The sequence below is a fragment of the Neoarius graeffei genome, chromosome 17 (genome assembly GCF_027579695.1).
Source record: "Neoarius graeffei isolate fNeoGra1 chromosome 17, fNeoGra1.pri, whole genome shotgun sequence".
Taxonomy (NCBI): domain Eukaryota; kingdom Metazoa; phylum Chordata; class Actinopteri; order Siluriformes; family Ariidae; genus Neoarius; species Neoarius graeffei.
Genome location: NC_083585.1, coordinates 49,268,242 through 49,340,330, shown reverse-complemented (window position 1 = coordinate 49,340,330; position 72,089 = coordinate 49,268,242). Strand labels below are relative to the sequence as shown.

General features: G+C 44.8%; 2 protein-coding genes across 2 annotated transcripts; both read right to left on the bottom strand.

The window, feature by feature from the left end:
• Positions 1 to 38,443: 38,443 nt before the first annotated feature.
• Positions 38,444 to 39,394, bottom strand: LOC132901199 (olfactory receptor 51I1-like). The gene has a single exon (XM_060943537.1). It carries the CDS (start codon positions 39,392 to 39,394, stop codon positions 38,444 to 38,446), a length of 951 nt encoding a protein of 316 aa, XP_060799520.1.
• A 20,449-nt stretch (positions 39,395 to 59,843) lies between these two features.
• On the bottom strand, positions 59,844 to 60,794 carry LOC132901198 (olfactory receptor 52B2-like). The gene has a single exon (XM_060943536.1). The coding sequence runs from the start codon at positions 60,792 to 60,794 to the stop codon at positions 59,844 to 59,846; it is 951 nt and encodes a 316-aa protein (XP_060799519.1).
• Between the last annotated feature and the right edge of the window lie 11,295 nt (positions 60,795 to 72,089).

The following is a 72,089-nucleotide window of genomic DNA, read 5'->3' as shown; positions in this document are numbered from 1 at the left end:
GGAGAGGGCCTTTCTGTGGAGTTTGCATGTTCTCCCCATGTCTCCATTGGTTTCCTCCGGGTGCTCTGGTTTCCCCCCACTGTCCAAAGACATGTACTGTAGGTGAGATGAATTGGTGGCTCTAAATTGACCGTAGGTGTGAGTGTGAATGGTTGTTTGTCTCTGTATCAGCCCTGCGATAACCTGGCGACTTGTCCAGGGTGTACTCCGCCTCTCACCTATAGTCAGCTGGGATAGGCTCCAGCTTGCCTGCCACCCTGTAGAACAGGATAAGCAGTTACAGATAATGGATGGATGGATAGATGGATATTAATAGGGGAAAATTACACATTATAAATCCCAATCTAGATGTCTTGTGGTGTAAACTCCAGCATGCAACTTAATTGGCTGTCATCTCAATATCTCTGTGTTTAAATTGTAGCCATCAGCCTGTCAGGTTGCAGAGAAAATTGCAATTGAACTTTATTAAGTTGAGGTTATGAATTGAAAATGTGAAGCAAGGTCAAAAATTTATTCAGGCTATCAACAAAATATGTCGATAGGCAGAGATGTATAAAGTACTGGAGTAGAGGAGTGGAGAAGAAGTACAAGTACTATATCAAAAAAGTGACGTGAGTAGAAGTTGAAGTGTTCTTTAAACACCATACTTAAGTGGAAGTCCTAAAGTATTCAAAATGTTTTGTACTTAACTATTGCAAGTCGAAGTCTCATCTCATCTCATTATCTCTAGCCACTTTATCCTGTTCTACAGGGTCGCAGGCAAGCTGGAGCCTATCCCAGCTGACTACGGGCGAAAGGCAGGGTACACCCTGGACAAGTCGCCAGGTCATCACAGGGCTGACACATAGACACAGACAACCATTCACACTCACATTCACACCTACGGTCAATTTAGAGTCACCAGTTAACCTAACCTGCATGTCTTTGGACTGTGGGGGAAACCGGAGCACCCGGAGGAAACCCACGCAGACATGGGGAGAACATGCAAACTCCACACAGAAAGGCCCTCGTGGGCCACAGGGCTCGAACCCGTACCTTCATGCTGTGAGGCGACAGCGCTAATCACTACACCACCGTGCCGCCCCCGCAAGTCGAAGTATTTTAAAAATTACTACTCAAGTCCTGAAAGTAAAAGTACAAGTATTGTGTATATTAAAGAAAGCAGTCAAAAGTTTGAATATCATATTGTTTATATTATTTCAAACATTTAAAATTAAGGGCACAATTTCTTTGGCTGAAGCAGCAGTACAAGGACATAAATGGCCATACAAGTGTTTACCATATGAAAAAAAAAAAAAAAAACACGATTAAAACATCTCAAAGGCTAAAGGGGTATTCCAAAAATATGGCTAAGTGACAAACCTGGGTAAGTTAAGCCTAATGGTAAACCTTGTAATAAAACAGCCTGGAAGCATCCTTCTCACAAAGCCAAAGGGCTCTTCCATCATCAGGTTAACCACTGCCACCAGGTTAACTTATGGTACTCAGGTTTGTCTCTTAATCAACTACTTGCAATAGCCCCCAGTAGGCCACATACAAGTATTTATGTAAAAACACGTGAGTAGAGCACCTTACAACACTGAGCTCTTTGTAAACACACAAATCAACTATCTGCTGCCCCCCTGCTTATTCCCTTCTTAAACTAGTGCATCCAGTAAAGCAGTCTTTTTTTGGAAGATAGATATTTTTTCAACCTTAACTTGTCAGGGCAACTAAAACATCTCAAAAGGCCAGAGGGGTATTCCAAGAATATGGCTAAGTGACAAACCTGGGCAAGTTACGCTTAATGGTAAACCTTATAATAGAACAGCCTGGAAGCATCATTCTCACAAAGGGCTCTTCCATCAACAGGTTAACCACTGCCTCCAGGTTAACTTACTCAGGTTTGTCTCTTAATCAACTACTTGGAATACCCCCCAGTAGGCCACATACAAGTATTTCTCTTGTAAAAACACATGAGTTGTGCACCTTCCAACACCTGAGCTCTTTGTAAACAAAAACAGATCCCCCCACAGCATCCCTCCCTTCTCTTCCCTGCTTGTGCTTTTTTCCTCTCCACAGTGTATTCCCTTCTTAAACTGGTATGCATAAAGCAGTCAGTTAGGGAGTTAGAAATCTTTTGTTTTATCTCAAAAGTAGTTGGTTTTCAAAACTGGAGTCATTCAGTCTCTCTCTTTGGCTAAAGACTAATCCTGCTATACTAAAAAGACACTTATGCCGCTTTTCCACTACAAACGTGGCTGAGCCGTGCCGTGCCGAGTCGAGCTGAGTCGGGCTGAGCGGGGCTGTTGGGGTTGCATTTCGACTACAACCGCGCTGAACCGTGCTGGCTGGAAGTGGGTGGACACATTGGGTGGAGTTAGCGAAAGTGGGTGGACGTCATGTGATGTCGTTAAGCAGCGCAAACAGTGACATCAGTGACAGTGGCGGAACAAGTCAGAGCCGGGCCGGGGGCGGGGCAAATGACCGGGCCCTTTATTAAAGCTTATCATAACATCATTTTAGGCTACAAAATGTCCGCAACTGCGGTGTTTACCAATTTCAACACTACCGGGTGCAACTATGTTATTTAGTACATCAAGTCCTTCAAACGAACATGTAACTCAGAAACAAAAAACATTAGGATACTGTACATGGCTCATAATAAAACATCAATAGCCTATACTGCGCACATTATTTGAAGGGCATACGAATGAGCGCTCAGAGGTTGCAACGGTGACAGGAAGAGTCAGAAATAAAAGGAGTGCGGTGCAAACCTCACTGAATGCACTGTGTTTACCAATTTCAACACTACGGGGTGCAGCTATGTTATTTTGTACATTAAGTCCTTCAAATGAACATGTAACTCAGAAACAAAAAAAACATTCGGCGACATACTGTACATGGCTCATGATAAAACATCAATAGCCTACTGCGCGCATTATTTGAAGGGCATACGACGAGCCTTGCGCTCCGCGAACTCGTCCACGATGCTCTGTATGTCACTGATTCAGTGAGCTTTTAAGCGGTAGTCTCACGACCCGAATAGTAAACAATAAACATGGAGGACATGGAGTCGTTAGTGTTGCTGGTCTTGGTGCTGTGGCTTGTTGTCACCGACAACGCGGACAGATACTGGCAAGAGCGTATAGATGAGGCGAGGCGCATAAGGCTTCAGAAATTCTCGTAATTCATAATTATTCTTCTTCCGGGTTTGCGGTATTTACAGATCCCAGCGCGCTCGCGGGGCATGTGTGGGCATGTGAGGACACTCCTCCTCACCAATCAGTGCACAGGGGAGTGTCTGCTCACGCCCCCAGCCTCAGTCGGCACGGTTTGGCTCGCTTCAGCCCTACTCCAAAACGGTGCGAGTTTTAGGGGCTAAGCAGGGCTGAAACGAGCTGAGTCGTGCTGGTTTTTGGTAGTCGAAACGCGAGCCGTGTCGGGCTGAAGTGAGCTGAAGCGAGCTGAAGTGAGCTGAAAAAGGGTAGTGGAAAAGGGCCATTACAGGCTGCTGATGCTGGAAGGGGTGTGTTTAAACAAACAGACATCTTACTCACAGCTGGCAAAGACTTGAGTGAGTCCATGTTATCTGCTGAACAGGACAAGTACGCATCTAGCTGTTTGGCACCATCTTGTGCCTTTGAACCCCTCATGCCAGAAAAAAAGTCGTCTTCATCAGATGAGCTCGACCTGTTGACCTCACCAGACTGCAAAGAGAAGTCTTCAATGTGTTGTTTGATATAGTCCATTCCTAAAATATAAGAGTACAACCCCGATTCCAAAAAAGTTGGGACAAAGTACAAATTGTAAATAAAAACGGAATGCAATAATTTACAAATCTCGAAAACTGATATTGCATTCACAATAGCATGTAGACAACATATCAAATGTTGAAAGTGAGACATTTTGAAATTTCATGCCAAATATTGGCTCATTTGAAATTTCATGAGAGCAACACATCTCAAAAAAGTTGGGACAGGGGCAATAAGAGGCTGGAAAAGTTAAAGGTACAAAAAAGGAACAGCTGGAGGACCAAATTGCAACTCATCTCATCTCATCTCATCTCATCTCATCTCATCTCATTATCTCTAGCCACTTTATCCTGTTCTACAGGGTCGCAGGCAAGCTGGTGCCTATCCCAGCTGACTACGGGTGAAAGGCAGGGTACACCCTGGACAAGTCGCCAGGTCATCACAGAGCTGACACATAGACACAGACAACCATTCACACTCACATTCACACCTACGGTCAATTTAGAGTCACCAGTTAACCTAACCTGCATGTCTTTGGACTGTGGGGGAAACCAGAGCACCCGGAGGAAACCCACGCGGACACGGGGAGAACATGCAAACTCCGCACAGAAAGGCCCTCGCCGGCCATGGGGCTCGAACCCGGACCTTCTTGCTGTGACAGCGACAGCGACAGCGCTAACCACTTGTAATAGTTCTGACGTAGGGCGGAGCACAGAGGACGGCAGGACAGAGATCATGTTCGTACACAGGGGGTTTTATTGCCACACTTTTCAGTCTAACAATATTTTATTCTCAAACAATAGAGACACACACGAGTGGCGTCTGGTTCGGGGATCATCTCCTCTGCTCTCACTCTCCCTCCTTAAATAGGGTGCAGTCACTGGGAAGATACAGACAAACACAGGTTAATTGCCGTCAGGTGTAGTGATTCTGCCAATTACCTTCCCTGACTCCGCCCTCCTGTCACAGATCGGCGCTTGACCACGCCCCTGCTGCCACATACCCCCACCGCCCGACTCAGGCCGACTCCCCCCCCCCCCTTGACTGGAGAGGAAGTCTGCCATGACCATCTGCGCCCCCGGCCTGTGGACCACCTTAAAGTTGAAGGGTTGGAGTGCCAGATACCAACGGGTGATCCGCGCGTTGGCATCTTTCATGCGGTGGAGCCACTGGAGGGGCGCGTGGTCCGAACAGAGGGTGAACGGGTGCCCCAGCAGGTAGTACCAGAGGGCGAGGACCGCCCACTTGATCGCCAGACACTCCTTTTCAATGGTGCTGTAGTGCCCCTCATGCACTGACAGCTTCCTACTGATGTAGAGGACGGGGCGGTCCTCTCCCTCCTCCTCCTGGGAAAAAACTGCCCCCAGCCCTCTGTCCGATGCATTGGTCTGCAACATAAAGGGGAGAGAAAAGTCAGGGGAGTGTAGAAGTGACCCCCCACACAGTGCAGCCTTTACCTCTGAAAAAGCCCGCTGGCATTGCTCCTTCCACTGGACCGGATCTGGGGCCCTCTTTTAGTGAGATCAGTCAGCGGGCTGGTGACGTCCGAATAATTAGGTATAAACCTACGGTAATAGCCAGCCAGCCCCAGGAACTGTCTCACCCCCTTTTTGGTCTTGGGCCTCGGGCAGGCCGCAATCGCTGCCGTCTTATTAATTTGGGGACGCACCTGCCCGTTGCCCAAGTGGAAGCCCAGATACCGTACTTCCACCCGCCCAATCGCACACTTCTTTGGGTTGGCTGTGAGCCCCGCTCGCCTCAGCGACCTAAGGACGGCCCTCAGATGTTCAAGGTGCGGCGGCCAATCATTACTATAGATGATGATATCATCTAGATACGCGGCCGCATACGTGGCGTGGGGACGGAGGAATCTGTCCATCAGCCACTGAAACGTAGTGGGTGCCCCAAACAGCCCAAACGGAAGGGTGACGAATTGGTGTAAACCAAACAGTGTGGAAAAGGCCGTTTTTTCTCGGGAAAAGTCAAGGGGATCTGCCAATATCCCTTCGTCAAATCCAGTGTCGAATAAAAGCGAGCAGTGCCAAGTCGATCGAGCAGCTCATCAATACGAGGCATTGGGTACACATCGAATTTAGACACCACGTTGACTTTTCTGTAGTCCACACAGAACCGGACCGACCCGTCGGCCTTGGGTACCAAGACCACCGGGCTGCTCCAGTCACTGTGGGACTCCTCGACGATGCCCATTTTGAGCATGGTCTCAAGTTCTTCCCGAACCACCTTTTTTTGTGTTCGGGTAGTCTGTAAGGGCGGCTACGCACTACTACCCCCGGGGGCGTCTCTATGTGGTGCTCTATGAGGTTAGTGCGACCGGGCAGGGGCGAGAACACATCTGAAAACTCGGTCTGCAACTGGGCGACCTCCATGAGTTGGGTCAGGGAGAGGTGGTCTCCACAGGGGACCGGAGAGGTACGTGATGTCAATGCCCCTTTTTGAACCTCCGGCCCCAGCGCCGCCTTCTCCGGAACCACCGACACCAATGCCACGGGGACCTCCTCATTCCAGAGTTTAAGCAGATGGAGGTGGTAGATCTGTGTAAACGACCCTACGTGTGGGTGGAGCACAGAGGACGGCAGGACAGAGATCAGGTTTTATAAATTGGCTTTATTGCCACACTTTTCAATCTAACAATACTTTTCACAGACACACACACAACTGGCGTCTGGTTCAGGGTTGAGCTCCATCTGCTCTCGCTCTCCCTCCTGATATAGGGCGCAGTCACTGGGAAGACACACAAACAGGTTAATTGCTCTCAGGTGACGTGATTCTGCCACTTACCTTCCCTGACTCCGCCCTCCTGTCACAGACCGGCGCTTGACCACGCCCCCGCTGCCACATACCCCCACCGCCCGACTCAGGCCGGGCGGCTGTCCGGCCTGCAGCCGACTCCCCCCCCCCCCTTGACGGGAGAGGAAGTCCGCCACGACCATCTGCGCCCCCGGCCTGTGGACCACCTTGAAATTAAAGGGTTGGAGCGCCAGATACCAACGGGTGATCCGCGCGTTGGCATCTTTCATGCGGTGGAGCCACTGGAGGGGCGCGTGGTCCGAACAGAGGGTGAAAGGGTGCCCCAGCAGGTAGTACCGGAGGGCGAGAACCGCCCACTTGATGGCCAGACACTCTCTATGGTGCTGTAGCGCCCCTCACGCACCGACAGCTTCCTGCTGATATACAGGACAGGGCGGTCCTCCCCCTCCACCTCCTGGGACAAAACCGCCCCCAGCCCTCTGTCCGATGCATCGGTCTGCAACACAAAAGGGAGAGAAAAGTCAGGGGAGTGTAGAAGTGGCCCCCCACACAGTGCAGCCTTTACCTCTGAGAAAGCCCGCTGGCACTGCTCCGTCCACTGGACCGGATCTGGTGCCCCCTTTTTAGTGAGATCAGTCAGCGGGCTGGTGACATCCGAATAATTAGGTATAAACCTGCGATAATAGCCAGCCAGCCCCAGGAACTGTCTCACCCCCTTTTTGGTCTTGGGCCTCGGGCAGGCCGCAATTGCTGCCGTCTTATTAATTTGGGGACGCACCTGCCCGTTGCCCAAGTGGAAGCCCAGATACCGTACTTCCACCCGCCCAATCGCACACTTCTTTGGGTTGGCTGTGAGCCCCGCTCGCCTCAGTGACCTAAGGAAGGCCCTCAGATGTTCGAGGTGCCGCTGCCAGTCATTGCTATAGATGATTATGTCATCTAAATATGCTGCTGCATACGTAGCGTGAGGGCGGAGGACTCTGTCCATCAGCCGCTGAAACGTCGCGGGCGCCCCAAACAGCCCAAACGGAAGGGTGACGAATTGGTGTAAACCAAACGGTGTGGAAAAGGCCGTTTTTTCTCGGGATAGTGGAGTCAAGGGGATCTGCCAATATCCCTTCGTCAAATCCAGTGTCGAATAAAAGCGAGCAGTGCCGAGTCGATCGAGCAACTCATCAATACGAGGCATTGGGTACGCGTCGAATTTAGACACCGCATTGACTTTTCTATAGTCCACACAGAACCGGACCGACCCGTCGGCCTTGGGTACCAAGACCACCGGGCTGCTCCAGTCACTGTAGGACTCCTCGACAATGCCCATTTCGAGCATGGTCTGAAGTTCTTCCCGAACCACCTTTTTTTTGTGTTCGGGTAGCCTGTAAGGGCGGCTACGCACTACCACCCCCGGGGGCGTCTCTATGTGGTGCTCTATGAGGTTAGTGCGACCGGGCAGGGGCGAGAACACATCCAAAAACTCGGTCTGCAACTGGGCGACCTCCGTGAGTTGGGTCGGGGAGAGGTGGTCTCCACAGGGGACCGGAGAGGTACGTGATGCCAATGTCCCTTTTTGAACCTCCGGCCCCAGCTCCGCCTTCTCTGGAACTACCGACACCAACGCCACGGGGACCTCCTCGTTCCAGAGTTTAAGCAGGTTGAGGTGGTAAATCTGTAGCGCCCCACCCCTGTCCGTTCGCCTCACCTCATAGTCGACGTCCCCGACTCGCTGTGTGACCTCAAAGGGTCCTTGCCACTTGGCGATCAATTTGGAGCTCGACGTGGGCAACAGTACGAGTACCTTATCTCCCGGAGTGAACTCTCTAAGGCGCGTACCCTTGTTGTACAGGCGGGCTTGCCGTTCCTGGGCCTGCTGCAAATTCTCCTGAGTTAGGTGTGTGAGTGTGTGGAGTTTTGCGCGCAGGTCCATAACGTACTGAATTTCGTTCTTACTTTGTGAAGGTCCCTCCACCCAATTTTCCCGCAGCACATCCAGGATGCCGCGCGGCTTACGCCCATATAATAATTCAAACGGGGAGAACCCCGTGGAGGCTTGGGGGACCTCTCGCACTGAGAACAGCAAGGGTTCGAGCCACTTATCCCAGTTACGTGCATCCTCACTTACGAATTTTTTAATAATATTTTTGAGGGTGCGGTTGAATCGTTCCACTAAACCGTCCGTTTGTGGGTGATACACGCTGGTGCGGATCGGCTTAATCCCCAATAACCCATACAGTTCGCGCAGTGTTCGTGACATAAACGTAGTGCCTTGATCAGTCAGAATCTCTTTCGGGATTCCAACTCGGGAGATGACACGGAAGAGTGCCTCGGCAATACTGCGTGCTGAGATATTGCGCAGAGGCACTGCTTCCGGGTATCGCGTTGCATAGTCCACCAGAACTAATATAAAGCGGTACCCTCGTGCTGACCGATCTAATGGCCAGACGAGATCCATCCCAATTCTCTCAAACGGGGTCTCGATTAGCGGTAGAGGGCGCAAAGGCGCTTTTGGAATGGCCGCTGGGTTTACTAACTGGCATTCGCGGCATGCCGTACACCACCTACGAACATCGCCGCGAATCCCCGGCCAGTAGAAACGGGCCATTATTCGAGCTAGTGTTTTATCCTGCCCCAAGTGTCCGGCCATGGGATTAAAGTGAGCAGCCTGGAATACCAATTCCTGGCGGCTCTTCGGAATTAAAAGCTGCGTGACTCGCTCTTTAGTTTGAGTGTCCTGCGTCACTCGGTATAATCTATCCTTCATAATCGCGAAGTAGGGGAAGGACGGGGTGGCGTTCGGCGGGAGCGTTTGACCATCGATTACTCTCACTTGGTCAAACGCATGCCGCAGAGTCTCATCTCGCGACTGCTCTAATGGGAAATCCACGAGGGATTCCCCAAGAGAGAGAGGAGGAGCCGGCGGCTCCTCACTCTGACGCGGAGATGACGTAGACGGCTCTGTGACAGCTGCTCCCGCCAAAGCGACACCGGGACCTCCCCCTGTCAAATGGCAGGACCCACTCTTGACTAGGCGCTTCATTAAACCCTGAAATCCCGGCCAATCAGTCCCCAAAATTAGAGAGTGGGTAAGGCGAGGATTAACCGCCGCCTTCACTATAAATTTTTCCCCTCTGAAAATAATGTGGACCGACACCAAAGGGTAGCTGTGAACATCCCCGTGCACACATAACACCTTCACCCCTTGTGCTCCCCCCAATGCCTCATTTTGAACCAGGCTTTGGCGAATTGAGGTCTGATTACAACCAGAATCCACCAACGCCTGATATGTAGCCCCTTGGATACTCACCGGTATGCGATACGCTCCGGCCCGATCGAGGGCGGCCTCTGGCGCGTCGGGGATCCGAACCACCGCGCCCACTTCCATTGCCGTGCACTGCTGCTGCAGGTGGCCCGGCTCCCCGCAGCGCCAGCAAACCGGCCCGGGCTTTCCCTCTGCACCGGTGATCTGGGGCTCACTCACCTGAGGTGGGGGAGAGACAGACACAGAAGGGAGAAACGGGAGGGCACCGCGGGTGCGGCAGGCCGGCTGGGGGGGTGCCGGCCCCCGCCTCCGCGGAGGGGGAATGGGGCGAGGACAGGACACAGGAGGAGGGAGAGAGAGAGAGAGAGAAGAGGAGAGAAGAGAAGATGCCATCTGCTGTCCTGCCGCCGGGACAGCCGCCAGATGATCCTCCGCCAGCTCAACTGCCTGATCCAGCGACGCCGGGCGGTGGCACTGGACCCACTCCGCGGTTCCGGCTGGTAAGCGGGCGATGAACTGTTCCAGTACCACCTGGTCGATGATTCCCTCGGCGTCGCGATCGTTGGCCCTCAGCCACCGCCAGCAGGCGTCCCGGAGCTGCTGGCCGAACGCGAACGGCCGGCCGACTTCCTCCAGTCGCAGCGCGCGGAAGCGCTGGCGCTGTTGCTCCGGTGTGCGCCCCACGCACTGGAGGACGGCCCAGCGAAGGTCCGCGTAGGCCAGCCGGCGGTCGTCGGGGAGCTGTAGCGCGGCCAGCTGTGCCTCTCCCGTGAGCAGGGGGAGGAGGCGCGCCGCGCGCTGCTCCATCGGCCACCCCGAGGCTTCGGCGACCTGTTCAAACAACGTGATGAACGCCTCGGGGTCGTCCTGCGGGCCCATCTTGGTGACAATGAGGGGAGACGGGCCCGCGGCCAGAGCGCTGGTGGACCCCGCCGACGCGAGGAGATGCCGGAACGCCTCGCGATCTTCCTGCTGGGCCAGCACCAGGGCTTCGAAGAGCTGCTCCTGCTCCTTTCGGAGCGTGACGAGTGCCTGGTGCTGGCTTTGCTGAGCCGTGGCGAGGGCGTGGACCAGATCGGCGAACGGGGAGGATTCCATGGGGCTGCGGGTTTGGTGCTCCACTGTCCCAGGTTTCAGCACCACTGTAAACGACCCTACGTGTGGGTGGAGCACAGAGGACGGCAGGACAGAGATCAGGTTTTATAAATTGGCTTTATTGCCACACTTTTCAGTCTAACAATACTTTTCACAGACACACACACAACTGGCGTCTGGTTCAGGGTTGAGCTCCATCTGCTCTCGCTCTCCCTCCTGATATAGGGCGCAGTCACTGGGAAGACACACAAACAGGTTAATTGCTCTCAGGTGACGTGATTCTGCCACTTACCTTCCCTGACTCCGCCCTCCTGTCACAGACCGGCGCTTGACCACGCCCCCGCTGCCACAATCTGTAGCTCCCCACCCCTGTCCATTTGCCTTACCTCATAGTTGACGTCCCCGACTCGCTGTGTGACCTCAAAGGGCCCTTGCCACTTGGCGATCAATTTGGAGCTCGACGTGGGCAACAGTACAAGTACCTTATCTCCCGGTGTGAACTCTCTAAGGCGCTTACCCTTGTTGTACAGGCGGGCTTGCCGTTCTTGGGCCTGCCGCAAATTCTCCTGGGTTAGGTGGGTGAGCGTGTGGAGTTTTGCACGCAGGTCCATAACGTATTGAATTTCGTTCTTACTTTGTGAAGGTCCCTCCTCCCAATTTTCCCACAGCACGTCTAGAATGCCGCGTGGCTTATGCCCATATAATAATTCGAACGGGGAGAACCCCGTGGAGGCTTGGGGAACCTCTCGCACTGAAAACAACAAGGGTTCGAGCCACTTATCCCAATTACGTGCATCCTCACTTACGAATTTTTTAATGATATTTTTGAGGGTACAGTTGAACCGTTCCACTAAACCGTCCGTTTGTGGGTGATACACACTAGTGCGGATCGGCTTAATCCCCAATAACCCATACAGTTCGCGCAGTGTCCGTGACATAAACGTGGTGCCTTGATCAGTTAGAGTCTCTTTTGGGATTCCAACTCGGGAGATAACGCGGAAGAGCGCCTCCGCAATACTGCGTGCTGAGATATTGCGCAGAGGCACGGCTTCCGGGTATCGCGTTGCATAGTCCACCAGAACTAATATAAAGCAGTACCCTCGTGCTGACCGATCTAATGGCCTGACGTGATCCATCCCAATCCTTTCGAACGGGGTCTTGATTAATGATAGAGGGCGCAAAGGCGCTTTTGGAATGGCCGCTGGATTTACTAACTGGCATTCGCAGCATGCCGTACACCACCTACGAACATCGCCGCGAATCCCCGGCCAATAGAATCGGGCCATTATTCGGGCTAGTGTCTTATCCTGCCCGAGGTGTCCAGCCATGGGATTAAAGTGAGCCGCCTGGAATACCAATTCCCGGCGGCTCTTTGGAATTAAAAGTTGCATGACTTGCTCTTTAGTTTGAGTGTCCTGCATCACTCGGTATAATCTATCCTTCATAATCGCGAAGTAGGGGAAGGATGGGGTGGCGTTCGGCTGGAGTGTTTGACCATCGATTACTCTCACTTGGTCAAATGCATGTCGCAGAGTCTCGTCTGGCAATTGTTCTAATGGGAAATCCGCGAGGGATTCCCCAATAGAGAGAGGAGGAGCCAGAGGCTCCTCACTCTGACGTGGGGATGACGTGGACGGCTCTGTGACAGCTGCTCCCGCCAAAGCGACACCGGGACCTCCCCCTGTTAAATGGCAGGACCCACTCTTTACTAAGCATCCCATTAAATCCCGAAATCCCGGCCAATCAGTCCCCAAAATCACAGAGTGGGTAAGGTGAGGATTAACCGCCGCCTTCACTATAAATTTTTCCCCTCGGAAAAAAATTTGGACCGACACTAAAGGGTAGCTGTGAAAGTCCCCGTGCACACACAACACCTTTACCCCCTGTGCTCCCCCAATGCCTCGTTTTGAACCAGGCTTTGGTGAATTGAGGTCTGGTTACAACCAGAATCCACCAATGCCTGATATGTATCCCCTTGGATACTCACCGGTATGCGATACGCTCCGGCCCGATCGAGGGCGGCCTCTGGCGCATCGGGGATCAGAATCACCGTGCCCACTTCCATCGCCGTGCACTGCTGTTGAAGGTGGCCCGGCTCCCCGCAGTGCCAGCAGACCGGCCCGGGCTTTCCCTCTGCACCGGTGTTCTGGGGCTCACTCACCTGAGGTGGGGGAGAGACAGACACAGAAGGGAGAAACGGGAGGGCACCGCGGGTGCGGCACACCGGCTGGGGAGGTGCCGGGCCCTGCCTCCGCGGTGGGGGAATGGGGCGAGGATGGGACACAGGAGGAGGGGGAGAGAGAGAGAAGAGGAGAGAAGAGAAGATGCTGTCTGCTGTCCTGCTGCCAGGACAGCCGCCAAATGGTCCTCTGCCAGCTCGACTGCCCAATCCAGCGCTGCCGGGCGGTGGCACTGGACCCACTCCGCGGTTCCCGCTGGCAAGCGTGCGATGAACTGTTCCAGCACCACCTGGTCGATGATTCCCTCGGCGTTGCGGTTGTCGGCCCTCAACCACCGCCAGCAGGCGTCCCGGAGCTGCTGGCCAAACGTGAACGGCCGGCCGACTTCCTCCAAGCGCAACACGCGGAAGCGTTGGCGCTGCTGTTCTGGGGTGTGCCCCACTCGCTGGAGGATGGCCCAGCGGAGGTCTGCGTAGGCCAGCCGGCGGTCGGCAGGGAGCTGTAGCGCAGCCAGCTGTGCCTCTCCCGTTAGCCGGGGGAGGAGGCGCGCCGCCCGCTGCTCCATCGGCCACCCCGAGGCTTCGGCGACGTGCTCAAAGAGCGTGATGAATGCCTCGGGGTCGTCCTGCGGGCCCATCTTGGTGACAGTGAGGGGAGACGGGCCCACGGTAGGCGCGCTGGTGGACCCCGCCGACGCGAGGTGGTGCCGGAACGCCTCTCGATCTTCCTGTTGGGCCAGCACCAGGGCCTCGAAGCGTCGCTCTTGCTCCTTCCGGAGGGTGATGAGCGCCTAGTGCTGGCTTTGCTGGGCCGTGGCGAGGGCGTGGACCAGGTCGGCGAATGGGGAGGACTCCATGGGGCTGCTCGGCTGGTGCTCCACTTTCCCGGGTTTCGGCACCATTGTAATAATTCTGACATAGGGCGGAGCACAGAGGATGGCAGGACAGAGATCAGGTTCGTCCACAGGGGGTTTTATTGCCACACTTTTCAGTCTAACAATATTTTACTCTCAAACAATAGAGACACACACAAGCGGCGTCTGGTTCGGGGATTATCTCCTCTGCTCTCGCTTTCCATCCTTAAATAGGGCGCGGTCACTTGGAAGATACAGACAAACACAGGTTAATTGCTGTCAGGTGTAGTGATTCTGCCACTAACCTTCCCTGACTCCGCCCTCCCGTCACAGACCGGCGCTTGACCACTCCCCCGCTGCCACACCACTACTCCACCGTGCCGCCCAAATTGCAACTCATTAGGTCAATTGGCAATAGGTCATTAACATGACTGTGTATAAAAAGAGCATCTTGGAGTGGCAGCGGCTCTCAGAAGTAAAGATGGGAAGAGGATCACCAATCCCTCTAATTCTGCGCCGACAAATAGTGGAGCAATATCAGAACGGAGTTCAACAGTGTAAAATTGCAAAGAGTTTGAACATATTATCATCTACAGTGCATCATATCATCAAAAGATTCAGAGAATCTGGAAGAATCTCTGTGCATAAGGGTCAAGGCCGGAAAACCATACCGGATGCCCGTGATCTTCAGGCCCTTAGACGGCACTGCATCACATACTGTAGAGTCATTGGATTTCTACACTTACTATGTTTTGTTACTATTGAACTTTACTGTCATTTACTGGATTTTAAGATGTAAGTCATTTTAGTGCAGACTTTCACCAAGAGCAAATGCTGTACCCTGCATTAGCAAAAGTAAACTGACTTTGTGGATTTGCTCCATGCCTCGGTTCCATTGGAAAATTTTACATTTTCTTCCTTGGCCCATGCTACACCCTTCCACCATGTTTCATGGAAATTGCATTGGAAGTTTTTGTGCAAGCTTGCAAAGACAGAGAAACAATTAAACAAACCAAAACACTGAAAACAGACAGACAAACTGAAAACAGAACCTCTTTGCCAAGTTTGTTTTCAGTTTGTCTGTCTGTTTTCAGTGTTTTGGTTTAATTGTTTCTCTGTCTTTCCAAGCCTGCACAAAAACTTCCAATGCAATTTCCATGAAACATGGTGGAAGGGTGTAGCATGGGCCAAGCATATGAAAAGCATATGGCAAAACAAATAATTATAGAGTGATAAACTCATCACTTTTGGTTATTCAGGTAACTGGCAGAAACATGCATTTATACCAGTTGGGGTTAATCTTGATTGAAGCTACTGGAACATTTATTCATATGATGTCCAGAGTAAATTTAAATGTCTAACTGTGGTTTGTCATTAATTATGCTATTAGATTAATTACCCAGCAAACACACACGTACAGTACATACGACGTAGTGGTTAGGTAGTGGTTTGGTAGTCAGGGAAATACGTCGTAGTTACAGTACAGGCATGCTTCTGTATTGGAAATCACAAAATGGGCTCAAGAATATTTCCAGAGAACATTATCTGTGAACACAATTCACCGTGCCTTCCGCCGTTGCCAGCTAAACGCTATAGTTCAAAGAAGAAGACATATCTAAACATGATCCAGAAGCGCAGACGTCTTCTCTGGGCCAAGGCTCATTTAAAATGGAATGTGGCAAAGTGGAAAACTATTCTGTGGTCAGACGAATCAAAATTTGAAGTTCATTATGGAAATCAGGGACACCATGTCATTCAGACTAAAGAGGAGAAGGACGACCCAAGTTGTTATCAGCGCTCAGTTCAGAAGCCTGCATCTTTGATGGTATGGGGTTGCATTAGGCCATTATTAAAAAATGTTCTGTTTCCGGTCCACCGGCCGGGTGAGTGCCGTTTGTGCGGGTGAAAATTTTTTTTTAACGCCGGTTTTTCGACATTTTTTTTGGGTTCGTAAATCTAAAATCGAACTTGACATTTACGCATTCCCAGGGCTTTCCACTAAGGCTCATACTAGCCAGCCATGATAAATAAGTAGCCAGCCGGGGGAGGGGAGGAGTAAACACAAAATAAACTCCTGTGCATGCAGTTCCCAGGGTTAAGTGTATTTTCCACAGACCATTTATTTATTCACTTTACTCAAATACAAAGTAAAATGGCAGTAAATTTTCTTTCTTTTCTTGCGTATTGCATCATGAGCCGTTCCTGGCTTGTAAATCTCTTATTTTCGGTGCATGACACATTCACGCAACTGAGCATGCTATGAATTAACAACGACAATGGTCTGCATTTGGGCTACACAATTAAACACTCAGCGAACATTTCTCCATTTGTGTATGAAAATACACTCCAATGACTCCATTTGGTTTCATTTACAACTAACGGTGTCTTTTGATGCCAGCACGTAATTGAACGAGAGAAGACTGGTTTACCGGAGACAAAATAAGTGTTATCTCTGCTTCTGTTCCCTCCGACGGCCCCGACACACTACTGCCTCCGCCGAGTGCGCGTGCACACCGTATGTCGGGGCGCGGATGAGTTACTCTCCCTTGATCAACGGTTCAGTTTGACATTATTGTCAGTCCGTTAGATAAACATTTAATTTTATTAAAGTCGAAAATTAATATTTAGAGCCTGTGGGCTACAAAAATAATAGTCATTAAAGTAGCTGGCTGGACTTAATTGTGTGGCCGGCAGCCGGCGCTTGTGGAAAGCCCTGTTGAATCAGCTCTGCGCATGAGCCGTGCGGCACAAAAAAATGGCAGCCACCATGAAGGAAGGAGATCCGGAGTTTTCAAACATTTGCTTAAGTGTGAAATTGCAAAATGGTATTCTAGCGAACAACAAAATAGTAAAGATTCAGAAAAACAAATCATTCAGTGATCATTTTAATAGTGTAATTTCATCCGAACTAGGCCTAATGGTCGATTTAGAACTATAAAAAGTCCGTGTGTTGGACATTTTAAGTACCTTTGTAAAAGTTTTGCAAATGTTGCAGTCAGCATTTAAAATGCTAACTTAAAGTTTTTGTACAAGTTTCAGTTGATTTAACTGTCATATTTTATTAAATGTGTCTGCTTTTGTAATAAAGTACTGAAAGAAAAAGCAAACAGCATTGCGATTTCTTATCCATCCATATATAATAAAAAAAAATCCCTCCCTCCCCCCAGAAATTTTTTTTGCTCACCCGGTGGACAGGAAACGGATTTTTTTTAAGGATGGCCTTAGTGCGTGTGGCATGGGCAGTTTACACATCTGGAAAGATACCATCAATGCTGAAAGGTATATCCAGGTTCTAGAGCAACATATGCTCCCATCCAGACGACGTCTCTTTCAGGGAAGACCTTGCATTTTCCAACATGACAATGCCAAACCACACACTGCATCAATTACAGCATCATGGCTGCATAGAAGAAGGGTCCGGGTACTGAACTGGCCAGCCTGCAGTCCAGATCTTTCACCCATAGAAAACATTTGGCGCATCATAAAACGGAAGATACGACAAAAAAGACCTAAGACAGTTGAGCAACTAGAATCCTACATTAGACAAGAATGGGTTAACATTCCTATCCCTAAACTTGGGCAACTTGTCTCCTCAGTCCCCAGACGCTTACAGACTGTTGTAAAGAGAAAAGGGGATGTCTCACAGTGGTAAACATGGCCTTGTCCCAACTTTTTTGAGATGTGTGGTTGTCATGAAATTTAAAATCACCTAATTTTCCTCTTTAAATGATACATTTTCTCAGTTTAAACATTTGATATGTCATCTATGTTCTATTCTGAATAAAATATGGAATTTTGAAACTTCGACATCATTGCATTCCGTTTTTATTTCCAATTTGTACTTTGTCCCAACTTTTTTTGGAATCGGGGTTGTATATTATAAACAATAATAGTTTCAACCAGTCATGACAGTAACCACAGATTTAACATGACAACATTGTCAGTAAGAAATAATGATTTTAATGGAAATGACGGCTTTATACAGGCTAAGAAAGGACTAATGCACTATTAATATCCATGTTAGTAAGCACTTGGTGTATGATTAATATGCAAATCTTAATTGAAAGTGTTCCCTTTCTTACCTACTTTGATTGTCTCATCTTCCTGTGTCCAATTTGTCCGGAACTTTGGAAGCAGAATAGCAGCGGCCACCAGCTCTGGGTCGTCCATCATAGGGCCAAAGCAATCCTCAATGCCCACCTGCAAAGCATCGACAAGGGGTTTGCAGTATTTTAGCGGTAGCTTGATCCTGTCCAGCTTAATTTTCAGGAGCTTGACGGTTGGGAGCAGCCACCCCATCTGGACATTGGTTTCAGCTTGCAAGATGTTAGTTGCTTGGGTGACTGGAGTCATCACAACAGCAAACTCTAACAGGAATGCAAGTTCGGCTGGATTAAACCTGTGATGAACACAAGAACATATTTCATTAACACACAGGATTAGGTGTTCGGTGATTAAGTGTAACAATAAGAGACAAAAAAACAGCATTGCTACATGATCGGTTCATTATCATGCAATGGAATGGTTCATCATTCAATGTTAATCATTCAATTCAATTGCTGTACAAGTAGACAATATGTACCAGATTTGAGCTTGAGAGAAAGAGTACAATATGATTTTTTAAAAACTTACATTGGAACATTCAAATCTGTGCAGACAACTCTCATGGCTGCCTCTCCCTTCTCTTTAACGATCCTGAGCAGTCTCTCCACAGCCATGAACATAGAGTTCCACCTTGTTGCAACTGGTTGCACAAGCTGGAGGGAGCAAGCATCTTCCACAGTTTCAGCTGCTGTTGAGGATGTTGACCACTTATTCCAAAGTGCATTGCACCTGCCAAATGTTGAATAGTATAATTTCTTGTATGTGTCATTGGACACTGCCTTGCTGGCATTGGTAGTGGCTATTAGGTTAAGAATGTGGCATGCACAATACTGGTGCTTTGGAAGCTGGAACTCAAAACCATCATCCTCATCCAAAAGTGAAGATATGTCAACAAACTCTACCTCCTCCTCCTCCTCCTGAACGTGAGCACCAGCATTGTTATTTGCATCTTCAGCAAAGACTTTGAAGGCTTTGATGAAGTTGGAGCCATTGACCGTGGTTGTTGTGACTATCTTCCCCCGAATTTCAAACTCAGCATGGATATCATTAAGTGCGTTTGCCAGAAGGTTAAAAGTGTGAGAGCCTCTTAATCTTTTACAGGCCAGGGCCACAGAGATCCTTTTTAAACTTTCGGGGTCCAGCCAATGGGCCGTGACCCCAATGAAACGACGCCACCTGGCTGACCAGCAGTCAGTGGTTGTTGCGATGTGGTCCACAGTTTTCATGGCCTCAATCATTTTGATCTTCATTTGTTTGGCAGCATCATCAATCCTAGATGTGAGTGTGATTCTTGACATTATTTTGGTATTTGGCACCAGGTCGAACACAAAGTCCCGGAAAGGTTCTTGATCTATGATGCCGAAAGGCTGAAGTCCTCGGACAACATAATTCACAATGGCCTTGTCAATGGATCTATGGGGCGCTGTCCAGCTCTCTAATAATGTGGGCTGCTTGATGGAGGGGGAGGGAATTGCAGTCTTCCTCATTCATTTAACTGATGTGAGGTCCTCATATCTTTTCAAGTGGCGGTCATGCTTGTTCTGAAACAAGACAAACATAGCTTTACTTTCTCAGAATTATGTATATCATGAGCAACATAGGTGACTGTAGTGACTGCTGTGATACTATTGATAAAAGCAAAATTAATTAAATTTAAAGGGATTTATCCACTATAAGTCTACATTAAAAGACTTAAGCAAGCAACCTCATAACCAAAAATCCATCACTGGTACTCTAATAATCTGTCTACTTGCAAAACCCTGTAGTGCTAGGCCTAACTTGATACTGTACATCCAACAATGCATCATGAGAAATGGGAGTGCACGAGGACCACTTGAAATGCAGACTAGTTGAGATGCTTTGTTCATCATCACTTTGGGTTCATTAACAAAAAAGTCGGAAGATAAATGGTCATAAATTGACCGAGGCTACATGCATCACAAAATGCCCAAACAAGCCATTAGCCAAATAGCAAATTATAGCAGAGTAACAGAATGTAGCTGCTAGCAGGCTAAGGTTCAAGGTCACATTCACGGCATGTCGGGGCATGCTGGTCACGCGAATGGATAACGTCAAGTCAAGAGGCTACATTACAAATAATAAAAACAGAAATCCATTAATAGGCCTACTGCCCTGCATTTACCCGCAGCAACTTTGCAACAATCAGTTAAATTCATCTAGCATTAGTTATGTCAGTGCCACAACCATTAGCTAACCCTATACACTATAAAATAATGGGCTATGGGCATGTGATTAGGCAGCACGAAAAGAGACATGGTCCACGATTTATATTTGGCAACAGTAGGCTATATGCCATAAAATAAGAGAAAGTTGACATTAGTGATGTGTCAATAATAGCACCATTCAGCATGGCACAGCTAGTCAGCCAGGCTTGTTCTAGTTAACATTAGCTGCTATGTGCTAAGTGAACACCGCAGAACTGAACCTCTGTTAGCTAGTTAACTAGCTGCTATCGCTTACTGATAGCTCAAGCTGATGTGTCATTATGTTTATTAGCTATATTTGTAACTTACCTTGATATGTTTCTTCAAATTCGACAGTGAATTTTTGAAGGCCATTATTTTGCAATATTTCGGGAGGCAGAGTAGGCACTTCAAATCAAATCAAATCAAATCAAGTTTATTTGTACAGCGCTTTTAACAATAAACATTGTCGCAAAGCAGCTTTACAGAATTTGAACGACTTAAAACATGAGCTAATTTTATCCCTAATCTATCCCCAATGAGCAAGCCTGTGGCGACGGTGGCGAGGAAAAACTCCCTCAGACGACATGAGGAAGAAACCTCGAGAGGAACCAGACTCAAAAGGGAACCCATCCTCATTTGGGCAACAACAGACAGCCTGACTATAATATTAACAGTTTTAACAACTTCATTCGATACAAATTGTCTTTTGGTCCAACAAAGGAAAACATGGACTCTAAGTAGGGCCAGGGGTGGTCGCTTTCATCACCCTCGCCACGACAGGGCTCTCAAGTTTTGAATGCAAGCAAGAGTGACTCCCCCCCCCCCCCCCCCCGTTGGGGGGGCCGGTTGGACGGGTCGCAGGAATGGGGGTCTTTCATGAATAATATTATTATTAGTGTTGTTGTTATTAATAACTGCTCAGACTTGCAGAAGAAAGGATAACACCCGGCACTGACAATTCAACCAAATACAAAGTCTTTATTCAATTTCCGTGTATTGAATAAGTGTATGTGTGTGTGAGAGAGCAGAGAGAGAGAGAGAGAGAGAGAGATTATGACTGGTGTTGTTTATTGTGTTTATTGCCTTTTTGGAGTCCTTCATCATTTGTGTTGTTGGCTCCCACTTAAAACAGTTTGGCTCAAGTCCAGCCATTTTCAGGGTCATGATAGAGGCCAATGTCCCATCCAGAGACAAGCTGTTTCGGGTTGAGGTTTTGTTTAGACTGACGATTGAAAATACCCTCTCGGCATCAGCATTTGAATGAGGAAGCACCAAAACCAAGGTTGTTATCTTTGATAACCTCCCAAATTGGTTAAAGCCAGTCACCTTTGAAAAAGGAACCAAGGGCCTCTATTACTTAAATGTTTTCCTTTTATCTTAATAATGAGCAAGTCATGTTGTGTGCAAAAAATTTCTTACTTTGTTCTTTTTTGAGGACATTCTTCCCCAAAACTCCTCAACGTCAAAGGATGTTGGGTCCTGTAATCTGTAATAGTTGGACTTTCCTCTTCCCTATATCTTCCCCTGGAGTCACGCAGTTTCTATATTATGAACAATAAAAACTTAATCTTTCACAAACGGGTCTTTCATAACTGCTGACAAATAAAAAAAAAAAAACTTAACTCTTCCGCTGTTATTATTAGAGTAGAGTGGGGGAAAAAGCCCCCCTTAAGGAAAATTCAGTTTTCTCCAAGTTGAAATGAACCATGTGTTTTAGTTTTATCATAGTTTTTGACAACAGTGACATGAACAATAATGCCACCTAAAGTTTGCCTAATGTTAATACTTAATTTTTTTTTTTAACAAAAACAAACATTGTGCCAAGGGGGCCTTTTACCCCCCCAGTGGGGTAAAAGGCCCCCTGAGGTCGGGCAATAGGCCCCCTCACTCAAAAAAACCTGTTTGGATAGCAAAAGTGTTTACTTAAGCCTATAATGTGAAAGAAACAAGAAAATATCCCTGAATTAATGAATAGATGCATTATTTTATTATATTTCACATTTTAATTTCAATATAATTTTGTGTGGATTGAACATGAATTAACAAAGAACAAGTGCATCAATAAATAATGCTAATATTCATTTTTTTTAATATTAAGTTCAAATTACTTGCTTTACTCAATCAGGTAAGCGAGATGTTATTAAAAACTATGTATCTGCTATTCAGAAATGTATGAAATACAGTAATTATGATAAAAGGAAACAATGCCCCCTGGGGGCCATTTACCCCGCCATTAAGGGGGTGGTTTTACCCCACAGACTACACTTTTACAAAAAAGGGTCTTACTTTCAAAATGTGATTCAACTTTTTATACCTAATGTATTTTTTTTAACATACTGACTTGTCTACTTATACCACATACACAGCTGTGATATCTGACGAAATAGCAGCTATCTAAATACAGTTTTACTGATATCTGACAATTATATCACTTACCATGAAATTTGATCTCTCTCCCCTGCGTTGCTGATATGCGATCCACAGTGGATATTTGTATATCCCCGTTGTCAAGCCAGTCCATATCAACAATAGAAATGTAACTTTGCGCCATCTGGTGGTTATTTTGGGTAAAACAGGCCGGGGGCGTATTACCCCACGGGGGCTTTTTCCCCCACTCTACTCTACTGACCAGCGTCTGTTATTGCCTGTGAACAAATTGATTTTTTTTTTTGCTCTGACACTCGCTGAAAAGTCACATCAGAATTCTCTGTTGTGATGTTTGGGGCAAATCAGTGTTTTGGGCCGGTTTGCTGCCGTGATGCACTCAGGCACACTGGAAATACCCCTGGGGAAAACCCAATCACAACAAACGCCCTCAATCACTTTGCTGCTGCACTCGTACCATGATGCTTCAGTGCGTAGGTCAGCACCCTTGCACTGATGTCACATTAACCTTAGCAACTGTTGGGACCCTATGCCTGGGGGATAAGCGAACTGTGTTTACATACTGTTGACATACTGAAACCAAGTCAAGATGTCCGGTGTTTGTTGTCTGAACAACATTACAGCTAAAAAAGCTCTACTACTGGATTACTTGGATAATCTTAGTCAAAAAGAAGCAAAGCATAGATCTACACAGAAATTCGAGTTTATTAGCAATTATGATCCATCCAAAATTCCTCGAAATGACTGGAGTGACGGTGTAGATTTGTAGCCAACATTAGCGTTAGCTACATTTTGGAATATACCTTTTTTTCCCTGAAGATTCTCGACATGGAAGGACAGTTAAAGGCCAAGACAAATGCATTTTTCTGTGCTAAAGGAGTTAAATTCAGTGAGGTTTATTGAGTCTCTGGACAGAGGCAACTATTCTCTAAACTGCACAGTAGAGGATACCATATTTACCAGACTATAAGCCCGTACTTTTTTCCCACGCTTTGAACCCTGCGGCTTGTACAACAATGCGGCTTATCTATAGATTTTTTTTCGCTAACTGCCATCAGGGGGCGCAAAAACATGACAGATGCAAGAGGTCAAGATAAAGAAGACGACGCAAGCAGCACGACATGCACGAATGCAAAATATTTTTCACACCCTCATTATGGAAAGTACATGAAGAAAAGCATATGATGCAGCTTTTAAGTTGAAAGCTATCGATCTGTCTATCCAGGAAGGAAATAGAGCTGCTGCACGTAAGCTTGGCATTAATGAATCAATGGTGAGACGTTGGAGACGGCAGCATGAAGAACTGATTCAATGCCAAAGAACAACAAAGGCTTTCAGAGGTCATAAAAGCAGATGGCCTAAACTTGAAAATGTTCTTGAGGACTGGGTGAACACACAGAGAGCAGACGGCCGGGGTGTATCCACCGTGCAAATTCGACTGAAAGCTAAAACAATCGCCAGCGAAATGGGTATTGAAGATTTTAAAGGTGGACCGTCATGGTGTTTTAGATTTATGAGATGAAAAGATCTGTCCATCAGGGCGCGGACGACTGTCTGTCAGCAACTCCCTCCCGACTATGAAGAAAAAGTTGCAAACTTCCACAAATTTATTGAAACAAAACTAGCCGAAAATTCCATCGGACCAGACAACATCATAAATATGGATGAAGTACCTTTAACGTTTGACCTGCCTTTAACTAGAACTGTTAACAAGACAGGAGCGTCATCCATTATGATGAAAACAACTGGCCACGAGAGAACGCATTTCACATGTTTTAAGCTGTACCACATCTGGACAGATGTGATTTTCACTGATAGTGATTTTCAAGCGGGTGACTATGCCAAAAGAAAATTTTCTGAAAGGCATAGTGGTTAAAGTTAACAAAAAAGGGTGAATGATAGAAAGCCTAATGACTGAATGGCTGACGGAGTGCTACAGTAAGCGCCCGGAAGGATTTTTTTCACTGGAAAAAATCATTGCTTGTTTTGGACAGTATGAGGGCCCATATAACAGATTCTGTGAAAGCAGCCATCAAGAGAACAAACTCAATTCCAGCTGTGATTCCTGGAGGTACAACTAAGTTTTTGCAGCCACTCGACATCAGTGTGAATCGTGCATTTAAAACGGCACTCCGAAGTGAGTGGGAGGCTTGGATGACCAGCGGCGAGAAATCATTCACAAAAACTGGCCGCATGCGAAAAGCATTCTTTTCTGAGGTCTGTCAGTGATCCTAAAAGCATGGAGCAGTGTGAAAGAATCCACGATCACCAAGGGGTTTCGAAAGGCTGGACTGCTGCGTGGAGAGAACAGCGCAGCTTCATCGGTAACTGTGCCTCGAGATGAAAGTGACAGCGCAGCTTCATCGGTAACTGTGACTCGAGATGAAAGTGACAGCGCAGCTTCATCGGTAACTGTGCCTCAAGATGAAAGTGACATTGAGAGCGACACCGATGGAGAGACTGAAAAGGTGTGTGACGGATATGTTCTGAGGCTCTTCAACTCCGACACTGAAGAAGACGACTTCAGTGGTTTCAGTGCACAGGAGGAGGATGAATAAAAACATTAATGACTTTTCTGTTTTGTTCGATCAGCATTTTTACTGCCGTGTTACAGGCACCATTTGGAAACAATTAAAGTATGTAAATAAACATTTACAAAATCTTTCTGTGTAAATATCTCATTCACAACGTATATATCTGCGGCTTATAGTCTGGTGCAGCTAATGTAATATAAAAATATTTTTTTCTTTTAAAATTTAGTGGGTGCGGCGTATATTCTGATGCGCTCTATAGTCCAGTAAATATGGTATATTTGCAGACAAAAGCCGGGGGTTTGGATTACTGGAAGTTGAAGATGCATTCCTCAACTTAGTAGTATTACAGTACGTTGGAAACAAAATGCTTTGCAGTTCATTGTAGCAAAGTCTTGACTAATTAGTGATTACTTTTATCTTTTGGGAAAAGGAACAGGGCCACTCCCTCCACCACATTTCTGTTGCTGCACTTAAATGGCAGTGATACATTGCTTTCTGGGCACTGTGATGATCAACGCACAGAGCGTGATGACGTAGATGACGTAGGCAGACTAGAACAGTGAACAGGCAGTGAACACCTGTATCTGCATTGTGCGAGTACCCAGTAAAGATACCAGCGAACTCCAGAAACCCTCTCAGTCTGGTTTATTCAATACACACACAACTGTGCAAGCTGCAGTCATTACAGTGGCGACGAGGATTCAAAACGGAAAATAAAGGAGAAGACGGACAACGCTTTCGTCAAACTTTGGAGAGGAGAGAGAAACCGGAGCATTGGAACTTTGAAACGCGTGAGTGCTAATGTCCATGAAAACAACTAGCCAGCTAGCGCAGCAAATGGCTGACTACTGAAGCTAAGTAAAATGTTTAATTCTTCGATGGCAAGCCACGCTATTCAACCGTTTGATACAGAGACAGATCCGAGCTCTGTAGGCACGAGATGGAGTAAGTGGATACAACGCTTTGAAAACGTTCTAGTAGCAATGAACATTGTGAATGACGCTAGGAAGAGGGCACTGCTTCTGCACTTAGCTGGGGAACAAGTGCATGATCTTTATGATACTCTCGCTGAGGAAGAGGACGATTATGCGGCTACAAAAACGAAGTTAGATGGCTACTTCACCCCAATGAAAAACACACAATATCTCATGTACAAATTCAGAAAAGCAATGCAGCAACCCGGCGAGTCCCTAGATACTTATCATACAAAACTTCGCACTCTAGCCAAAGACTGTGAATTCATCGATGCTAACAGTGAGATCAAAGCACAGCTAATTCAGAGCTGCACGTCGCAAAGGCTCCGCAGGAGGGCGCTCAGAGAACCTGAAATGACATTAGAGAAGCTGTTAGAATATGGGAGGACACTGGAAATATCCGAAGAGCAAGCAGAGGGCATAGAGAAAGGAACAGCCACTGCAGTTAACATGCTGGAACACAAAAACAGAGCACAAAATGAGTTTCAATGCAAAGACAAAAATAAAGCAAACACAAAATGCAGGAATTGTGGTGGAATATATCCTCACAAAGCAGACTGCCCAGCCAAAGGGAAGGACTGTAATGCCTGTGGGAAACCCAATCATTTCGCCAAGGTGTGCAGGTCCCAGCAAAGAAAAGCACGTGAAGGCAAGAACACAGATTCTGCTGAGAGAAAGCAGATGAGCACCAAGAAGGTAAACCAAGTAACTGCATCGTGCTCAGAGTGCGGCATGCACAAAGGTTCATCTAGCAGTGATGAATATGCATTTATCGTCAACAGTGAGGTCTGCTCGAAACATCCACAGACACATGTCATGATAAATGGTGTCAAGATAAAAGTCCTGATTGATTCTGGAGCCTCTGTCAACATAATCAGTGAGACAGTAGTCAACACTCTCAAGCCTGCTCCAAAGCTCAGTCTAGCCGAGATCAAAATATTTGCATATGGCTCCAAGACTGCTCTGCCCATTATTGGTATGTTTACATGCTGCACCCAAGCCAAGGGCAAAAGCACAGAAGCAATGTTCTACGTGCTGAAAGGGAATGGACATTCACTTCTCAGCTGTGAAACAGCCAAAGCACTTGGACTGATTCAAATCATCAACACTGTCAACCTCACCAGACCAAGTGTAGCAGAACAACTCGTTGACAGTCATCCGGAGTTGTTCACTGGAATAGGCAAGCTCAAAGACTTCCAGGTGAAGCTTCACATTGATCCTGATGTGCAACCAACATGCCAACCGCATCGACGAGTGCCATTCCATATCTGACAAAAGGTTGAAGCAGAGCTACAAAAGCTAGAAAACGACATCATTGAGAAGATCACTGGACCAACACCCTGGGTGTCTCCGATAGTGACGCCCCCAAAACCAAAAGATCCTGATACAGTCAGAATTTGTGTTGACATGCGCCAAGCGAATATGGCGATACAGCGAGAGCGACATCTCACACCCACAATGGATGATGTGATCCATGAGCTCAATGGCACGAGGGTGTTCTCCAAGTTGGATTTAAATGCAGGATACCACCAGCTTGAGCTACATCCAGATAGCTGCTATATCACCACCTTCACTACTCACCTGGGCCTCAGAAGATACAAGCGATTGAACTTTGGCATCTCATCAGCTACTGAAGTTTTCCAAAATGCCATATGTCAAGCTCTGCATGGTATCCAAGGTGTCAAGAACCTCAGTGACGATATCATCGTCTATGGTGCCTCTCAAAAAGCACATAACGATGCCCTGACAGCGGTGTTTGCAAGATTGAAGGAGTGTGGCCTGACACTCAACCGCAACAAATGCGAATTCAACAAGCGACGTCTTGAATTTTTTGGCTTTGTCTTCTCCGCCGACGGCATCTCAGCTGATCCACAAAAGGTGGCGGCCATTCATCAGGCCTCTGCACCCAAAGACCCGGCCAAAATACGAAGCCTCCTTGGTATGGCCAATTACTGTTCCCGGTTTATCAAGGATTTCTCCACCATCACTGCACCCCTCAGGGAACTTACCAAGAAAGGCACACCCTGGAAGTGGGGTGAGGAGCAGTCAGCTGCACTAGAACTGCTCAAGGAGAGACTGACAAGCAATACCACCATGTCTTACTTCGACCCGAACAAGGAGACAGAACTGATCGTTGATGCAAGTCCTGTGGGACTGGGTGCCATTCTCACTCAGAAAGACAAGGGAGAGAGAAATGTCATAGCATATGCCAGCTGCGTTCTCACTGATGTTGAGAGAAGATACTCACAGACTGAACGTGAAGCCCTCGCAATTGTATGGAGCTGTGAGCATTTTCACCTCTATATCTATGCGCACCCGTTCACCCTGGTCACTGACCACAAGCCGCTTGAGCTAATATGGAACAACCCAAGATCAAAGCCACCTGCCCGAGTAGAGTGATGGGGTCTCAGGCTGCAGCCCTACAATTACCGTGTCGTCTACAGAAAGGGAGCTGACAACCCTGCTGACTATATGTCCAGCCACCCAAGTCCAACACAGACATCCGAGACAAGAGCCTGCAAGGTTGCAGAGGAGTACGTCAACTTCATCTCACTCCAGGCAACTCTGAAGGCGATGACGCTGGGAGAGATTAAAGCTGAAACATTAAAGGACACCACTCTGCAACAGGTCAGTGAATGCATCAAGAACAACACCTGGCACACCATCACAAATGACATGCCAAATGCAGCTGTGCTACAGCAATACAGACATGTTAGCAGAGAACTCACACTGTCTGCGGATGAAGATATCATACTCCTAGGCTGCATAATTGTCATACCACTATCTCTACAGCAGCGAGTATTAGCACTTGCCCACGAAACCCATCAGGGCATAGCCAAGACCAAAGTGCTCCTCCGTGAGAAAGTGTGGTTTCCTAACATTGTTCAACAGGCCGAGGCTCTCATCAGAAACTGCTTAGCCTGCCAGGTAAATACTCCTGTCACCAAGACCGAGCCTCTCAGAATGACTGAGTTGCCTGAAGCACCATGGCACTCTGTCAGTGCAGATTTCTATGGCCCGCTCCCGTCAGGAGAGTACCTGTAAGTCATTGTCGATGACTACACAAGATACCCCATTGTTGAGGTCCTTCGCTGCATCTCAGCAAACGCAGTGATACCCTGTCTGGATGCTGTCTTCTCTATGTTCGGCATTCCACAAGTTGTCAAGACTGACAATGGACCTCCATTCAATGGCACACAGTTTTCCCAGTTTGCCAGCTACATGGGATTCAAACACAGAAAGATAACACCTCTGTGGCCACAAGCCAATGCGACTGCTGAACGGTTCATGTGGACCATAGGGAAGACAGTGCGGATTGCACAAATGCTTGGCACTTCCTGGAAACAGCAGCTGAACATCTTCCTGCGTGAGTACAGAGCAACACCTCAAAGCACAACAGGAAGAGCACCTGCTGAACTGATCTTTCAGAGAAAAATGAACATTAAAATACCATCAGCCAGTCCTGTTACCATTCATGCTGACAGTGATGTACGCCAGAAAGACACCAAGGCAAAGGCCAAAATGAAAGCTCATTCTGACATCCGACGACATGCCACGCCATCCAACATCAAGCCAGGCGACATTGTGCTCTGTCGTCAACTAAAGAAAAACAAGCTTACCACACCTTACTGCAAAGAGCCACTCACAGTCACACAAGTGAAAGGCCCCATGGTGACTGCAGGACAGAACGGCTACTTCACCAGAAATAGTTCATTCTTCAAGAAGACCCAACCCGATGCACTGCAGGATCCGCTGGCGCTCCTTGATTCAGACCTGGACCCGGATCAAGACGACGGCGATGCTGCAGAACCAGCACCCCTGCCACGTCGATATCCTTTCAGACAGCACAGGCAGCCTCCTGCCTATCTACGTGACTATAACTAAAGAACTGAGATCAACCTTAAGTCATTAGGGGACTGTTTAGACTTCCCATTAAGTATGGTTAGGTTGCATTTAATGACAAGTTCTGTTGACATCGTATTTTCAGTTATTTAGACATGTTATAACATTAGTGAAGCAAGTGCAGTTATGTTCTGTAGTGCAAATGATTTTCACTGCCATTGATAGCCTAAAAGTAAAGTAAGAGTAAAGTAAAAGTGAAAGTTCATGAGATTAGATATTCATACTAAGCTCTGTTATCGGGGCGGCACGGTGGTGTAGTGGTTAGCGCTGTCGCCTCACAGCAAGAAGGTCCTGGGTTCGAGCCCCGGGGCCGGCGAGGGCCTTTCTGTGTGGAGTTTGCATGTTCTCCCCGTGTCCGCGTGGGTTTCCTCCGGGTGCTCCGGTTTCCCCCACAGTCCAAAGACATGCAGGTTAGGTTAACTGGTGACTCTAAATTGACCGTAGGTGTGAATGTGAGTGTGAATGGTTGTCTGTGTCTATGTGTCAGCCCTGTGATGACCTGGCGACTTGTCCAGGGTGTACCCCGCCTTTCGCCCGTAGTCAGCTGGGATAGGCTCCAGTTTGCCTGCGACCCTGTAGAAGGATAAAGCGGCTAGAGATAATGAGATGAGATGAGAATGAGCTCTGTTATCCGAGTACAGTAATGGTAATGTGTGGAACTTCGTTCAAAAAAAAAGGAGTATTGTGATGATCAACGCACAGAGCGTGATGACGTAGATGACGTAGGCAGACTAGAACAGTGAACAGGCAGTGAACACCTGTATATGCAATGTGCGAGTACCCAGTAAAGATACCAGCAAACTCCAGAAACCCTCTCAGTCTGGTTTATTCAATACACACACGACTGTGCAAGCTGCAGTCATTACAGGCACTTTTCCTTTTCTTCTCTCCCCCTTCTTCTCCATAACAGTCGTAGATTGTAGTTTAACAATTTGTGTCTCTTTCTACATTGTGTTCTTTCACAAGTTTCCATCAAAATGAATGTAATCTAGCAGAAAATCGGACAGGAGCTACAGTGTGTGGAAGTAAGTGGAAAAACTGCAGGTAAAACCACTCACACTCCTGACGTCGCATGGAAGCCAGCTAATAATGGCGACATTGGTACTGGGATTCCCTTGGCAAGAAAATTTAAACTCAACAAATTCTGAATGTTCCCAACATTTACGATGTGGGTTTCAATGATAAGTTTTCATTGTCAGGACTTGTACTATTATTATCCAAGGGGGAAAGAGGTACATTTCTCTTGGCCTTTAAAAAAAAAATGATAATAATACAAAAGCAAGAAAACATTCTTTGTTAAAAGACTTTTTCCCGACATCAGCTTTTGGGAATGGATGTTGCGAAAGCCAAAGCATTTACTCTTAAAGGACACCTACCTGAACTGTGGGCTAGATGGTATTGCTGGCCCTCCATGTCTCAGCAACCCCAAGCACATCTAATAACACAGCTATTTGCACTCTATAATCTATGCAGTGATTCTTAAAACGATATCTGAAGTGATGTTTTTTGTAAAATAACAAAATATCTTGATCTAGATATTCAAACAATATTGTAAGATTTTATTTTAATTTTACCTAATAGTGGATGGTACAATAATTACATTATTAATTAATACAATAATTACATGTAGTAGTCACAGAATTATTGCTTGGGAGTGTTGTTTATTCTAAGGTGCTTTTGGTGTTTGAAGTACTAAGTAGGCCGTAGTACTACTTGAAGTACTAAGGAGGATGTAAAACGTAAAAAAATCTTTGCCATCCTTTGGAAAACGCTATGCATCCGTTGTGTACTCATTGCATACGTGCTTCATACGCTCTATCCATCGAGCATCTGTCCACTGTGATTTCATCCGCGCAAAAAGTTTTGAGCTGCACAAAACTTTTAGAACGGATGAACTTTCCGCCGTGTACGATGTAAATCTGCGACATATACGAGCAACAAACGTTCGATGTCCGTTATCATCCGTTAAACGTCTGCTGTATCCTCTCTGCATCCTCTGGGCATCCTCGCAACTCACATCCGCTGCAGCTGAAAACGGAAAGAGGGAGGAAAGATAAGGTACATGAAACGTCTATTCATCGTTAGTAGCACGGAAATAGAAAGGATGTAAGCGTATGCATCTCGTATATAAAGTATTCAAAATGGACAAAGCGTTTATATCTGGTATTTATCTTGTATATTTAGGATGTCTGGAGTATGTCTAGAGTATGTAGAAGGACACCTAGCGGACAATCGATATTTTGTATAAAAAGGGGGAGAAAATCATCTGGATCTCAGTAGAGATGTATCGATGTAGCCGCCAGCACGTCTTTCCGCTTTATGCTGACGGCGTGCGTGCTGCATCCCTTTATATCCACGGAGCAGACACAATTCATACCCCCAGCATGCGCAGTGAACGGTCTGCATCCGACATACATCCGCGCAACATCCCCTTTGTCTCCGTTAGGCGTACGTGATGCATCCCCTTCATCCGCTATGCATCCGCTCTTTCTGCTATGCGTCCGCTTCTCAGTTATCACCGGTAACCCCTTCGGAGCTGTCATCCACTTCCATCCGCTTTCATCCGCTAGGCTTCCTATGAACATGCGTTTAACATCCCCGCTATATACTACCCACGTCCGTTCTTTTCCGTTCTGTTTTCGCAAATTTTCGCCAATTTTGTCCATTTCTGGAGCGGATGAAAACGGATAGAGCCACCCCCGAAATTTTGCTTGTCCGCTGTGTCCTTTTTGCATACGTTTTGTGTCCATCGGCCAGTGGGACCGGGCCTTTACAGTTTTGTTTAGTGGTGTTCTGGCAGTGATTCGGGTAAAAAAAAAAAAGAAGAAGAAAAAAAACCAAAATAGAGGTCTGCGCGGGTCGGATTTTTCAGTCCCGCTCCCGCCCGCAAAGAATTATGATTTTCAGTCCCGCGCCCACCCACCCGCGCCCACAAAAAAATTATGATTTTCAGTCCAGCTCCCGCCCGCGCCTGCCATATTTTGTCCCGCTCCTGCCCGCAAATCCCGCATGATGCAGACGTTTGCGTTATTTCTCAGGAAAGTTCTTGTCTTGACACAGCGTGATGGTGCCCCGCCCCCTACATTGAGTGGATTTGAGCATAAATATCTACAGCTCACGTTCATTATTATTTACCTTGTTTCTGAATTCAGCATGTAGTGTCTCTAATAATAATAACTAGTGCTATCAAGTGATTAAAATATTTAATCGTGAATCACACATTTTTATCACATGAGAAACCATTGTAATTCTCTGATCAGCATAAAAAAGTGAATGGGCTTGCTTTGTACCAATGGTGTTTTGTTTTGTTTTTTTTTATTGCAAAGCAGAGCTAGTAAGAGAAGTGAATTGATTTACTGCTTGAGTTAGTCTACAACTCTAATCAAAGAGACAGGTTACACAGTGACGGTAGGCTTGACTCAATGCTATCCCAGAAATCCTTCCTGTAATATGCAAATTTGGCTGCCTCTGATTGAACAGCCAAATTTGCATATTACAGGAAGGATTTCTGGGATAGCATTGAGTCAAGCCTACCGTCACTGTGTAACCTGTCTCTCTGATTAGAGTTGTAGACTAACGCAAGCAGTAAATCACTTCACTCATGGTTCTCTTGCTAGCTGGGTATGAACTGCAAGTGGTTCTCTTGCTGGCTGGGTATGAACAGCTAGTTATTAGAGTGATCTAAGGGTTTCCCGTTAGAGTGATCAATGGCAAATTTAAGATACTATTCCTCACTCAATCTGGTAATCTGACTCTCTCTGCAAATTTAGGTATCTTAAAATGTTTTTATTAATGCCAAATAAAATATTCAGCACAAATTATATAGGATAGATATAAATTAATAATTTATAAATTTTATTTCAAACACGTTTTTAGTTAGCGGGACTGCAGCTTATCACCGCGCCGCATATGTGCACTTCCGGTCCCGCCCGCGCCCGCAATGACCTTTCAAAATTTGTCCCGCGCCGCACTGCTTTAGTGCAGGGCTCTACCCCAAAACATTATTATCTACTATATTCTTGTCAGATGATGACTTTATTTATTGCTCATGTGAACCCCATGCTGCAAAACACAGCATCACAGACCTCCACTTGTTGTAGCAATCATTTCAACCATGTTAACAGTAAAAAGTGACAGTGTCAGTACCACCATAAAATGCTCCTAAAAGTCACCAGAGGCTGCCAGATGCATCCCTTTTTTCAAAAGTTTCAGGGGGAGGCCCCATGGACTCCTCCAACAATACCCCCCTCTCATACTCTCCCCTGCTCATCTATGTACTCTCCACCATATGGGCCGCACAGGGTGGCCTGTGGGAACCCAAAACTAAGGAGTTTATTTTTAATCCTTGAGAGAACACTGATTTTATATATATATATATATATATATATATATATATATATATATATATATATATATATATACACACACAGTGGTGCTTGAAATTTTGTGAACCCCTTAGAATTCTCTATATTTCTTCATAAATATGACCTAAAAGATCATCAGATTTTCACACAAGTCCTAAAAGTAGATAAAGAGAACCCAGTTAAAAAAATGAGACAAAAATATTATATTTGGTCATTTATTTATTGAGGAACATGATCCAATATTACATATCTGTCAGTGGCAAAAGTATGTGAACCTCTAGGATTTGCAGTTAATTTGAAGGTGAAATTAGAGTCAGGTGTTTTCAATCAATGGGACGGCAGTCAGGTGTGAGTGGGCACCCTGTTTTATTTAAAGAATAGGGATCTATCAAAGTCTGATCTTCACAACACATGTTTGTGGAAGTGTATCATGGCATGAACAAAGGAGATTTCTGAGGACCTCAGAAAAAGCGTTGTTGATGCTCATCAGGCTGGAAAAGGTTACAAAACCATCTCTAAAGAGTTTGGACTCCACCAATCCACAGTCAGACAGATTGTGTACAAATGGAGGAAATTCAAGACCATTGTTACCCTCCCCAGGAGTGGTCGACCAACAAAGATCACTCCAAAAGCAAGCCGTGTAATAGTCGGCGAGGTCACAAAGGACCCCAGGGTAACTTCTAAGCAACTGAAGGCCTCTCTGACACTGGCTAATATTAATATTCATGAGTCCACCATCAGGAGAACACTGAACAACAATAGTGTGCATGGCAGAGTTGCAAGGAGAAAGCCACTGCTCTCCAAAAAGAACATTGCTGCTCGTCTGCAGTTTGCTAAAGATCACGTGGACAAGCCAGAAGGCTGTTGGAAAAATGTTTTGTGGACAGATGAGACCAAAATAGAACTTTTTGATTTAAATGAGAAGCGTTATGTTTGGAGAAAGGAAAACACTGCATTCCAGCATAAGAACCTTATCCCATCTGTGAAACATGGTGGTGGCAGTATCATGGTTTGGGCCTGTTTTGCTGCATCTGGGCCAGGATGGCTTGCCATCATTGATGGAACAATGAATTCTGAATTATACCAGTGAATTCTAAAGGAAAATGTCAAGACATCTGTCCATGGACTGAATTAGAGCCCTGCACTCCCGCAGGAGTCCCGCGGGACTCGCGGGACCCGCCGCAAAGCATTGCGGCGCGGGACAAATTTTGAAAGCTCATTGCGGGCGCGGGCGGGACCAGAAGTTCACATATGCGAGCGCGGATGGGAGCGGGAGTGCACATATGTGGCGCGGGCGGGAGCGGTGATAAGGGGCAGTCCCGCTAACTAAAAATGGGTTTGTAATAAAATGTATAAATTATTAATTTATGTCTATCATATATAATTTGTGCTGGATATTTTATTTGGCATTAATAAAAACATTTTAAGATGCCTAAATTTGCAGAGAGAGTCAGATTGAGTGAGGAATAGCATCTTAAATTTGCCATTGATCACTCTAACAGGAAATCCTTTGATCACTCTAATGACTCGCAGTTCACATCCAGCTAGCAAGAGAACCATGAGTGAAGTGATTTACGGCTTGCGTTAGTCTACAACTTTAGTCAGAGAGACATGTTACACAGTGACGGTAGGCTTGATGCAAAAATATAGAAAATTCTAAAGGGTTCACAAACTTTCAAGCACCACTGTGTATATATATATATATATATATATATATATATATATATATATTAGTGCTGTCAAAAGTGTCGCGTTATTAACACGTTAACTTGACTCAATTTTAACGGCCATAATTTTTTTATCTGTGACATGATGTAGGTTTTTCATAAGCTTTTGAAACTGCCAAGAACTTGGAACAGAGACTTTGCTTAGAAAAACGATAGCAGCTAGCCACACCCCGCACAGCCAGAGTCCTCTGCCCTCCTCCCTCAAAGATCCAGCACGGGCAGGGCGCGCTAGTAGAGATGGGATTTATGGCTCTTTGATGGGATCCGCATCTTTGTGATCCGTTCTTTGAAAAGAGCCGTTCAAAAGACTGGCTCATTTGGCTCTTTTTAAATATTTATTCAGTTTTAAGAAGACAGCGTCTAAAGAAGCCAGATCCCTCTGAACTGTAAACTCAATGCTATCTCAGAAAGCCTTCCTGTAATATGCAAATTTGTCCGCCTCTGATTGGACAGCGCGACGCATCAACAGGCAGAAAGTGTAAAAGTACAAAATGTGTTAAATGAGCTGAAACAGTAAAGATCAGATTCAATGCAATATTTATCAACGAACAACTTAAAGTTAATATAATAGTGTACTTTATATTATAATCAAGCATGTCAAGCTTACCGTCACTGTGTAACCTGTCTCTCTGATAGACTAACTCAAGCAGTAGATTACTTCACTCATGGTTCTCTTGTTAGTCTCGGGACGAAGAGCCACGGTGCTCAGCTTAGGTTTCAGTTTGCAGTGGCTGTGTCAAGACGTGTTATGCTTTGCAGTAAGAAAAACATTGATACAAAACAAGCCCATTCACTTTTTTATGCTGATAAAAGAATTACAATGTTTTTTCGTGTGACAAAAATGTGCGATTAAATTGCGATTAATCGCGAGTTAACTATGACAGTCGCGACACTAATCGTGATTAAATATTTTAATCGCTTGACAGCACTAATATATATATATATATATATATATATATATATATATATATGGGTGTGTGTGTGTGTGTTGCATTCAATGTCATGTTATGGAACCTTAAAAATGGAAATCTAACATCTTAGAATCAGTCTGTTTCATTCTAAATAGCAATCCTAGTGAGAAAGAAAGAAAGAAAACATGTTATGGAAAAAAAAGATATTGAAAGAACTTTCTTCAGTTACTGACTGTTCTGTTTAATGCATTACATTTAATTACATTCAAGCTACCCCAAATGGTAATCGTAACTTGTTGGAACTGGATTACTGATCAAATTTGTAACTGATAAATAAAATCTAGATGATAATGTTTGCTCTTGTTAAGGGTTAATTGCTTTCTTGGGTTATTTCAGTTGCCTGAAATAAATATATTTCTGCTGACTTGCCTCTCTAAGTCATTACATTTGAATTTCACTTCAAAAATAACAATAAATTTTTTTTTCTTGATTTAAACTGCAGCATTGACGCACATGCTTTAGATCAACCAGCCTGAAAATAAATCTGCTAAGTTACACAGCTACTAAATTTGTGATTGAATTATATTATTCATTTAAATAAAAACAAACAAGTTACTTGTGAACCATGCGAACCGACAAGAAAGTGTCACACTGTGTAAGTTTTGAGTGATTTGTATCTTTTGTCTTGCTGTGTTTGACCCTTGCCTTGTTTCCTGCTTTTGTGTTTTAAAGTACCCTCTGGCCTCTGGTATCATCTTCTGGCTTGATTACTGTGCCATGCTTGTTATATGGACATTGATTTTTGGATTGGATCATCATCTGTTGTTTAAGTCCTGCATGTTCAAATCACTTGATGATATTGGACATGAACTATCTGTGAAAGCCAAATAAACATCAGGCCTTGCACATTTATTGTCACCACAGAGGGAAAGAATTAGAGTGCTTACACATGAGCGAATACCCTAAAAGTGGAAAAGAGGACTGAACCTTTCCTTTAACCTACAAACAACCTTTACTACACTATTCAAATGTCAATGGTAGAGGGATGCAATGTGGATGTCAAATGCTAATGTATATGTGGACATTTATACCTCCAATTCCATACAAAGCATGTTTAATATGCAACATGAACAAAGAACCATTTGCTTAATTTTGTTTCTGAAAACAATGCATTCATATATTTCTATTGTGGAGGGCAAGTCTATTCATTTTCAAAAATATTATCTGATTTAGCATGAATTCAGATTCGTTCAGAGGAAATGAGTATATCAAAATATACCCAGGGTATACAAAAAGAAAATTGATCTTTTATGTGTTTGTTTGAATTATACATTTAAAGAGGTCATAGCAGATTAAAAACTATTATATTTAAACAGAGCAAATAAAAATAAACTGTGTTATGCTCATACAAAACAAAAAACAAACAACAAAAAAAATTGTTTCAAAATTATTTAAATGCTACCTTTTGCTTTTTCAAAACTATGATGAATGAATTTCTGATGTCTCTTGTTTTCATTCCATATATAATTGGATTAAAAACTGGAAGGATTGTGAAAATCAGCATCCCGCATATTTTTTGTGCAGTGGGTGGTATATTCTGAAAACGATATGAAAGTGTAGTAAAGGCTGTAATTATTTCAAACAGAACAAATGTAATTATTTGTGCTAAACACGTATTTATAGCTTTACTTCTAGCATCACTTTGTCTGTGGAAAACACAGGCTTTAAGAATTTGTAAATAGAAGAATAATTGAAAAGTCACACTAACGCCCTGCACAAATCCAGTTATAGCTAATCCATAAACATTGTTGACAGTTAGGTCACCACCACATGAAAGCATTAACAGTGTATTATTGCTACAATACACATTAAAAATTATTGTCTTACATTTCGGAAGTCTTGCCTGAAGGGCAAACAACACAACAATCAAAGCAATGTCAAGGCCCCAAACCAGAGCTATCACAGCACCAACTGTGTATGGACTCATGATAGAGTTATACCTCAGTGGCTTGCATATTGCTATATAGCGATCAAATGACATGGCTGCCAGGATAAAAAGTACACTAGTTCCAGACAAATGAAGCAAAAACCCCTGCAGGACACATGTTGGATAGTAGACGGTATTTGTTTGGGTTACAATATCCAGAAGCACTCTGGGTAAGGCACATGTAATTGCCATTAAATCTGCCAAAGGAAGGCTGAACATAATGTAAAACATTGGTTTATGAAGGCTTTTCTGGGTAACAATCAATGCTAGAATTGTTACATTACAGAACACTGCAATCAAATAGATCAGAGCTCCAATAATAAAAACAGGGTAAATGGCTTGAGGGTGAACATCAAATCTGGCAATTTGAAGGTTGAAACTGAATGTGTTATTGGAAAGTTGTTGCTCCATTCAAAACCTGTGGGAGACACAAAAGAGGGGCCAGAACAGTTACTGATTTGTTCATGTAAATGTTCTTTTTATCTTAATGTACAATGGCTTTACCCTCAGAGTCACTTTGTAAAACATCCAATTGTGTCAGTAGTGGGATGAGGCATGTCCCATTTATATGCATTTCTGTCCTCCCATGATCAGGCAAGTGACTCATATGTCACCTGAGGATATTAGCACTTTGAATCTGGTCTCACAATGTTAAGTTAACATATCATCCATTACAGTGTAGTCAGAGAGGGACATATGGTGGTGGAAAGTGGAAAGGGCCTTGGGCCAGCTACCCCCCCCCCACCTCTCTCTCTCTCTCTAGCTGTATAATATATATATATATATATATATATATATATATATATATATATATATATATATATATATATGTGTGTGCAGCACTGATGCACATACTTTAGGCCAACCGGCCTGAAAATAAATCTGCTAAGTTACACTGCTACTAAATTTGTGATTGAATTATATTATTCATCACAAATAAAAACAAACAAGTTACTTGTGAACCATGCAAATCAGTGTGACAGGAAAGTGTCACACTGTGTAAGTTTTGAGCTATTTGTATAGTTTGTCTTGCTGTGTTTGACCCTTGCCTTGTTTCCTAGTTTTGTGTTATGGACATGTTCTTTTTTTATTTTAATTTATAATGGCTTTATTGTCAGGCTCACCTTACAAAATATCCAATTTTGTGAATAGAGGAATATGGCATGGTCCATTTTTATATCCATTTCTGTCATCCCATGACCATGCAAGTGTCTCATGACTCATATGTCACTTGAAGATATAAGCAACTTGATTCTATTCTCAAACTTAAGATGTATAGCTCATATTAAGACATTATGCCCATAAATGTTAGAAGAAGAAGGTAACATCATGGATTACAATATACAGTGGTGCTTGAAAGTTTGTGAACCCTTTAAAATGTTCTATATTTCTGCATAAATATTACTTAAAACATCATCAGATTTTCACACATCCTAAAAGTAGATAAAGAGAACCCAGTTAAAGAAATGAGACAAAAATATTAGACTTGGTCATTTATTTATTGAGGAAAATGATCCAATATTACATATCTGTGAGTGGCAAAAGTATGTGAACCTTATCTGGTGTGACCCCCTTGTGCAGCAATAACTGCAACTAAATGTTTCCAGTAACTGTTGATCAGTCCTGCACACTGGCTTGGAGGAATTTTAGCCCATTCGTCCAGAGAGAACAGCTTCAACTCTGGGATGTTGGTGGATTTCCTCACATGAACTGCTTGCTTCAGGTCCTTCCACAACATTTCCATTGGAGTAAGTTCAGGACTTTGACTTGCCCATTCCAAGGTATTAACTTTATTCTTCTTTAACCATTCTTTGGTAGAACGACTTGTGTGCTTAGGGTCATTGTCTTGCTGCAAGACCCACCTTCTCTTGAGATTCTGTTCATGGACAGATGTCCTGACATTTTCCTTTAGAAATTGTTGGTATAATCCAGAATTCATTGTTCCATCAATGATGGCAAGCCGTCCTGGCCCAGATGCAGCAAAACAGGCCCAAACCATGATACTTCCATCACTATGTTTCACAGATTGGATAAGTTTCTTATGCTGGAATGCAGTGTTTTCCTTTCTCCAAACATAAAGCTTCTCATTTCAACCAAAAAGTTCTATTTTGGTCTCATCCATCCACAAAACATTTTTCCAATAACCTTCTGGCTTATCCATATGATCTTCATCAAACTGCAGATGAGCAGCAATGTTCTTTTTAGAGAGCAGTGGCTTTCTCCTTGCAACCCTGGCATGCACACCATTGTTGTTCAGTGTTCTCCAGATGGTGGATTCATGAACATTAACATTAGCCAGTGAGAGCGAGGCCTTCAGTTGCTTAGAAGTTACCCTTGGGTCCTGTGTGACCTCACCCATTATTAAACGCCTTGTTCTTGGAGTGATCTTTGTTGGTCGACCACTCCTGGGGAAGGTAACAATGGTCTTGAATTTCCTCCATTTGTATATCATTTGTCTGACTGTGGATTGGTGGAGTCCAAATGCTTTAGAAATAGTTTTGTTGCCTTTTCCAGCCTGATGAGCATCAACAACACTTTTTTCTGAGGTCATCAGAAATCTCCTTTGTTCGTGCCATGATACACTTCCACAAATGTGTTGCGAAGATCAGACTTTGATAGTGTAGCAATTCGGATGGGTGGGTGGAGCACAGAAGGATGGCAGGCCAGAACTGAGTTCACAAAACCCCTTTATTACAGCTTTTCAGCCTTAACTTTATTTACCCACACACACTCCAGTCGTCTGGTTGGGGAGCGACCGCTTTCTGCTCTCGCTCGCTTACTTAAATAGGGCACGGTCACTGGGGAAGACACACAAACACATTAATCAACCTCAGGTGTAATGATTCTGCCACTTACCTTCCCTGACTCCACCCTCCGCTCACAGACCGACGCTTGGCCACGCCCCCACTGCCACAGATAGATTCCTGTTCTTTAAATAAAACAGAGTGCCCACTCATACCTGATTGTCATCCCATTGATTGAAAACACCTGACTCTAATTTCGCCTTCAAATGAACTGCTCATCCTAGAGGTTCACATACTTTTGCCAGTCACAGATGTGTAATATTGGATCATTTCCCTGAATAAATAAATGACCCAGGATAATATTTTTGTTTCATTTGTTTAACTGGGTTCTCTTTATCTACTTTTAGGACTTGTGTGAAATTCTGATGGTGTTTTAGGTCATATTTATGCAGAAATATAGATAATTCTAAAGGGTTCAAAAAGTTGCAAGCATCACTGTGTATATATATATATATATATATATATATATATATATATATATATATATATATATATATATATATATATACACACACACACAGTGAAGCTTGAAAATTTTTGAACCCTTTAGAATTTTCTATATTATATATATATATATATATATATATATATATATATATATATATATATATACAGGGCCGTTGACAGCTTTGGCTGGGCCCGGGACAAAATAATCTGAGTGGGCCCCCCACACACACACACACACATACGCGCGCACGCACATCGCCACACAGCAACCACCCACACCCAACCCCTCTTTTCACAGTCTCCATTCACTCCAACCCTTAAATAACAGGTATTCCAAGCCCATTATAACAGTCAACCATTTTATTTCAACATTTCAACATATTTACAGTTTGAACATTTCCTTAGTCTGCAACTATTCAGGTGCGAAATGCAATGCGCCGGATTTTTGCTGTGGCAAAGTCGTCAATAAGGTCATTGAAGTCCAGCTTCTTTGCAAGTTCGCACTCTATAGAGAGCATAGCCAGCCCATTGAGCCTCTCCTGTGACATGTTTGAGTGCAGGTAGTTGATAAACCAAAATGATTGTTTACGGGATGGAACTGGGCCTCAATGAGAACGGAGTTATGGCTTTCCCAAAATCTGAACATAGAAGCATCACCACTGGTGATATGTACTGTGAGTTTTTCAGTGTATTTTTTTGTCTTGTTTTTCATAAACGTCCTTTCTGTACTCAATTTAGAATGTTACAAAAAAAAATGACACCCTCCCAACCACGTAACATTAGCCTATCTGACCTGGGGGCTGACACGTTTATTACGGATAAACCAAAAGGATTACAACGTTCCCTGGATATAGAACTGGACCGAGAAGATTTCAAAATCTTAACGTGTAAGCAACAACAATAAAACAGAGGTTGTTTTATTCATTTAGGGCTTATTAGGCTACTTTCATTAATTGCACTTTTCATACAGGCCTATCATTTTTCACTTGAGCAAGGGAATTGTTTGAAGAGTATCCAGTCTAAGCAAAAGTTTAATGTTTTGCAACAGACGAACCTCAAAACACCCCATTTATAGCCCATTCGTTACATTAAACTCTATCTAGCTGGCAATTTCACATGCCGTCGTATCTACACGGGATGATTTCCAACAAAATAAGGTTTAATTAACAAGAGGCAGCGTTCCACGGGCTTTCAGCTAACCGGAGTCCAGCTCAGCGCAGCTCAGCAAGCGTGCCTAAAACATTTGGATATGATTGCGGGCCAATGTGCTATTCTTTTCTTCATTGAGATATATGCAACACAGTGTTATTAAACCGATATGTTTATGAAATAATTCAATGCCCTGTGCATTTCAGTGTTCACTCAGTGTACCCTGCTATCCCCTACTTTATAATTATGAATGGCGCATCGCGCGTGCTGGGGTTACATTACGGGGCTGGAAAAAAGTTATCTGTGTCTTACCTGGCTCAGCTGCCCCACTGCCTTCACCACCTGCTGCATCATCTGAATCTTTTCTAAAATATCTATGCAGTGAGCCCCTGAGGCTCTTGGCTTCTTCATCTCTTTTTCTCTTTTCTTTTCTTTACTCCTGACATGTGCATGTTGGCAAACGGGCTCGCACGCTTATTGTCGAAGCGTTATGATGGAATAGTGCCATGTTATTTGGCGCCTTAATCAAAGACCAAACCATTTCTGCATTAGGGGTGGTAGGTGGGTTCTTGAATCTATTTTCGAAGACAATAAAGGCAAAAGAACCAGAAATCATTCGTTGAATGCAAATATAGCACATTTTTCTCCCCCAAATCAACACATTTTGAAATGAAACAGAATGATTAATGGCATCTTCATGAGGGACCAGTTCTGGACCCCCCCTCATGCCTGGGCCCGGGACAAAATACCCGGTTGTCCCCCCCTGTCGATGGCCCTGCTCTCTGTATATATATGCAGCATTGATGCACATACTTTAGGCCAACCGGCCTGAAAATAAATCTGCTAAGTTACACAGCAACTAAATTTGTGATTGAATTATATTATTCATCACAAATTAAAACAAACAAGTTACTTGTGAACCATGCGAACCAGCGTGACAAGAAATTGTCACACTGTGTAAGTTTTGAGCTATTTGTATAGTTTGTCTTGCTGTGTTTGACCCTTGCCTTGTTTCCTAGTTTTGTGTTTTGGAGTACCCTTTGATTTGTCCATGGACATGTTCTTTTTTTATTTTAATTTATAATGGCTTTACCCTCAGACTCACCTTACAAAATATCCAATTTTGTGAATAGAGGAATGTGGCATGGTCCATATATATCCATTTCTGTCCTCCAATGACCATGCAAGTTTTTCATGACTCATATGTCACTTGAGGATATAAGCAACTTGAATCTGATTTCAAACTTAAGATGTATAGCTCATATTAAGATAATGTGCCCATAAATGTTAGAAGAAGAAGGTAACATCATGGATTACAATATACAGTGGTGCTTGAAAGTTTGTGAACCCTTTAAAATCTTCTATATTTCTGCATAAATATTACTTAAAACATCATCAGATTTTCACACATCCTAAAAGTAGATAAAGAGAACCCAGTTAAGGAAATGAGACAAAAAATATTATATTTGGTCATTTATTTATTGAGGAAAATGATCCAATATTACATATCTGTGAGTGGCAAAAGTATGTGAACCTTTGCTTTCAGTATCTGGTGTGACCCCCTTGTGCAGCAATAACTGCAACTAAATGTTTCTGGTAACTGTTGATCAGTCCTGCACACCGGCTTGGAGGAACTGTAGCCCATTCCGCCGTACAGAACAGCTTCAACTCTGGGATGTTGGTGGATTTCCTCACATGAACTGCTTGCTTCAGGTCCTTCCACAACATTTCCACTGGAGTAAGGTCAGGACTTTGACTTGGCCATTCCAAGGTATTATCTTTATTCTTCTTTAACCATTCTTTGGTAGAACAACTTGTGTGCTTAGGGTCATTGTCTTGCTGCATGACCCACCTTCTCTTGAGATTCTGTTCATGGACAGATGTTCTGACATTTTCCTTTAGAAATCATTGGTATAATCCAGAATTCATTGTTCCATCGATGATGGCAAGCCGTCCTGGCCCAGATGCAGCAAAACAGCCCCAAACCATGATACTTCCATCACCATGTTTCACAGATTGGATAAGTTTCTTATGCTGGAATGCGGGCGGCACGGTCATGTAGTGGTTAGCGCTGTCGCCTCACAGTAAGAAGGTCCGGGTTCGAGCCCTGTGGCCGGCGAGGGCCTTTCTGTGCGGAGTTTGCATGTTCTCCCTGTGTCCACGTGGGTTTCCTCCGGGTGCTCCGGTTTCCCCCACAGTCCAAAGACATGCAGGTTAGGTTAACTGGTGACTCTAAATTGACCGTAGGTGTGAATGTGAGTGTGAATGGTTGTCTGTGTCTATGTGTCAGCCCTGCGATGACCTGGCGACTAGTCCAGGGTGTACCCCGCCTTTCACCCATAGTCAGCTGGAATAGGCTCCAGTTTGCCTGTGACCCTGTAGAACAGAACAAAGTGGCTAGAGATAATGAGATGAGATGAGAGATGCTGGAATGCAGTGTTTTCCTTTCTCCAAACATAACACTTCTCATTTCAACCAAAAAGTTCTATTTTGGTCTCATCCATCCACAAAACTTTTTTCCAATAACCTTCTGGCTTATCCATATGATCTTTAGCAAACTGCAGATGAGCAGCAATGTTCTTTTTAGAGAGCAGTGGCTTTCTCCTTGCAACCCTGGCATGCACACCATTGTTGTTCGGTGTTCTCCAGATGGTGGATTCATGAACATTAACATTAGCCAGTGAGAGCGAGGCCTTCAGTTGCTGAGAAGTTACCCTTGGGTCCTGTGTGACCTCACCCATTAACGCCTCACCCATTAACGCCTTGTTCTTGGAGTGATCTTTGTTCGTCGACCACTCCTGGGGAAGGTAACAATGGTCTTGAATTTCCTCAATTTGTACACCATTTGTCTGACTGTGGATTGGTGGAGTCCAAAATCTTTAGAAATAGTTTTGTTGCCTTTTCCAGCCTGATGAAAATCAACAACACTTTTTCTGAGGTCATCAGAAATCTCCTTTGTTCATGCCATTATACACTTCCACAAATGTGTTGTGAAGATGAGACTTTGATAGTGTAGCAATTCGGATGGGTGGGTGGAGCACAGAAGGATGGCAGGCCAGAACTCAGTTCACAAAGCCCCTTTATTACAGCTTTTCAGCCTTAACTATACTTATACACACACACACACACACACACACACACTCCAGTCATCTGGTTGGGGAGCGAACCCTTTCTGCTCTCGCTCTCTTCCTTAAATAGGGCGAGGTCACTGGGGAAGACACACAAACACATTAATCAACCTCAGGTGTAGTGATTCTGCCACTTACCTTCCCTGACTCCGCCTTCCGGTCACAGACCGACGCTTGGCCACGCCCCCACTGCCACATACCCCCATCGCCCGACTCATGCCGGGCAGCTGTCCGGCCCGCAGCCGACTTCCCCCCCCTTCACCGGAGAGGAAGTCCGCCAGGACCATCTGCACCCCCGGCCTGTGGACCACCTTGAAGTTAAAGGGTTGGAGTGTCAGATACCAAAGGGTGATCCGCACTTTGGCATCCTTCATGCGGTGGAGCCACTGGAGGGGCGGGTGGTCTGAACAGAGGGTGAAAGGGCGCCCCAGCAAGTAGGAACGGAGGTCAAGGACTGCCCACATGATGGACAGGCACTCCTTCTCTATGGTGCTGTAGCACCCCTCACGCACTGACAGCTTTCGACTAATATCCAGCACTGGGCGATACTCCCCCTCCACCTCCTGGGACAAAACAGCCCCCAGCCCTCTGTCCGTCGCATCTGTCTGCAAAATAAAAGGGAGAGAAAAGTCAGGGGAGTGTAACAGTGGCCCCCCACACAATGCAGCCTTTACCTCAGAAAAAGCCCGCTGGCATTGCTCTATCCACTGGACCGGATCTGGTGCCCCCTTTTTAGTGAGATCAGTCAGCAGGCTGGTGATGTCCGAATAATTAGGTATAAACCTATGATAATAGGCAGCCAGCCCCAGGAACTGTCTCACCCCCTTTTTGTTCTTGTGTCTAGGGCAGGCCGCAATCACTGCAGTCTTGTTAATTTGGGGACACACCTGCCCATTGCCCAAGTGGAAGCCCAGATACTGTACTTCCACCCACCCAATCACACACTTCTTCGGGTTGGCTGTGAGAGCCGCCCGCCTCAGTGACCTAAGGATGGCCCTCAGGTGTTGTAGGTGCCGCGGCCAGTCATTACGATAAATAATGATGCCGTCAAGGTACGAGGCAGCATAGGTGGTGTGGGGGCGGAGGACCCTATCGATCAGCTGCTGAAACATAGCAGGTGCCCCAAACAGCCCAAAAGGAAGTGTGATGAACTGGTGTAAGCCGAACGGTGTGGAAAAGGTCGTTTTTTCTCTGGATAATGGAGTCAAGGGGATCTGCCAATAATCTTTTGTTAAATCCAGTGTTGAGTAAATGAGATCTGTGTGTGCCTAGCCGATCGAGCAACTCATCAATATGAGGCATTGGGTATGCATCGAATTTAGACACAGCATTGACTTTCCTATAGTCTACACAGAACTGGACTGACCCGTCGGCCTTGGGTACCAAGACCACCAGGCTGCTCCAGTCACTGTGGGACTCGTCGACAATGCCCATTTCGAGCATGGCCTCGAGTTCTTCCCGAACCACTTTTTTCTTGTGCTTGGGTAATCTGTAAGGGCGGCTACGCACTACCACCCCCAGGGGCATCTCAATGTGGTGCTCTTTGAGGTTGGTGCGGCCAGGCAGGGGCGAGAATACGTCCAAAAACTCGGTCTGCAACTGGGCAGCCTCCGTGAGTTGGGTCGGGGAGAGGTGGTCTCCACAGGGGACCGGAGACGTATGCGATGCCAATGTTCCCTTTTGAACCTCCGGCCCCAGCTCCGCCTTCTCCGGAAACACCGACACCTACGCCATGGGGACCTCCTCGTTCCAGAGTTTGAGCAGATTGAGGTGGTAAACTTGTAATGCCCCAACCCCTGTCCATTCGCCTCACCTCATAGTCAATGTCCCTGACTCGCCGTGTGACCTCAAAGGGTCCTTGCCACTTGGCGACTAATTTGGAGCTTGATGTGGGCAACAGTACGAGTACTTTATCTCCTGGTGTGAACTCCCTGAGGCGCGTACCCTTGTCGTACAGGCGGGTTTGTCGTTCTTGGGCCTGCCGCAAATTCTCCTGGGTTAGGTGGGTGAGTGTGTGGAGTTTTGCGTGCAGGTCAATAACGTATTGGATTTCTTTTTACTTGGTGAAGGTCCCTCCTCCCAATTTTCCCGCAGCACATCTAGAATGCCGCGCGGCTTACGCCCGTATAACAATTCAAAGGGGGAGAATCCCGTAGAGGCTTGTGGGACCTCTTGCACTGAAAACAACAAGGGTTCGAACCACTTATCCCAATTACGTGCGTCCTCACTTACAAATTTTTTAATTATATTCTTGAGGGTGCGATTGAACCATTCAACTAAACCGTCTGTTTGTGGGTGATAAACACTGGTGCAGATCGGCTTAATACCCAACAACCTATACAGTTCCTTTATTGTACGTGACATAAACACGGTGCCTTGGTCAGTCAGAATCTCTTTCGGGATTCCGACTTGGGAGATAACGCGGAAAAGTGCCTCCGCAATACTGCATGCTGAGATATTGCGAAGAGGCACCGCTTCCGGGTATCGTATTGCATAGTCCACCAGAACTAATATAAAGCGGTACCCTTGTGCTGACCGATCTAATGGCCCGACGAGATCCATCCCAATTCTTTCGAACGGGGTCTCGATTAATGGGAGAGGGCACAAAGGCGCTTTTGGAATGGCTGCTGGATTTACTAACTGGCATTTGCGGCACGCCGTACACCACCTACGGACATCGCCGCGAATCCCTGGCCAATTGAACTGGGCCATTATTTGGGCTAGGTGTTTTATCCTGCCCTAAGTGTCCAGCCATGGGATTAAAGTGAGCCACCTGGAATACCAATTCCCGCCGGCTCTTTGGAATCAAAAGCTGCATGACTTGCTCTTTAGTTTGAGTGTCCTGCGTCACTCGATATAATCTATCCTTTATAATCGCGAAGTAGGGGAAGGACGGGGTGGTGTTTGGCTGGAGCGTTTGACCATCAATTACTCTCACTTGGTCAAATGCATGCCGCAGAGTCTCATCTCGCGACTGATCTAGTGGAAAATCCACGAGGGATTCCCCAAGAGAAAGAGGAGGAGCCGGCTGCTCCTCACTCTGACGCAGAGCTGACGTAGACGGCTCTGTGACAGCTGCTTCTGCCAAAGCGAAACCGGGACCTCCCCTTATTAAACTACGGCAGGACCCACTCTTCACTAGGTGACTCATTAATTCCCCAAATCCCGGCCAATCCGTCCCCAAAATTATCGAGTGGGTAAGGCGAGGATTAACCACCGCCTTCACTATAAATTTTTCCCCTCAAAAAAAAATGTGGACCGGCACTAAAGGGTAGTTGTGAACATCCCCGTGCACACACAACACCTTCACCAATTGTGCTCCCCCCAATGCCTCATCTTGCACCAGGTTTTGGTGGATTGAGGACTGATTACAACCCGAATCCACCAATGCCTGATGTGTATCCCCTTGGATACTCAGCGGTATGTGATACGCTCCAGCCCGATCGAGGGCGGCTCCTGGTGTGTCGGGGATCCGAACCACCGCGCCCACCTCCATTACCGAGCACTGCTGTTGGAGGTGGCCTGGCTCCCCGCAGCGCCAGCAAACTGGCCCGGGCTTCCTCTCTGCACTGGTGCTCTGTGGCTCACTCACCTGAAGGGGGGGAGAGACAGGCACAGACGGGAGAAACGGGAGGGCACCGCAGGTGTGGCGGGCCGGCTGGGGTGGGGCCGGCCCCCGCCTCCGTGGTGGGGGAACGGGGCGAGGATGAGACACAGGAGGAGAGGAGTAGAGAGAGAGAGAGAGAGAGGAGAGGGGAGGGGAGAAGAAGTTATCTGTGGTCCTGCCATCAGGACAGCCGCCAAATGGTCCTCCGCCAGCTCGATTGCCTGATGCAGCGACGCCGGGCATTGGCACTGGACCCACTCTGCAGCTCCGGCTGGTAGACGGGCGATGAACTGCTCCAGCACCACCTGGTCGATGATCCCCTCGGCGTCGCGGTTGTCAGACCTCAACCACCGCCCGCAGGCGTCCCAGAGTTGCTGGCCTGTCTGGATGCTGTCTGGATGCTGTCTTCTCTATGTTCGGCATTCCACAAGTTGTCAAGACTGACAATGGACCTCCATTCAATGGCACACAGTTTTCCCAGTTTGCCAGCTACATGGGATTCAAACACAGAAAGATAACACCTCTGTGGCCACAAGCCAATGCGACTGCTGAACGGTTCATGTGGACCATAGGGAAGACAGTGCGGATTGCACAAATGCTTGGCACTTCCTGGAAACAGCAGCTGAACATCTTCCTGCGTGAGTACAGAGCAACACCTCAAAGCACAACAGGAAGAGCACCTGCTGAACTGATCTTTCAGAGAAAAATGAACATTAAAATACCATCAGCCAGTCCTGTTACCATTCATGCTGACAGTGATGTACGCCAGAAAGACACCAAGGCAAAGGCCAAAATGAAAGCTCATTCTGACATCCGACGACATGCCACGCCATCCAACATCAAGCCAGGCGACATTGTGCTCTGTCGTCAACTAAAGAAAAACAAGCTTACCACACCTTACTGCAAAGAGCCACTCACAATCACACAAGTGAAAGGCCCCATGGTGACTGCAGGACAGAACGGCTACTTCACCAGAAATAGTTCATTCTTCAAGAAGACCCAACCCGATGCACTGCAGGATCCGCTGGCGCTCCTTGATTCAGACCTGGACCCGGATCAAGACGACGGCGATGCTGCAGAACCAGCACCCCTGCCACGTCGATATCCTTTCAGACAGCACAGGCAGCCTCCTGCCTATCTACGTGACTATAACTAAAGAACTGAGATCAACCTTAAGTCATTAGGGGACTGTTTAGACTTCCCATTAAGTATGGTTAGGTTGCATTTAATGACAAGTTCTGTTGACATCGTATTTTCAGTTATTTAGACATGTTATAACATTAGTGAAGCAAGTGCAGTTATGTTCTGTAGTGCAAATGATTTTCACTGCCATTGATAGCCTAAAAGTAAAGTAAGAGTAAAGTAAAAGTGAAAGTTCATGAGATTAGATATTCAAACTAAGCTCTGTTATCGAGGCGGCACGGTGGTGTAGTGGTTAGCGCTGTCGCCTCACAGCAAGAAGGTCCTGGGTTCGAGCCCCGGGGCCGGCGAGGGCCTTTCTGTGTGGAGTTTGCATGTTCTCCCTGTGTCCGCGTGGGTTTCCTCCGGGTGCTCCGGTTTCCCCCACAGTCCAAAGACATGCAGGTTAGGTTAACTGGTGACTCTAAATTGACCGTAGGTGTGAATGTGAGTGTGAATGGTTGTCTGTGTCTATGTGTCAGCCCTGTGATGACCTGGCGACTTGTCCAGGGTGTACCCCGCCTTTCGCCCGTAGTCAGCTGGGATAGGCTCCAGTTTGCCTGCGACCCTGTAGAAGGATAAAGCGGCTAGAGATACTGAGATGAGATGAGAATGAGCTCTGTTATCTGAGTACAGTAATGGTAATGTGTGGAACTTCGTTCAAAAAAAAAAGGAGTATTGTGATGATCAACGCACAGAGCGTGATGACGTAGATGACGTAGGCAGACTAGAACAGTGAACAGGCAGTGAACACCTGTATATGCAATGTGCGAGTACCCAGTAAAGATACCAGCAAACTCCAGAAACCCTCTCAGTCTGGTTTATTCAATACACACACGACTGTGCAAGCTGCAGTCATTACAGGCACTTTTCCTTTTCTTCTCTCCCCCTTCTTCTCCATAACAGTCGTAGATTGTAGTTTAACAATTTGTGTCTCTTTCTACATTGTGTTCTTTCACAAGTTTCCATCAAAATGAATGTAATCTAGCAGAAAATCGGACAGGAGCTACAGTGTGTGGAAGTAAGTGGAAAAACTGCAGGTAAAACCACTCACACTCCTGACGTCGCACAGAAGCCAGCTAATAATGGCGACATTGGTACTGGGATTCCCTTGGCAAGAAAATTTAAACTCAACAAATTCTGAATGTTCCCAACATTTACGATGTGGGTTTCAATGATAAGTTTTCATTGTCAGGACTTGTACTATTATTATCCAAGGGGGAAAGAGGTACATTTCTCTTGGCCTTTAAAAAAAAAATGATAATAATACAAAAGCAAGAAAACATTCTTTGTTAAAAGACTTTTTCCCGACATCAGCTTTTGGGAATGGATGTTGCGAAAGCCAAAGCATTTACTCTTAAAGGACACCTACCTGAAGTGTGGGCTAGATGGTATTGCTGGCCCTCCATGTCTCAGCAACCCCAAGCACATCTAATAACACAGCTATTTGCACTCTATAATCTATGCAGTGATTCTTAAAACGATATCTGAAGTGATGTTTTTTGTAAAATAACAAAATATCGTGATCTAGATATTCAAACAATATTGTAAGATTTTATTTTAATTTTACCTAATAGTGGATGGTACAATAATTACATTATTAATTAATACAATAATTACATGTAGTAGTCACAGAATTATTGCTTGGGAGTGTTGTTTATTCTAAGGTGCTTTGGTGTTTGAAGTACTAAGTAGGCCTAAGTATAAAGGCCATTTGTGCAGTAAATGCATTCTGCAGGGGTATTATTTTTTTTTTTTCTAACTGCAACAGAACTCATTTAAAGGCCCGGTCTCACTGCACTTACGGATGCAAAGAGGATGTAAAACGTAAAAAAATCTTTGCCATCCTTTGGAAAACGCTATGCATCCGTTGTGTACTCATTGCATACGTGCTTCATACGCTCTATCCATCGAGCATCCGTCCACTGTGATTTCATCCGCGCAAAAAGTTTTGAGCTGCACAAAACTTTTAGAACGGATGAACTTTCCGCCGTGTACGATGTAAATCCGCGACATATACGAGCAAAAAACGTTCGATGTCCGTTATCATCCGTTAAACATCTGCTGTATCCTCTCTGCATCCTCTGGGCATCCTCGCAACTCACATCCGCTGCAGCTGAAAACGGAAAGAGGGAGGAAAGATAAGGTACATGAAACGTCTATTCATCGTTAGTAGCACGGAAATAGAAAGGATGTAAGCGTATGCATCTCGTATATAAAGTATTCAAAATGGACAAAGCGTTTATATCTGGGATGTATCTCGTATATTTAGGATGTCTGGAGTATGTCTAGAGTATGTAGAAGGACACCTAGCGGACAATCGATATTTTGTATAAAAAGGGGGAGAAAATCATCTGGATCTCAGTAGAGATGTATCGATGTAGCCGCCAGCACGTCTATCCGCTTTATGCTGACGGCGTGCGTGCTGCATCCCTTTATACCCACGGAGCAGACGCAATTCATACCCCCAGCATGCGCAGTGAACGGTCTGCATCCGACATACATCCGCGCAACATCCCCTTTGTCTCCGTTAGGCGTACGTGATGCATCCCCTTCATCCGCTATGCATCCGCTCTTTCTGCTATGCGTCCGCTTCTCAGTTATCACTGGTAACCCCTTCGGAGCTGTCATCCACTTCCATCCGCTTTCATCCGCTAGGCTTCCTATGAACATGCGTTTAACATCCCCGCTATATACTACCCACGTCCGTTCTTTTCCGTTCTGTTTTCGCAAATTTTCGCCAATTTTGTCCATTTCTGGAGCGGATGAAAACGGATAGAGCCACCCCCGAAATTTTGCTTGTCCGCTGTGTCCTTTTTGCATATGTTTTGTGTCCATCGGCCAGTGGGACCGGGCCTTTACAGTTTTGTTTAGTGGTGTTCTGGCAGTGATTCGGGTAAAAAAAAAAAGAAGAAGAAAAAAACCCAAAATAGAGGTCTGCGCGGGTCGGATTTTTCAGTCCCGCTCCCGCCCGCAATGAATTATGATTTTCAGTCCCGCGCCCACCCGCCCGCGCCCACAAAAAAATTATGATTTTCAGTCCAGCTCCCGCCCGCGCCTGCCATATTTTGTCCCGCTCCCTCCCGCAAATCCCGCATGATGCAGACGTTTGCGTTATTTCTCAGGAAAGTTCTTGTCTTGACACAGCGTGATGGTGCCCCGCCCCCTACATTGAGTGGATTTGAGCATAAATATCTACAGCTCACGTTCATTATTATTTACCTTGTTTCTGAATTCAGTATGTAGTGTCTCTAATAATAATAACTAGTGCTATCAAGCGATTAAAATATTTAATCGTGAATCACACATTTTTATCACATGAGAAACCATTGTAATTCTCTGATCAGCATAAAAAAGTGAATGGGCTTGCTTTGTACCAATGGTGTTTTTTTTTTTTTTTTTTTATTGCAAAGCAGAGCTAGTAAGAGAAGTGAATTGATTTACTGCTTGAGTTAGTCTACAACTCTAATCAAAGAGACAGGTTACACAGTGACGGTAGGCTTGACTCAATGCTATCCCAGAAATCCTTCCTGTAATATGCAAATTTGGCTGCCTCTGATTGAACAGCCAAATTTGCATATTACAGGAAGGATTTCTGGGATAGCATTGAGTCAAGCCTGCCGTCACTGTGTAACCTGTCTCTCTGATTAGAGTTGTAGACTAACGCAAGCAATAAATCACTTCACTCATGGTTTTCTTGCTAGCTGGGTATGAACTGCAAGTGGTTCTCTTGCTGGCTGGGTATGAACAGCTAGTTATTAGATTGATCTAAGGGTTTCCCGTTAGAGTGATTAATGGCAAATTTAAGATACTATTCCTCACTCAATCTGGTAATCTGACTCTCTCTGCAAATTTAGGTATCTTAAAATGTTTTTATTAATGCCAAATAAAATATTCAGCACAAATTATATAGGATAGATATAAATTAATAATTTATAAATTTTATTTCAAACACGTTTTTAGTTAGCGGGACTGCAGCTTATCACCGCGCCGCATATGTGCACTTCCGGTCCCGCCCGCGCCCGCAATGACCTTTCAAAATTTGTCCCGCGCCGCACTGCTTTAGTGCAGGGCTCTACCCCAAAACATTATTATATACTATATTGTTGTCAGATGATGACTTTATTTATTGCTCATGTGAACCCCATGCTGCAAAACACAGCATCACAGACCTCCACTTGTTGTAGCAATCATTTCAACCATGTTAACAGTAAAAAGTGACAGTGTCAGTACCACCATAAAATGCTCCTAAAAGTCACCAGAGGCTGCCAGATGCATCCCTTTTTTCAAAAGTTTCAGGGGGAGGCCCCATGGACTCCTCCAACAATACCCCCCTCTCATACTCTCCCCTGCTCATCTATGTACTCTCCACCATATGGGCCGCACAGGGTGGCCTGTGGGAACCCAAAACTAAGGAGTTTATTTTTAATCCTTGAGAGAACACTGATTTTATATATATATATATATATATATATATATATATATATATATATATATATATACACACACACACACACAGTGGTGCTTGAAATTTTGTGAACCCCTTAGAATTCTCTATATTTCTTCATAAATATGACCTAAAAGATCATCAGATTTTCACACAAGTCCTAAAAGTAGATAAAGAGAACCCAGTTAAACAAATGAGACAAAAATATTATATTTGGTCATTTATTTATTGAGGAACATGATCCAATATTACATATCTGTCAGTGGCAAAAGTATGTGAACCTCTAGGATTTGCAGTTAATTTGAAGGTGAAATTAGAGTCAGGTGTTTTCAATCAATGGGACGGCAGTCAGGTGTGAGTGGGCACCCTGTTTTATTTAAAGAATAGGGATCTATCAAAGTCTGATCTTCACAACACATGTTTGTGGAAGTGTATCATGGCATGAACAAAGGAGATTTCTGAGGACCTCAGAAAAAGCGTTGTTGATGCTCATCAGGCTGGAAAAGGTTACAAAACCATCTCTAAAGAGTTTGGACTCCACCAATCCACAGTCAGACAGATTGTGTACAAATGGAGGAAATTCAAGACCATTGTTACCCTCCCCAGGAGTGGTCGACCAACAAAGATCACTCCAAAAGCAAGCCGTGTAATAGTCGGCGAGGTCACACAGGACCCCAGGGTAACTTCTAAGCAACTGAAGGCCTCTCTGACACTGGCTAATATTAATATTCATGAGTCCACCATCAGGAGAACACTGAACAACAATAGTGTGCATGGCAGAGTTGCAAGGAGAAAGCCACTGCTCTCCAAAAAGAACATTGCTGCTCGTCTGCAGTTTGCTAAAGATCACGTGGACAAGCCAGAAGGCTGTTGGAAAAATGTTTTGTGGACAGATGAGACCAAAATAGAACTTTTTGATTTAAATGAGAAGCGTTATGTTTGGAGAAAGGAAAACACTGCATTCCAGCATAAGAACCTTATCCCATCTGTGAAACATGGTGGTGGCAGTATCATGGTTTGGGCCTGTTTTGCTGCATCTGGGCCAGGACGGCTTGCCATCATTGATGGAACAATGAATTCTGAATTATACCAGTGAATTCTAAAGGAAAATGTCAAGACATCTGTCCATGGACTGAATTAGAGCCCTGCACTCCCGCAGGAGTCCCCCAGGACTCGCGGGACCCGCCGCAAAGCATTGCGGCGCGGGACAAATTTTGAAAGCTCATTGCGGGCGCGGGCGGGACCAGAAGTTCACATATGCGAGCGCGGATGGGAGCGGGAGTGCACATATGTGGCGCGGGCGGGAGCGGTGATAAGGGGCAGTCCCGCTAACTAAAAATGGGTTTGAAATAAAATGTATAAATTATTAATTTATGTCTATCATATATAATTTGTGCTGGATATTTTATTTGGCATTAATAAAAACATTTTAAGATGCCTAAATTTGCAGAGAGAGTCAGATTGAGTGAGGAATAGCATCTTAAATTTGCCATTGATCACTCTAACAGGAAATCCTTTGATCACTCTAATGACTCGCAGTTCACATCCAGCTAGCAAGAGAACCATGAGTGAAGTGATTTACGGCTTGCGTTAGTCTACAACTTTAGTCAGAGAGACATGTTACACAGTGACGGTAGGCTTGATGCAAAAATATAGAAAATTCTAAAGGGTTCACAAACTTTCAAGCACCACTGTGTATATATATATATATATATATATATATATATATATATATATATATTAGTGCTGTCAAAAGTGTCGCGTTATTAACACGTTAACTTGACTCAATTTTAACGGCCATAATTTTTTTATCTGTGACATGATGTAGGTTTTTCATAAGCTTTTGAAACTGCCAAGAACTTGGAACAGAGACTTTGCTTAGAAAAACGATAGCAGCTACCACACCCCGCACAGCCAGAGTCCTCTGCCCTCCTCCCTCAAAGATCCAGCACGGGCAGGGCGCGCTAGTAGAGATGGGATTTATGGCTCTTTGATGGGATCCGCATCTTTGTGATCCGTTCTTTGAAAAGAGCCGTTCAAAAGACTGGCTCATTTGGCTCTTTTTAAATATTTATTCAGTTTTAAGAAGACAGCGTCTAAAGAAGCCAGATCCCTCTGAACTGTAAACTCAATGCTATCCCAGAAAGCCTTCCTGTAATATGCAAATTTGTCCACCTCTGATTGGACAGCGCGACGCATCAACAGGCAGAAAGTGTAAAAGTACAAAATGTGTTAAATGAGCTGAAACAGTAAAGATCAGATTCAATGCAATATTTATCAACGAACAACTTAAAGTTAATATAATAGTGTACTTTATATTATAATCAAGCATGTCAAGCTTACCGTCACTGTGTAACCTGTCTCTCTGATAGACTAACTCAAGCAGTAGATTACTTCACTCATGGTTCTCTTGTTAGTCTCGGGACGAAGAGCCACGGTGCTCAGCTTAGGTTTCAGTTTGCAGTGGCTGTGTCAAGACGTGTTATGCTTTGCAATAAGAAAAACATTGATACAAAACAAGCCCATTCACTTTTTTATGCTGATAAAAGAATTACAATGTTTTTTCGTGTGACAAAAATGTGCGATTAAATTGCGATTAATCGCGAGTTAACTATGACAGTCGCGACATTAATCGTGATTAAATATTTGAATCGCTTGACAGCACTAATATATATATATATATATATATATATATATATATATATGTGTGTGTGTGTGTGTTGCATTCAATGTCATGTTATGGAACCTTAAAAATGGAAATCTAACATCTTAGAATCAGTCTGTTTCATTCTAAATAGCAATCCTAGTGAGAAAGAAAGAAAGAAAGAAAGAAAACATGTTATGGAAAAAAAAGATATTGAAAGAACTTTCTTCAGTTACTGACTGTTCTGTTTAATGCATTACATTTAATTACATTCAAGCTACCCCAAATGGTAATCGTAACTTGTTGGAACTGGATTACTGATCAAATTTGTAACTGATAAATAAAATCTAGATGATAATGTTTGCTCTTGTTAAGGGTTAATTGCTTTCTTGGGTTATTTCAGTTGCCTGAAATAAATATATTTCTGCTGACTTGCCTCTCTAAGTCATTACATTTGAATTTCACTTCAAAAATAACAATAAATTTTTTTTTCTTGATTTAAACTGCAGCATTGACGCACATGCTTTAGATCAACCAGCCTGAAAATAAATCTGCTAAGTTACACAGCTACTAAATTTGTGATTGAATTATATTATTCATTTAAATAAAAACAAACAAGTTACTTGTGAACCATGCGAACCGACAAGAAAGTGTCACACTGTGTAAGTTTTGAGTGATTTGTATCTTTTGTCTTGCTGTGTTTGACCCTTGCCTTGTTTCCTGCTTTTGTGTTTTAAAGTACCCTCTGGCCTCTGGTATCATCTTCTGGCTTGATTACTGTGCCATGCTTGTTATATGGACATTGATTTTTGGATTGGATCATCATCTGTTGTTTAAGTCCTGCATGTTCAAATCACTTGATGATATTGGACATGAACTATCTGTGAAAGCCAAATAAACATCAGGCCTTGCACATTTATTGTCACCACAGAGGGAAAGAATTAGAGTGCTTACACATGAGCGAATACCCTAAAAGTGGAAAAGAGGACTGAACCTTTCCTTTAACCTACAAACAACCTTTACTACACTATTCAAATGTCAATGGTAGAGGGATGCAATGTGGATGTCAAATGCTAATGTATATGTGGACATTTATACCTCCAATTCCATACAAAGCATGTTTAATATGCAACATGAACAAAGAACCATTTGCTTAATTTTGTTTCTGAAAACAATGCATTCATATATTTCTATTGTGGAGGGCAAGTCTATTCATTTTCAAAAATATTATCTGATTTAGCATGAATTCAGATTCGTTCAGAGGAAATGAGTATATCAAAATATACCCAGGGTAGACAAAAAGAAAATTGATCTTTTATGTGTTTGTTTGAATTATACATTTAAAGAGGTCATAGCAGATTAAAAACTATTATATTTAAACAGAGCAAATAAAAATAAACTGTGCTATGCTCATACAAAACAAAAAACAAACAACAAAAAAAAATTGTTTCAAAATTATTTAAATGCTACCTTTTGCTTTTTCAAAACTATGATGAATGAATTTCTGATGTCTCTTGTTTTCATTCCATATATAATTGGATTAAAAACTGGAAGGATTGTGAAAATCAGCATCCCGCATATTTTTTGTGCAGTGGGTGGTATATTCTGAAAACGATATGAAAGTATAGTAAAGGCTGTAATTATTTCAAACAGAACAAATGTAATTATTTGTGCTAAACACGTATTTATAGCTTTACTTCTAGCATCACTTTGTCTGTGGAAAACACAGGCTTTAAGAATTTGTAAATAGAAGAATAATTGAAAAGTCACACTAACGCCCTGCACAAATCCAGTTATAGCTAATCCATAAACATTGTTGACAGTTAGGTCACCACCACATGAAAGCATTAACAGTGTATTATTGCTACAATACACATTAAAAATTATTGTCTTACATTTCGGAAGTCTTGCCTGAAGGGCAAACAACACAACAATCAAAGCAATGTCAAGGCCCCAAACCAGAGCTATCACAGCACCAACTGTGTATGGACTCATGATAGAGTTATACCTCAGTGGCTTGCATATTGCTATATAGCGATCAAATGACATGGCTGCCAGGATAAAAAGTACACTAGTTCCAGACAAATGAAGCAAAAACCCCTGCAGGACACATGTTGGATAGTAGACGGTATTTGTTTGGGTTACAATATCCAGAAGCACTCTGGGTAAGGCACATGTAATTGCCATTAAATCTGCCAAAGGAAGGCTGAACATAATGTAAAACATTGGTTTATGAAGGCTTTTCTGGGTAACAATCAATGCTAGAATTGTTACATTACAGAACACTGCAATCAAATAGATCAGAGCTCCAATAATAAAAACAGGGTAAATGGCTTGAGGGTGAACATCAAATCTGGCAATTTGAAGGTTGAAACTGAATGTGTTATTGGAAAGTTGTTGCTCCATTCAAAACCTGTGGGAGACACAAAAGAGGGGCCAGAACAGTTACTGATTTGTTCATGTAAATGTTCTTTTTATCTTAATGTACAATGGCTTTACCCTCAGAGTCACTTTGTAAAACATCCAATTGTGTCAGTAGTGGGATGAGGCATGTCCCATTTATATGCATTTCTGTCCTCCCATGATCAGGCAAGTGACTCATATGTCACCTGAGGATATTAGCACTTTGAATCTGGTCTCACAATGTTAAGTTAACATATCATCCATTACAGTGTAGTCAGAGAGGGACATATGGTGGTGGAAAGTGGAAAGGGCCTTGGGCCAGCTACCCCCCCACCTCTCTCTCTCTCTCTCTAGCTGTATAATATATATATATATATATCAGCTGGATAGTACAGTGGTAATGCTCACTGACTACGACGCAGGAGATCGGGGTTCGAATCCCGGTCAGGGCAAAACATCATCCAGTAAGGGTCCTTAGGCAAAACCCCTCATGATATATCAGCCTACCTCAGGAATGAGTGAAAACATAACCGATAGAGTCATACCGGCTCAGACGTCGCCCGGGTCAACAAGGTCTGCGTCAGTTGCTAGGGAACCAGGGCAAACTGATGAGAAATGGGCTACTGGAACAAGACATCGATGGACGAGGACAGAAAATACGGATTTGCTGGAATGCTACTATACAAGCAATCCCAGAGAGAGGGGATACATGCAGAGAATGTGGAACCATTGGATACTTCGAAACCCACAATCAAGGCTAACAAAGAAACAGCTATTAGCCCAGTGTTCCAACATCCATAATCGAAATCTGCTATCACAACTAGAGATTAATGAAATACAACAACGATGCTACGGCAAGGGGGAGCCAGGAAGACAGGTCAGCGGGGAGATGTCATCATCCCCACAACCAGAGATTGGGTACCAAGCCCTAACAGCCTCAACACAAGAGCTGCTGACCTGAGAAGGAAGATTGTGACCCAACTGGAAACCTGGAGCCCCCGACGAATACCGAAGCTGAGTTGCCAAGTACCTTCAGAAGATCTACTAGTAGATGTGAATGCTGCTCTGAAGACAATCTCCACAAGAACCATCACTGAGACCAACAAGCTGATACACAGTACAGCAACAGTAATCATGGAGATGCTTGGTGGGCTCGGGACATAACAAACAGTATCCACCATGGAAGAGACGATTAGAGGCCAAGATAAAGGCAGCAAGGAGAGAAGTTAGCCAGCTAGCTGAACTACAGAAAGGGAACATGGTGAATAAAGGGGCGCCCAGGAAGTACAACTCACTCTCCATACCAGAGGCACTCGAAACTGCCAAACAGCGACTAACAGCTCTGGCCACCCGGTTGAGGAGATACACTAAGGAAGGAGAGGCCAGGAGAATAAACAAGCTGTTCTCCACTGAACCAGCCAAGGTGTACTCTCAATGGCAGGGGAACAACAACAGGTCAGACCCACCAAGAGCTGAGGTGGAAAAATACTGGAAAGACATATGGGAAAGAAAGGCATCACACAACACCGATGCCCAATGGTTAGTGGACCTAAGAGCTGACCACAGCAACCTCCCAGAACAAGAACCAGTAACCATCTCAATGGCAGACGTCCAAGAAAGAGTGTCAAAGATGAAGAGCTGGACAGCACCAGGCCCCGATATGATCCATACGTACTGGCTGAAGAAGCTAACTGCACTCCATGAACGCCTAGCAGCACAGATGAACCAGCTGCTGAGGGATGGAACCCACCCAGAATGGCTAACCCAAGGCAGGACAGTCCTAATCATGAAGGACCCCCAGAAGGGACCCATCCCATCCAACTACCGGCCAATTACCTGTCTCTGCACAACATGGAAGGCCCTGTCAGGCATCATTGCGGCAAAAATGAGTAAGCATGTGGCTCAATACATGAGCGAGGCACAGAAAGGAATTGGCAGTAACACCAGAGGAGCCAAGCACCAGCTACTGGCCGATAGAACAGTCGCCCGAGACTGTAAGAAGAGACAGACCAACCTGTGCACTGCCTGGATTGACTACAAGAAAGCCTACGACTCAATGCCACACACATGGATACTGGAATGTCTGGAACTGTATAAGATCAACAGGAACCTAAGGACCTTCATCCAGAACTCAATGGAAATGTGGAAGACAACCCTAGAGGCCAACTCAAAACCCATTGCCCAAGTCAACATCAAGTGCGGCATATACCAAGGAGATGCGCTATCACCACTGCTGTTCTGCATAGGCCTGAACCCCCTCAGTCAGATCATCACGAAGAGCGGCTACGGGTACCGATTCCGTAGTGGGGCAACAATCAGCCACCTGCTCTACATGGATGACATCAAGCTGTATGCCAGGAATGAGCGAGAAATAGACTCGCTGATCCACACCACCCGGATCTACAGCGATGACATAGAGATGTCATTCAGATTGGACAAGTGTGGCCGGATGGTCTCAAAGAGAGGCAAGATGATCCGGACTGAAGGGATTGACCTACCAGAGGGCAACATAGGTGATATCCAAGACAGCTACAAGTACCTTGGCATCCCACAGGCTAATGGAAACCATGAAGAGGCCACAAGGAAGTCAACCACAGCCAAATACCTCCAGAGAGTAAGGCAGGTCCTGAAAAGTCAGCTGAATGGTAAAAACAAGGTCCGAGCCATCAACATGTACGCACTACCAGTCATCAGATACCCCGCTGGTATCATAAACTGGCCAAAGGAGGAGATAGAAGCCACAGATATCAAGACTAGAAAGCTCCTCACCATGCATGGAGGGTTCCACCCCAAGTCCAGCACCCTGAGACTATACACTAAGCGGAAAGAGGGAGGCCGAGGGCTAGTGAGCGTCAAGACCACGGTCCAGGATGAAACATCGAAAATCCGAGAATACATCAGAAAGATGGCCCCAAAGGATGAACTGCTAAGTGAATGTCTCAGGCAGCAGAACCCTGATGAGAGTGCACAGGAGGAGGAGGAACAGACAACCTGGAGAGACAAACCCCTACATGGCATGTACCACCGTCAGATAGAGGAAGTGGCTGATATCAAGAAATCCTACCAGTGGCTGGATAATGCAGGACTGACAGACAGCACAGAGGCACTAATCATGGCAGCACAAGAACAGGCCATAAGCACAAGAGCCATAGAGGCCAGGATCTACCAGAGTAGATCAGACCCAAGATGCAGACTGTGCAAAGAAGCCCCTGAAACAGTCCAGCACATAGTAGCAGGGTGTAAGATGCTAGCTGGATCAGCGTACATGGAGAGGCACAACCAAGTGGCTGGGATAGTATACAGGAACATCTGCAACCAGTATGGAATAGAAATACCCAAGTCCCAATGGGCCATACCACAGAAGGTGGCTGAGAACAACAGGGCCAAGATTCTGTGGGACTTCAGCTTCCAGACTGACAAACAGATCCTGGCTAACCAACCGGACATAGTGGTGGTGGACAAAGAGCAGAAGAGGGTGGTGGTGATAGATGTGGCGATCCCAGCTGACGCCAACATCAGGAAGAAGGAACATGAGAAACTTGAGAAGTATCAAGGGTTGAAAGAGCAGCTGGAACGGATGTGGAAGGTCAAGGGTTGCGTGGTCCCCGTGGTAGTGGGGGCACTTGGGGCAGTAACCCCCAAACTGGGAGAGTGGCTCCAGCAAATCCCAGGAACAACATCTGAAGCCTCAGTCCAGAAGAGCGCAGTCCTAGGAACATCGAAGATACTGCGCAGAACCCTCAAACTCCCAGGCCTCTGGTAGAGGACCCGAGCTTGAGGATGACATGGATACCACCCCCTCGCCGGGGGTGAGAAGGAGATTTTTTTTTTTTTATATATATATGTGTGTGTGTGCAGCACTGATGCACATACTTTAGGCCAACCGGCCTGAAAATAAATCTGCTAAGTTACACTGCTACTAAATTTGTGATTGAATTATATTATTCATCACAAATAAAAACAAACAAGTTACTTGTGAACCATGCAAATCAGTGTGACAGGAAAGTGTCACACTGTGTAAGTTTTGAGCTATTTGTATAGTTTGTCTTGCTGTGTTTGACCCTTGCCTTGTTTCCTAGTTTTGTGTTATGGACATGTTCTTTTTTTATTTTAATTTATAATGGCTTTATTGTCAGGCTCACCTTACAAAATATCCAATTTTGTGAATAGAGGAATATGGCATGGTCCATTTTTAGATCCATTTCTGTCGTCCCATGACCATGCAAGTGTCTCATGACTCATATGTCACTTGAAGATATAAGCAACTTGATTCTATTCTCAAACTTAAGATGTATAGCTCATATTAAGACATTATGCCCATAAATGTTAGAAGAAGAAGGTAACATCATGGATTACAATATACAGTGGTGCTTGAAAGTTTGTGAACCCTTTAAAATGTTCTATATTTCTGCATAAATATTACTTAAAACATCATCAGATTTTCACACATCCTAAAAGTAGATAAAGAGAACCCAGTTAAAGAAATGAGACAAAAATATTAGACTTGGTCATTTATTTATTGAGGAAAATGATCCAATATACATATCTGTGAGTGGCAAAAGTATGTGAACCTTATCTGGTGTGACCCCCTTGTGCAGCAATAACTGCAACTAAATGTTTCCAGTAACTGTTGATCAGTCCTGCACACTGGCTTGGAGGAATTTTAGCCCATTCGTCCAGAGAGAACAGCTTCAACTCTGGGATGTTGGTGGATTTCCTCACATGAACTGCTTGCTTCAGGTCCTTCCACAACATTTCCATTGGAGTAAGTTCAGGACTTTGACTTGCCCATTCCAAGGTATTAACTTTATTCTTCTTTAACCATTCTTTGGTAGAACGACTTGTGTGCTTAGGGTCATTGTCTTGCTGCATGACCCACCTTCTCTTGAGATTCTGTTCATGGACAGATGTCCTGACATTTTCCTTTAGAAATTGTTGGTATAATCCAGAATTCATTGTTCCATCAATGATGGCAAGCCGTCCTGGCCCAGATGCAGCAAAACAGGCCCAAACCATGATACTTCCATCACTATGTTTCACAGATTGGATAAGTTTCTTATGCTGGAATGCAGTGTTTTCCTTTCTCCAAACATAAAGCTTCTCATTTCAACCAAAAAGTTCTATTTTGGTCTCATCCATCCACAAAACATTTTTCCAATAACCTTCTGGCTTATCCATATGATCTTCAGCAAACTGCAGATGAGCAGCAATGTTCTTTTTAGAGAGCAGTGGCTTTCTCCTTGCAACCCTGGCATGCACACCATTGTTGTTCAGTGTTCTCCAGATGGTGGATTCATGAACATTAACATTAGCCAGTGAGAGCGAGGCCTTCAGTTGCTTAGAAGTTACCCTTGGGTCCTGTGTGACCTCACCCATTATTAAACGCCTTGTTCTTGGAGTGATCTTTGTTGGTCAACCACTCCTGGGGAAGGTAACAATGGTCTTGAATTTCCTCCATTTGTATATCATTTGTCTGACTGTGGATTGGTGGAGTCCAAATGCTTTAGAAATAGTTTTGTTGCCTTTTCCAGCCTGATGAGCATCAACAACACTTTTTTCTGAGGTCATCAGAAATCTCCTTTGTTCGTGCCATGATACACTTCCACAAATGTGTTGCGAAGATCAGACTTTGATAGTGTAGCAATTCGGATGGGTGGGTGGAGCACAGAAGGATGGCAGGCCAGAACTGAGTTCACAAAACCCCTTTATTACAGCTTTTCAGCCTTAACTTTATTTACCCACACACACTCCAGTCGTCTGGTTGGGGAGCGAACGCTTTCTGCTCTCGCTCGCTTACTTAAATAGGGCACGGTCACTGGGGAAGACACACAAACACATTAATCAACCTCAGGTGTAATGATTCTGCCACTTACCTTCCCTGACTCCACCCTCCGCTCACAGACCGACGCTTGGCCACGCCCCCACTGCCACAGATAGATTCCTGTTCTTTAAATAAAACAGAGTGCCCACTCATACCTGATTGTCATCCCATTGATTGAAAACACCTGACTCTAATTTCGCCTCCAAATGAACTGCTCATCCTAGAGGTTCACATACTTTTGCCAGTCACAGATGTGTAATATTGGATCATTTCCCTGAATAAATAAATGACCCAGGATAATATTTTTGTCTCATTTGTTTAACTGGGTTCTCTTTATCTACTTTTAGGACTTGTGTGAAATTCTGATGGTGTTTTAGGTCATATTTATGCAGAAATATAGATAATTCTAAAGGGTTCAAAAAGTTGCAAGCATCACTGTGTGTATATATATATATATATATATATATATATATATATATATATATATATATATACACACACACAGTGAAGCTTGAAAATTTTTGAACCCTTTAGAATTTTCTATATTATATATATATATATATATATATATATATATATATATATATATATATATATATATATATATATATATATATAGGGCCGTTGACAGCTTTGGCTGGGCCCGGGACAAAATAATCTGAGTGGGCCCCCCCCACACACACACATACGCGCGCACGCACGCACATCGCCACACAGCAACCACCCACACCCAACCCCTCTTTTCACAGTCTCCATTCACTCCAACCCTTAAATAACAGTTATTCCAAGCCCATTATAACAGTCAACCATTTTATTTCAACATTTCAACATATTTACAGTTTGAACATTTCCTTAGTCTGCAACTATTCAGGTGCGAAATGCAATGCGCCGGACTTTTGCTGTGGCAAAGTCGTCAATAAGGTCATTGAAGTCCAGCTTCTTTGCAAGTTCGCACTCTATAGAGAGCATAGCCAGCCCATTGAGCCTCTCCTGTGACATGTTTGAGTGCAGGTAGTTGATAAACCAAAATGATTGTTTACGGGATGGAACTGGGCCTCAATGAGAACGGAGTTATGGCTTTCCCAAAATCTGAACATAGAAGCATCACCACTGGTGATATGTACAGTGAGTTTTTCAGTGTATTTTTTTGTCTTGTTTTTCATAAACGTCCTTTCCGTACTCAATTTAGAATGTTACAAAAAAAATTGACACCCTCCCAACCACGTAACATTAGCCTATCTGACCTGGGGGCTGACACGTTTATTACGGATAAATCAAAAGGATTACAACGTTCCCTGGATATAGAACTGGACCGAGAAGATTTCAAAATCTTAACGTGTAAGCAACAACAATAAAACAGAGGTTGTTTTATTCATTTAGGGTTTATTAGGCTACTTTCATTAAATGCACTTTTCATACAGGCCTATCATTTTTCACTTGAGCAAGGGAATTGTTTGAAGAGTATCCAGTCTAAGCAAAAGTTTAATGTTTTGCAACAGACGAACCTCAAAACACCCCATTTATAGCCCATTCGTTACATTAAACTCTATCTAGCTGGCAATTTCACATGCCGTCGTATCTACACGGGATGATTTCCAACAAAATAAGGTTTAATTAACAAGAGGCAGCGTTCCACGGGCTTTCAGCTAACCGGAGTCCAGCTCAGCGCAGCTCAGCAAGCGTGCCTAAAACATTTGGATATGATTGCGGGCCAATGTGCTATTCTTTTCTTCATTGAGATATATGCAACACAGTGTTATTAAACCGATATGTTTATGAAATAATTCAATGCCCTGTGCATTTCAGTGTTCACTCAGTGTACCTTGCTATCCCCTACTTTATAATTATGAATGGCGCATCGCGCGTGCTGGGGTTACATTACGGGGCTGGAAAAAAGTTATCTGTGTCTTACCTGGCTCAGCTGCCCCACTGCCTTCACCACCTGCTGCATCATCTGAATCTTTTCTAAAATATCTATGCAGTGAGCCCCTGAGGCTCTTGGCTTCTTCATCTCTTTTTCTCTTTTCTTTTCTTTACTCCTGACATGTGCATGTTGGCAAACGGGCTCGCACGCTTATTGTCGAAGCGTTATGATGGAATAGTGCCATGTTATTTGGCGCCTTAATCAAAGACCAAACCATTTCTGCATTAGGGGTGGTAGGTGGGTTCTTGAATCTATTTTCGAAGACAATAAAGGCAAAAGAACCAGAAATCATTCGTTGAATGCAAATATAGCACATTTTTCTCCCCCAAATCAACACATTTTGAAATGAAACAGAATGATTAATGGCATCTTCATGAGGGACCAGTTCTGGACCCCCCCTCATGCCTGGGCCCGGGACAAAATACCCGGTTGTCCCCCCCTGTCGATGGCCCTGCTCTCTGTATATATATGCAGCATTGATGCACATACTTTAGGCCAACCGGCCTGAAAATAAATCTGCTAAGTTACACAGCAACTAAATTTGTGATTGAATTATATTATTCATCACAAATTAAAACAAACAAGTTACTTGTGAACCATGCGAACCAGCGTGACAAGAAATTGTCACACTGTGTAAGTTTTGAGCTATTTGTATAGTTTGTCTTGCTGTGTTTGACCCTTGCCTTGTTTCCTAGTTTTGTGTTTTGGAGTACCCTTTGATTTGTCCATGGACATGTTCTTTTTTTATTTTAATTTATAATGGCTTTACCCTCAGACTCACCTTACAAAATATCCAATTTTGTGAATAGAGGAATGTGGCATGGTCCATATATATCCATTTCTGTCCTCCAATGACCATGCAAGTTTTTCATGACTCATATGTCACTTGAGGATATAAGCAACTTGAATCTGATTTCAAACTTAAGATGTATAGCTCATATTAAGATAATGTGCCCATAAATGTTAGAAGAAGAAGGTAACATCATGGATTACAATATACAGTGGTGCTTGAAAGTTTGTGAACCCTTTAAAATCTTCTATATTTCTGCATAAATATTACTTAAAACATCATCAGATTTTCACACATCCTAAAAGTAGATAAAGAGAACCCAGTTAAGGAAATGAGACAAAAAATATTATATTTGGTCATTTATTTATTGAGGAAAATGATCCAATATTACATATCTGTGAGTGGCAAAAGTATGTGAACCTTTGCTTTCAGTATCTGGTGTGACCCCCTTGTGCAGCAATAACTGCAACTAAATGTTTCTGGTAACTGTTGATCAGTCCTGCACACCGGCTTGGAGGAACTGTAGCCCATTCCGCCGTACAGAACAGCTTCAACTCTGGGATGTTGGTGGATTTCCTCACATGAACTGCTTGCTTCAGGTCCTTCCACAACATTTCCACTGGAGTAAGGTCAGGACTTTGACTTGGCCATTCCAAGGTATTATCTTTATTCTTCTTTAACCATTCTTTGGTAGAACAACTTGTGTGCTTAGGGTCATTGTCTTGCTGCATGACCCACCTTCTCTTGAGATTCTGTTCATGGACAGATGTTCTGACATTTTCCTTTAGAAATCATTGGTATAATCCAGAATTCATTGTTCCATCGATGATGGCAAGCCGTCCTGGCCCAGATGCAGCAAAACAGCCCCAAACCATGATACTTCCATCACCATGTTTCACAGATTGGATAAGTTTCTTATGCTGGAATGCGGGCGGCACGGTCATGTAGTGGTTAGCGCTGTCGCCTCACAGTAAGAAGGTCCGGGTTCGAGCCCTGTGGCCGGCGAGGGCCTTTCTGTGCGGAGTTTGCATGTTCTCCCTGTGTCCACGTGGGTTTCCTCCGGGTGCTCCGGTTTCCCCCACAGTCCAAAGACATGCAGGTTAGGTTAACTGGTGACTCTAAATTGACCGTAGGTGTGAATGTGAGTGTGAATGGTTGTCTGTGTCTATGTGTCAGCCCTGCGATGACCTGGCGACTAGTCCAGGGTGTACCCCGCCTTTCACCCATAGTCAGCTGGAATAGGCTCCAGTTTGCCTGCGACCCTGTAGAACAGAACAAAGTGGCTAGAGATAATGAGATGAGATGAGAGATGCTGGAATGCAGTGTTTTCCTTTCTCCAAACATAACACTTCTCATTTCAACCAAAAAGTTCTATTTTGGTCTCATCCATCCACAAAACTTTTTTCCAATAACCTTCTGGCTTATCCATATGATCTTTAGCAAACTGCAGATGAGCAGCAATGTTCTTTTTAGAGAGCAGTGGCTTTCTCCTTGCAACCCTGGCATGCACACCATTGTTGTTCGGTGTTCTCCAGATGGTGGATTCATGAACATTAACATTAGCCAGTGAGAGCGAGGCCTTCAGTTGCTGAGAAGTTACCCTTGGGTCCTGTGTGACCTCACCCATTATTAAACGCCTTGTTCTTGGAGTGATCTTTGTTCGTCGACCACTCCTGGGGAAGGTAACAATGGTCTTGAATTTCCTCAATTTGTACACCATTTGTCTGACTGTGGATTGGTGGAGTCCAAAATCTTTAGAAATAGTTTTGTTGCCTTTTCCAGCCTGATGAAAATCAACAACACTTTTTCTGAGGTCATCAGAAATCTCCTTTGTTCATGCCATTATACACTTCCACAAATGTGTTGTGAAGATGAGACTTTGATAGTGTAGCAATTCGGATGGGTGGGTGGAGCACAGAAGGATGGCAGGCCAGAACTCAGTTCACAAAGCCCCTTTATTACAGCTTTTCAGCCTTAACTATACTTATACACACACACACACACACACACACACACTCCAGTCATCTGGTTGGGGAGCAAACCCTTTCTGCTCTCGCTCTCTTCCTTAAATAGGGCGAGGTCACTGGGGAAGACACACAAACACATTAATCAACCTCAGGTGTAGTGATTCTGCCACTTACCTTCCCTGACTCCGCCTTCCGGTCACAGACCGACGCTTGGCCACGCCCCCACTGCCACATACCCCCATCGCCCGACTCATGCTGGGCAGCCGTCCGGCCCGCAGCCGACTTCCCCCCCCTTCACCGGAGAGGAAGTCCGCCAGGACCATCTGCACCCCCGGCCTGTGGACCACCTTGAAGTTAAAGGGTTGGAGTGTCAGATACCAACGGGTGATCCGCACTTTGGCATCCTTCATGCGGTGGAGCCACTGGAGGGGCGGGTGGTCTGAACAGAGGGTGAAAGGGCGCCCCAGCAAGTAGGAACGGAGGTCAAGGACTGCCCACATGATGGACAGGCACTCCTTCTCTATGGTGCTGTAGCACCCCTCACGCACTGACAGCTTTCGACTAATATCCAGCACTGGGCGATCCTCCCCCTCCACCTCCTGGGACAAAACAGCCCCCAGCCCTCTGTCAATCGCATCTGTCTGCAAAATAAAAGGGAGAGAAAAGTCAGGGGAGTGTAACAGTGGCCCCCCACACAATGCAGCCTTTACCTCAGAAAAAGCCCGCTGGCATTGCTCTATCCACTGGACCGGATCTGGTGCCCCCTTTTTAGTGAGATCAGTCAGCAGGCTGGTGA

Coding starts and splice junctions, on each gene's coding strand:
- LOC132901199 (XM_060943537.1), bottom strand. CDS start 39,394: ATGGAGCAACAACTTTCCAATAACACATTCAGTTTCAACCTTCAAATT.
- LOC132901198 (XM_060943536.1), bottom strand. CDS start 60,794: ATGGAGCAACAACTTTCCAATAACACATTCAGTTTCAACCTTCAAATT.